Source organism: Meles meles, chromosome 3, assembly GCF_922984935.1.
Source record: "Meles meles chromosome 3, mMelMel3.1 paternal haplotype, whole genome shotgun sequence".
Lineage (NCBI taxonomy): Eukaryota > Metazoa > Chordata > Mammalia > Carnivora > Mustelidae > Meles > Meles meles.
This window is the reverse complement of record NC_060068.1, coordinates 71,720,039-71,792,127: the sequence shown is the minus strand read 5'-3', so window position 1 is coordinate 71,792,127 and position 72,089 is coordinate 71,720,039. Positions and strand designations below refer to the sequence as shown.

At 38.5% G+C, this 72,089-nt stretch overlaps 2 pseudogenes; one reads left to right on the top strand and one right to left on the bottom strand.

Moving 5' to 3' along the window:
• Positions 1-27,654: 27,654 nt before the first annotated feature.
• LOC123939239 lies at positions 27,655-29,961 on the bottom strand (annotated as a pseudogene).
• A 7,060-nt stretch (positions 29,962-37,021) lies between these two features.
• On the top strand, positions 37,022-66,927 carry LOC123939238 (annotated as a pseudogene).
• Positions 66,928-72,089: the final 5,162 nt, after the last annotated feature.

Below are 72,089 nucleotides of genomic sequence, written 5' to 3'. Positions count from 1 at the left end.
CAATTGTTATATGCACATTAGTGCATTCTTGAAATAGTCCTTCAGTATTTGTACCACTATTCCCATTTTGTAGATAAGGAAATGGAATCTCTAAAATGATAAATAACTTGTCCAAGTCATACAGCTGGTAGATGGCAGAGACAGAATGCATACCAGCTCTGTCTGATTCAACATCTATTTTCTTCCCTGCAGTAACACTCAGACTCCTGCTTTTTAACTCCTGCACATCTAGGCTCTTCGTTTCCTACCAGTTTGCTGACTCAGAGCCTTGGCAACACCTATAAACTGCCTTTTTCCAACTATAACTGATTTATGAAACTGGGGAAATAAAATCAGGTTGCATTATTTTACCCAGTGTGTTGGAAAAACACGGACTGTGGAGTCAGAGACATTAATTAGAATCCAAACTCTTTCATTTCATGTACACTGCATGACTTTTGGAAAGCTATTTACCCATCCTGAACACAGATGCCTCACTTATCAAATCAGAGGACTTCACTAGATGATATATAACAAAACTCTCAGCCTTTCTCTCTGGGGCATGCACTCAGCCCATCTGTGCCGGGACAGTGACAGGCTCTATCTGTCCACTTCTGACACCCTACCACATTTGAAATCATTTCTCACATTTCCCTTGTGCTTTCTTGAGCAGGCAGTGTCTCTCACTCTTTTTTTTTTTTTTTAAAGGATACACAGTGTCCCCTTTATGAGAATTCACTGGAAAATCCTTTTAGATTTTAGTACCTGGAAGGGCTTAGCTTCTTCTGAGTAACTTTTCATATGTTAGCTCTATAAATACAATGAACTTTTTTTTTTAAAGATTTTATTTATTTGACAGACAGAGATCACAAGGAGGCAGAGAGGCAGGCAGAGAGAGAGGGGGGAAGCAGGCTCCCCATAGAGGAGAGAGCTCGATGCGCTGCTCGATCCCAGGACTCTGAGATCATGACCTGAGCCAAAGGCAGTGGCTTAACCCACTGAGCTACCCAGGCACCCCGATACTATGAACTTTTAAATCACCAGACTCTTTCCTTGTTTTGATTGCTAGAAAACGCAAAACCAACTATTAACCTACCTCTAGGAACTATTAAAAATCTTATGGCATGTTTTCTGTATACTAAATTTCTCTCTAGTTTCCCTTGCTAATTATTATTTACTTTTGTTCAAATCATTACAGCTATTAATTTGTTCTCTTTATCCTGTATATAATCTGTATTGCTATAAGTATAACCTTTGAAACTGCTTTTTGAACTGGAGAATGGGGCAGAAATGCATACTACTGAATGAATAGTAGAGAGGTGCATAGGTAGATTCATAAATAAACTAATAAATAAATATAGTATGCCAAGACTTGCTTTTCTACAGCTCCTGACCAAATAGTAATTTAAGTTTTAATATCTTTGGGTCTTGATTATTCCATAAAAGCTGATACGAGTATCCAAAAGTAGCATTGTCTTTAGCAAACTGAAAAAGTCTTCAATAGTAGAGTCATTAGAATGATGCCACCAATAGAATAAAAAATTTGTCTGATATTCATTAGGATATTGTTTAGGACAAAAGCAGTGTGTCAGTTTTACCTGCAAAGTAAGTTCCCTGTGTTTTTTTTTTTTTAAGATTTTATTTATTTATTTGACAGACAGAGATCACAAGTAGGCAGAGAGGCAGGCAGAGAGAGAGGGGAGGAAACAGGCTCCCCGCTGAGCAGAGAGCCGGATGCGGGGCTCGATCCCAGGACCCTGAGATCATGACCCGAGCTCAAGGCAGAGGCTTTAACCCACTGAGCCACCCAGGCGCCCCAGTTCCCTGTGTTTTTGTTGATGCCAACCAAACTGAAAGGAATCACGGTATTGTCAAGTCAATCAAACAATTAGCCCTTATTAAGATTATGATTTAAAAGTACATACACACCCATATATAAAAGACCGTTTTGTTAAGAATGGGGGCACCACAGCCTTATAGGAATAATCCATTTGGATTTATAAAAATCTTGATCCAGCTTAGAACTCCGAATCTCATACAATCAAACGTCTTAGATGCTTTTTCTCACCCTCCTCTAAAGCAAATCAAAACACTCCTATTTTCATTTGGATTAGAAAATAAATAATCTTTTCATTAGGTTTGGTGTTTAAAGAACTAATTAGTGGGGTGCCTGAGTAGCTCAGTCAGTTAAGCGTCCAACTCTTGATTTTGGCTCAGGTCACGATCTGAAGGTGATGAGATCAAGCCCCTTGTGGGGCTGTGTGCTGGGTGTGGAGTCTGCTTAAGATTCTCTCTCTCCCAGAAGGGAGTTGAGGTAAATTGGAAGGGGAGATGAACCATGAGAGACTATGGACTCTGAAAAAAAAACCTGAGGGTTTTGAAGGGGTGAAGGGTGAGAGGTTGGGGAACCAGGTGGAGGGTATTAGAGAGGGCACGTATTGCATGGAGCACTGGGTATGGTGCAAAAACAATGAGTACTGTTACGCTGAAAATAAATAAATAAATTTTAACAAACAAACAAACAAACAAAAAAAAAATATTCTCTCTCTCCCCCTCCCTCTGCGCCTCCCACTGCTTTACACATGCGCTGGAGTGCTCTCTCACTCTAGCTCTTTGTAAAACAAAAAACAAAAACCCAAACTAATTAGTATGAAAACACCATGTGCTGCTACTGGTCCTGAATTTGAAACTTGCAGAAACTTATCTAGACTTTTATTTTACTCAAAAAATGTTTATTGAGCAACTACCACATGCCAGGCACTGTGCTAGATACTGAGAATACTGTGATAAATAAGACAGAGTATCTGTCCTCTTAGCTCTTACATCCTGCTAAGGTGAAACACGAACAGTAGTGCAGTGCAGGCAGTGCACATAGCAAAAAAACAAAAAACAAAAAACAAACAAACAAACAAACAAAAACGTAGTTACTAATAAAAATTTTAAAGAAAATTGGGCAGAGCAATAAGATTCTGTTAGTATATAATCAAGGAAATACTCTCTTTAAAACAAAGGTAATGAATTAGTGGAAGAGCTGAAGAATGAAATAGGATGATGAGACTTCCCAGAGATTAGCAACGACAGGACATCACAATCACTCCTCGACAGGATTGACCAAGAAAGGAGGTTGTGTTAACCAGAATCCAAAGACTACGGTCAGCCAGAGGAAGCCGGAACCACAGGGCACCTGAAGGAGTAAGCTGGAACGACAGAGAAAAAACTAGAGGTGGCTGGAGACACCGCTCCAGACAGAGGGGGAGGCAAATTCCTTCCATGTCTGCATCAGTGCCACCGTTGATCAAATGTTCCAGGAAGCCAGCTGACACGGCAGCCTGGCAGTTACAGCCTGCAGCAGTCAGCGCCAAAGTCCAACAGTCAGTGGGAGATGGGCAAGATGGGATCTGAATGGAGGGTGACCGGGGAGCAGAGGACCTATTTTAAATAATAGGCAGGATGGTCAGATCAGGTAGGATGTGACATTTGAACAGGGACCTGGAGATGAGAAGGAAGATGCCATGGGGAGATCAGAGGAAAGTATTCCAGGCAAAGTAACAGCAAACTAAAGGAGGAAAAGACCTTGTCAAGCCTGAGCAAAGACATGAAGACGACATGTAAGGGGGTAAATGATGGGAGATGTAATCAGACAATTGGAGATCAGGCACTGTGGAAAATGAGCATAATACTGCTTAAAACTTGCCGGCCACGCTTAGGGGAAAATGACTCTACTCTCATCTTGTAAGAACAGTGAAGAGAACTAGGGCAAAATTCTCCAGCTATGTTCCTTGCCTATATCTCCCCAACCTCAACAATGCACATATATTTAAACTAACTGGAGATTTGTAAGCATACACCCAAAGAGAACACATGCCACACCACCACCACACTCTGCCTTCCATGGGAATGTAGAGAAAGTTCCAGTAAACCTCAAACTGCTAACTTAACTGCTAATATAAGCCCTGGCATCCTCATTTTCTACTGATTCTAAGCACCATAATTAGGAAATCTCTGTGGCATGGTTCCATTACTCTATTGTTCTTTATTTTTATTTGATTAGCCAACATATAGTACATCATTAGTTTCACATGTGGAGTTCAGTAATTCATCAGTTGCATATAATACCAAGTACTCATCACATCATGTGCCCTCCTTAATGCCTGTCACCCAGTTACCCCATGCCCCCACCCGCTTCCCCTCCAGCAACCTTGTTTGTTTCCTAGAGCTCAGAGTCTTTCATGGTTTGTCTCTTTCTCTGATTTTTTCCCATTCAGTTTTCCTTCCCTTCCCCTATGATCCTTTTTGCTGTTTCTTGTATTCATTCCACATATGAGTGAAACCATATGATAATTGTCCTCTGATTCATTTTTCACTCAGTATAATACCCTCCAGTTCCATGCCCATCAATGTAAATGGTAAGATTTCATCTTTTGATGGCTGAGTAATATTCCCTTGGGTGTTTGTGTGTGAGTGTGTATGTGTGTGTACACTACATCTTCTTTATCCATCCATGTGTGGATGGACTTCTCGGCTCTCTCCACAGTTTGGCTATTGTGGACATTGTTGCTATAAACATTGGGGTGCACATGTCCCTTCAGATCACTACATTTGTATATTTGGGATAAATCTCTTGTAGTGCAATTGCTGAATCATAGGGTAGCTCTATTCTTAACTTATTGAGAAACCTCCGTGCTCTTTTCCAGTGTTTACCAGCTTGCATTATTTTTTTAAATGGTGAGCTTTTTAATTTTTTTTTTTAAGATTTTATTTATTTGACAGAGAGAGATCACAAGTAGGCAGAGAGGCAGGCAGAGAGAGAGGGAAGCAGGGTCCCTGCTGAGCAGAGAGCCTGATGCGGGGCTTGATCCCAGGACCCTGGTATCATGACCGGAGCTAAAGGCAGAGGATTTAACCCACTGAGCCACCCAGGCGCCCGGAGCTTTTTTTAAAAGTAAGTTATTCACTGGGTGTGGTGCATAAACAATGAATTTTGGAACACTGAAAAATTAAAAAAAAAAAAACCTCCAAAAAGAAAGTTCTTAATGAGAAATTTCTCATTAATTTGAACTGTATAGAAATGGTCTTTTGTCAAATATAGTATTGCTATGCAGTTATTAGTGACTTTAGACACTATCAATTTTATACTGTATAGACTCATTATCTTCATGATCTTCTACATATCAACTTATCAACCAAAATTTATTTAAATAAACTGATAATTATGGAAAACATTTTCTGTTTAAAAATTTATGGCGAAGACAGTACAAATGACAAGAAAAGAAAATTTTAAAAAAATTTTTATGGAGGACTAAGTGATAAATGAGATTAAGGTATATCAGATATTCATTTGTTCAGGTTATTAGTTCTTAAGTACCTACCATGTACCAACCATCATGGCAAGTACTGAGGACACAACTGGGATATGGTCCTAGACATAGTCTTTGACCTCCTAGAGATTTATAATTAATAACTACACTGCTGTACTTCCTGTGGCAGTTACAATGATGCCTTTGCACCGAGTAGGTATTCAATAACTGTATGTCAAATGAGTGAACAAGTGACTCTATTTCATGTATTAATTTCATAAAAACGAATCAACTTCCATAAGTTAACTTCCAATAGCCAGATACGTACATGTCAGAATACCAAAAAGTTTAAACCGAAAACTTGGCTTTATTTAGTTGGTGTATGATTGTTAAAGTTCAGAACTGAAATGGTATATGAAAAATGGTATATCACTGAAAACAATATGAAAACATCTAAAAATTAAAGAACTGAGTAAAGTTTTGGAAAGGCAAAACAAAAAAAGATGAGAGAGAAAAGCCTAGACTGACCTTCCCAATAATAGGGAAGGATTAGCAATGACTGGAAAAAATAGCACAGCTGATAATCCAACAACTCAGTACTTGCTACAACTTTGAATAAAATATTGCCCTTTTTAAAACTGTATGATAGACTGTAGAAGCAAATTAGCATAGCATATAGAACAGAAAGGGTAATGTCCATTATTTCCAATATTTCTCTGGAAAATTATACCCGAACTTCCCTTAATGGAAGTATATAAGATGTACAAATATGTCAGAGATCAAGTGTTCTCTATATACTAATACAACTTTTCCCCATTTTTACCCATTCTTACAAACTTTCATACCTGCAAAAATTATCTAGCATGGTATATTGACAGGGATATGACCACAGAGAAGATGAAAATCTCCTATTATTATCTACTATATGATCAGTATGCTAATTAACCTAAAAGTAATGCTTACTATATCAATCTCTGATTGTCTTGAAACCTGAAACTTTATGATATTTGGTAATATAAATATTAGAACATTACATTTTTAAAGAACCAAGTCAGGATCAATGAAAGAGTAACCACATGAATAGGACTGCATGTCAGCCTTGTGCTAGACACTAGCGAATATTATGTACAAATAATACCTAAAGAAAAAATAATGAAGAATCCAATCTCCACCATTTCACATAATCAAAATATAGGCTGAAAATAATTTTGTCAACTCACAAGAGAGAGATATTCTACTAAATGTGGCCAAAGATCTGCTTTTCTAAGGAAATAAAAGGAGTTCATTGTATCCAGATTTAGGATAAATCTGTTCGTGCAAGCAAAGGCATCTGTTGTTACTAGTATTTTTGTGTATATATGAATATGAATTGAACATGAGTTTTACTTTCATAAGCTTCTTTGTCCATGTAGTTTTTAAATGCAAAAGTTCTGGAGAGATTTAAAGGGCAGTAGTCTTCCCCAGATTCTAAAGAGCGTAGGATGTATTTTAACTAGAAAGAAGAATGCTGGGAAACAATATGCCTGTTTAGCCCAGTTACTCAGAGTTTTTTTTTTAAGTGTTATAATGGCCTTGTATTTGTGAAAAAACAAAAACCACTACAGCTCTCTGGTAACAGGAATATACCAAGGAAATCGGAAACGTCCCCAGGCGTAGCACAATGGAATGAGGTCAGGAATCAGAAAAGCAGGGAATATATTTCTTCCTTTAAAATTGGATGAGCAGATATCCAAAGAAAACGGCTGTTATGATGGTTGATTATCCCAGTTAAGCCTGGGCTTTTAACCTGGTTCTAGCTTTCCTCATTTATCAGTATGAAAATTTGACCATGCATGGCCAAGTTCCATCTCCGCAGAAAAAACCGACAGAGGCATTAGAAATGCTGATTCTGGAGGCAAACAGAACTGGGCCCCAGGCCTGGCTCTGCCCCTTCTGGCTATTTGACCTTGAGTAAGTGATTCACCTTCACAAACTTCATCAGTTTCATGGGATGGTAGGGACCGTAGGAGATAGAGCTTATCCATCACAGAGGGGTTTCCTTCCAGGTCTAGAGACCTGCCCTGACCTCTCTCCATGTCCTATTTGCTCTGACTCTGAGGAAAAGTCTGATTAGTACATCTGGAACGAATACATATTCAACACTCAGCTCTAAGGAGCAAGCACAACCACCAAAATCACAGAGAGCAAAGATATGTTCTGCTTTTCTGTGCCTTAAAATCTTACGTGGGAAGCCTGTCCTGGTTCAGCATTGTCACGGTTGGTGGGTGAAGATCTTCCAATGCGGCTTCTACCTATAACCGAGGTGATACTTACACTCTGCTTCTCTCATTTTTCTTATTTCTCAACAAGTTTAGAAGCCTGATGGGGAAGAGAAGTGCCCTTCTTCCCAGGTGTCCCTTTGGAAGTCCCCATATTCATTATTATTACTACTATCACTGGTCTTTCACTGATTTGGGAAAGGGGAAAGGGTTAAAAATATTCCATACTCTGGAGGATTCAGAATTTAGAATTCCAGCATTCCTCAGGAGTTCATTAACATCTACTGGATAAATTACAAGATAATGGAACTGAATGGAACTTAAAGCCCATTTAATTGAATGCCGCTTTTGTACAAATAGAAACCTTTGTTCTTAAGTTTATCCCAGTCCTATAGGTAGCTTCGGGCAGAATCCAGACACAGCAGCAGCTTTCAGACTTCTGACTCTCTAGGCTCCCAGTCTAGTGTTCTTCCCACTCCCTATTTGACACCTGCACTAAGTGAACAACTCATTCTGTTTTAATTTTGCTTTTTTTTTTTTGAACTACTAAGTATTTCTCTCAATTTAGATTTGGGGTTTTTGGAGAGAAACAAAGAACCTTAGAAAGAAGGGGGCAGGGGAGCAGGGGAAATTAAGAAGCTTAGTTCACTCAGTTTGACTCAGGACAGGAAGTACTATATTAATATTAGTTTATTTTCATTTCTGAAAGATTTGCAAGCCCTGTGGTTCACCAAATGTAGACCAGCAACATCAGCGGCATCTGGGGACTTGTTAGAAAGGAAAATTCTTGAGCCCATCCCAAACCTACTGGATTAGTGTTCCAGAACTGCCATAACAAAATAGCACAGGCAGGGTGACTTGAACAACAAAAATGTATTGTCTTGCAGCTCGAGGCTAGACATTTCAGAGTAGGGTATCCACAACTTTGATTTCTCCTAAGGTCTCTCTCTCTTTCTCTGACTTGTAGATGGCCACCTTCTTGCTGTGTCTTCACATAGCTTTTCCTATGTGTGAGCATCCCTAGAGTGTCTTCCTCTTCTTAGAAAAAAAAAAGTCAGGGGCACCTGGGTGGCTCAGTGGGTTAAACCTCTACCTTCGACTCAGGTCATGATCTCAGGGTCCTGGGATCGAGACCCACATCGGGCTCTTTACTCAGCAGGGAGTCTGCTTCCCCCCTCTCTCTCTCTGCCTGCCTCTCTGCCTGCTTGTGATCTCTCTCTCTGTGTGTCAAATAAATAAATAAAAATCTTAAAAAAAAAAAAAAAGAGGGCGCCTGGGTGGCTCAGTTGGTTAAGCGACTGCCTTCAGCTCAGGTCATGATCCTGGAGTCCCAGGATGGAGTCCTGCATCGGGCTCCCAGCTCCACGGGGAGTCTGCTTCTCCCTCTGACCTTCTCCTCGCTCATGCACTCTCTCAAATAAATAAATATTTTTAAAAAAAGGAAAGAAATGAGTTATGTTGAATTAGGACCCCACTTTATGACCCTCACTTAATCTTAATTACATCTTTAAATGCCCTAGGTCCAAACACAGTCACATTCTAAAGTACTGGGGTTAGGGTGTCAACATGTGCCTTTGGGGAGACACAATTCGGTCTCTAATACCTATTGAGTAAAAACCTCAGAGGTTGGGGCCCAGCAATCTGTGTCCTAATAAGTCCATCAGGTGATTTTAATGCAAGTTAAAGTTTGGGAGCTCCCGTGCAAGCCAGCAAGAACACCCGCTCATCCTGAGGAAAGGGTAGTTTGGGCTGAAGAGATAAACTTATTGTGAGGATCTACAGATTTTTGAGGAAGAGCTGATTCTGGCATTCTCTCTTTCTCTCTTTTTCTCCCTCTCTCTCTCTCTCTCTCTCTCACACACACACACACACACACACACATTAATCTAGGTCCAGAAGACCTCAGGACCACTGTTGTTTTGGCAAACATGAGCATGTGAAATAAAGGGAGCTATGGGGCTCAGGCTTGGCGAGGACCTAGCCACCAGAGGCATGACTGGGAGTGTCCATCCAATACTATGTGAGTGCTAGAAGTTCGTGCAGGAGCCAGCAGATTCAACTCCCCATTATTCTTGCCAACTGGACTTTGGAAGTGGACTGAAGTTCTTGGATTGACCAACCACCCTAACTGGATTGTTAGATAATCCTGGAAGTGGCAGGATCTCAAAAGAGAACTAATGCCCTATTTTAACACATTGAAGCCCACCTTAAAATGCAAATATAAAAAGGACGTCGGGATAGCTCAGTCCGTTAAGTGTCCAACTCTTGATTTCAGCTCAGGTCATGATTGCAGGGTCATGGGACAGAGCACCACGTCAGGCTTCCCGCTCAGTGGGGATTGGGCTTGAGAGTCTCTCTCCCTCCTCCTCTGCCCCTCCCCCGTTCATGTTCTCTCAAATAAATAAATAATTTTTTAAAATGCAAATATAAAGTAGAAGAGGTCATAAATTATTACATCATTATTGAAATTAATTAACCTAAAAGAAAAGAAAGATCACTGTGCTTCCTGCGTGAGGCAGGAAGGAGAGAGTAAAAGAGAAGGACACGTTCTGGGCTTTAAAATCCTGGCTGGCACTCGGAATCCCCTGAGAACATTATCAATAAATGGATTTCACAGTCATGGGACTCAAGCCTGGTCTTCTGAGTAAGCAGAAATTTGTAATAACATACAGAATTAATTGAATTAGCAGTTCATCATTATTAAGCATCAGAGATACAAAAATAGTACTCACGCTTTTTGTCACATATTTATAGGAACGGGAAAAAGAAAAGAAGAGAATAAAGGGGGGCGCCTGGGTGGCTCAGTGGGTTATGCCGCTGCCGTGGGCTCAGGTCATGACCTCGGGGTCCTGGGATCGAGTCCCGCATCGGGCTCTCTGCTCAGCAGGGAGCCTGCTTCCCTCTCTCTCTCTCTCTGCCTGCCTCTCTGCCTACTTGTGATCTCTCTCTGTCAAATAAATAAAATAAAATCTTTAAAAAAAAAAAAAAGAAGAAGAGAATAAAGGGAGAGAAGCTTATCACAGATAATTCCCGATTAGAATTTAGATATTATGAAATGGTAATACTGATAGGGGAAATGGATTCAAAACTACTTCCCCCCTCTGTCTTTCTTACCCCGTCACAGGCTTCCTGCAGGAAGATGTCGGCACCTGACCTGTTCAGCACACACAGGCAGGCCACTCTCTGGTGATACGTTAGGATGCCACCACTTTAGTGCTCGTACCAGGACCTCACACCCATTTTGAAATCTTAATATGATTGCTCAAGAATAAAACATCTTTTGTCAGAATTCAGATTGAACTTGAAAGAGCTATTTCTTCCTAGGCTAATGAGCTCAACAATCACCTGCGGTAGTTATAAAAGGGATTCTAAACATTAACTCAACTTCTCACCTCCCCATCCCCAAATGTGAAATAAATTTGGCAGATTTCAAAACAAATTAAGCAAAATAATTTCCTTTTGCAGTTTTGGGATGATTGGTTATACTGTCTTCTTGTCATGTATCTGTTTCTAAAAACTCCTTTTCCTTTTCTACCAAACTTAGTTTGCTTTAATATAAAGGTTTTGCTTCTGTTATTCATTTTCTAGAAGCCACTTCCTTATTTCTTGAAATTAGCCTCTGTATGTATGCCAGACAGGACTGTGTGTTTTATCTTCCTAACATCAACAGAGATGACTAGAAACTCTTACATGGGTATGAATTCTATCTCTATCACAGGCCCCCAAAATCAATTGCCCATAAATCAGGACAGGTTTGTGTAATACACAATAAGTTGTGACAAGATCCTTGCAGAGATTTTGATCAAAGCATAAAACTAACATATATGTTGCCTTGTTTATTCCAAACAGCTTCTTCTATACCATCAAAATTTTTTGTTAGTTTTTACTTTTGTCCTTCTTTTTGCAAACTTTTCTGTTATTTGCCACCACATTTGACCCTTTGAACTATAATTTCTAGAAGGTCATCGGTAATAACTCATTGCTATAAGTGTCACATTCATCTGTGAATTCAACTGTGTGGCAGTTGGCAGTCTCAACTCACTTGAGAGACTTCCCATAGATAATATCACAAAAAGTTTGCCTTTAAATAACTCTCTTCCATCTACTTTAGATACCAATGGTGAAGAGGCTTCAAATTAATTTTGATAGTTGTAGTTAAGAATGTTAATTAACTTGTTTATATCATACTTGCCTCCCAAACCTGAATGTGAAAACAATATACAGTATAATTATTCTTTAGAATCTATCCCTGTGTCTCCACATAAATTTCACACCTGTCCCAGATCTTTCTTCGGAGCTTTGTGATCTGTTAGCAACCTTAGACAGCTACCTGTTGGAATTTAAGAACCAGTGGGACCATTCTATGGGATTCCGGTGGTTTGACTGAGCGCAGCTCTTCTCCTGAAAGCACTAAGATAAACAGGTATATAAGATAAAATGTAGCATTTGCATACACTTCCCATTGCTGTTTGGCACAATCATTTATTGAGTTCTTTTGCAGACTAAGGAATGTAATAGGTCCATGGAGTTATGAATGAGCTAGTCTCCTCAAACCTCAAGGAGCTTATAGTACAAAATGAAAATGTGTAGGGTCATGACACAATGTTTTCCCTTGAGTGCCAACTTTAAGCAAGACGTTATACAGGGAAGGGGTGAAATAAACATGGAACTGTCTTCCAGGAGAGAGGGGAGAGGAGGTGAAAATAGCAGGGTCAAATAGGAGAGAGGAGGGGAAAAGAAAGCTGAAAATGACAAGTATCATCAGTGAGGCATAAAGTGCACTGGGGCTTAAAAGGAGGATAGCAAGATGAGCAGGAATGATCAGAGCTGAGCTTGTGCTATTTTAATAATAATTAGAAGAGATTCTCAGAGAAATTTCTTTTTATGAGAAGGAGTCATGTAGAAAAACTCTAAAAATGGATATTAAAATTATTTTTCTGTGTGTATCAAAATAACAGGATACGGTGTACTTGATGGTGTATGCTAAATAGAAACACATTTGCATAGCATCTGATCTGCAGTTTTTCAAATGCTTTTGTTGGAAGTTGACAGAAGCCTCCCAGGTGTCAGTGTTTTTGCCGAAAGACATTTTCCATTCCCACATCTCCACACACAGTGAGCATCATATTATATGCTAAGAGGACATTGTCAAATTTTAATCTAAAAAGAATCCTGTGATCTGCCAAATAATTTTTAACTCCAGATATAACTTCCATCAGCAAATGTAACATGAAAAATAAATATGCAACTGGCTCTTAGGGTCCATGTGTTGAGCATTTGGAAAAATTAAGCTTCTAGAGAGTGCCATCTTAGTGCTCTTCTGTGACTAAACCAGGCACATTGTACTCTAAAATATTCAATGTGGTATCTTTCTAAGGGACAGAAGGTAGTAAATAATTAAATCACAATATTAAAAAGGGAGAGGTGTTACATGGTAAAACCAAACTCTCTAACGCAATTCATATTTCATACCTTGCCTTTGTGGCCTTATATATGTATAGACTTTATTTTCTCCGTGTTTTTGCTTTATCCAACAAGGCTCCAAATCCCATAAATGTTAGTACTGCATTGTCTCTGACTTCTCTACTGAAAGAAGGTCTACTTCCCCCATCTTTTTACCTACTAAGTCCTGCCTAGGACTAAAGAGAAATGAAACCCAGAGGGACACAGGGTCAACATTAGGTATTTTATGAGCAAAAGGTGGATGCAGGCTATCATCTGAAGAGCAGACTTGTATATTAAAAGCTGCCCATAGTTCTTAATACTCGGAGAGCCTGTCAACAAGGAAGTTCAAAAGCTGTCATCCCGGGAGGTATTCAAAATTGGAAAGAGGAAAAACACACAGGTATCTGGAGATAAGAAGGAAGGTTCAGACTTCAGGCAGCTCAACTCATTCTGCCAAATACGTCCACCTCACCCAGGGCTATTTTCCATGAGTCACTGGAATGTTCATCTGCTTTCACTCCATGACGTCACAAAGGTGCCATTCCACCTTGGACCCGCCTCATCCTTTAAGGCTTTACTCAGAATCTGCCTCCACCCTATTTCCTTACTTTGAATCCCCAATGATCTTTTCCAACTTCCTGTACCGTTTTCAGATCTGTCCTCCACAATTGAAATGAGTGTCTGATCATTGGTACTGTCAGATGAACATGAAACAACAGTTTACAAAAAGAACAACAGTTTTTTAAAAAGAAGATGAAAACCAGGCACATTTGGGGCACCTGGGTGGCTCAGTGGGTTAAGCCTCTGCCTTTGGCTCAGGTCATGATCTCAGGGTCCTGGGATTGAGTCCTGCATCAGACTCTCTACTCAGCAGGGAGCCTGCTTCCCCCTCTCTCTGCCTGCCTCTCTGCCTACTTGTGATCTCTCTCTGTCAAATAAATATATAAAATCTTTAAAAAAAAAAAAAAAAAAGAAAGAAAGAAACAAAGAAAGAAAGAAAAGAAAACCAGGCACAGAAAACCTGGACAAGGCTGGGGCAGAAAATAAGTCAGTCCAGTGAGTGGGTCAGCCCTCAGAGAAATTCACATACAGGTGATCACAAGGTGGAGCCCAGAACTAATGAAGCATTCTACAAAGGAAACATTTTCTGAGTACCTGTGCCAAAATATAAGGTCAAAGTAGTAGTTCAGAACCACACATTGGAAACAAGGCCAGGAGGGCAGGAAAGTAGTGAATATGACGGCAGGCGGCAGACCTCAGAATCCAGAGAGATTCTAAGAAGCCAATTTTCAGGTGTGCGGGGAAGCATAAATGACAGTGTATATCTGAAGTAGCTCCCCATTCTTCTCCCTGGCGGCACCACTCTTTCCAATCTCTCCCAGGAATCTTGGCCACGTGACCTCATCTTAAAGAGATCTATTTAAAGCAACTCATGTCTGATTTGAGGCCCTAGAAGGGCACATAACCTTGCCTATGATGGGGGAAATCAGCCCCGAAAGGCAGGGATCATAGCAGAGTACTTTGATTTTTCTGCTCTTTATTCCTAAGTCTGATCTAGAAAAAAATAAATGTGGAAAAATAGAGGATTTTTGCACATATTTAAAGTTAGGTTATTTTTAATGTCCTATTAAGGTATTCTTTGGACATACTGCTTATAAAAGAATGAATATCTCCATTTTTTTAAAATTCTGTGTTCTTATGCCCTTCCCATACTTTGTGGTATTTGATTGCCTTTATTGTGCTTTATAGATGCTGCCCTACCACAGCCCCCTGAAGAGTTATCACATAACTATTTCTGAAGAATTAAATAAGTTATAAAAGTATGTTTCACAGATTCCACACCGGTTCCCACCTGCAGCCACTCGCTGGCATTTCTTTCTGCTTTGAAATAGCAATTTCTGATCCCCAGAGGCTTATCAGAGTGAAACACACTTTTCTTGCTAGTGTATCCAGAGGGCTAAATCAGCAATACCTGGGCTTTAAAAAAAAAAAAAAAAGAGAGAGAAAGAAAGAAAAAGAAAAAGAAAGTTGTTGAAATCCCTCCAAAACCCTGTAAAACTCTCAATGGTCACATAAAAGTAAAATAACATTGAATTTGAACTTTTTTTTTTTTTAATATTTGATTTATTTGACAGAGAGAAATCACAACTAGGCAGAGAGGCAGGCAGAGAGAGAGGAGGAAGCAGGCTCCCTGCGGAGCAGAGAGCCTGAAGCGGGGCTCGATCCCAGGACCCTGGGATCATGACCTGAGCTGAAGGCAGAGGCTTTAACCCACTGAGCCACCCAGGTGCCCCTGAATTTGAACTTTTGATTGCCTTTTAGTGAATCAGATATACAAAATGTTCAACAACAAAAACAAATAACACACGTAAAAAATAAAATGAGTGAATTAAAATTGTGAACACATAAATGAATAAAACCTCAAACATGGTCAATACTGGAGGCAGAGGAGAACACAAACCACGTTAAATCTTTTAGGAGGTGATGTTCCCACTAGAGGAAATTCTCCTAATGAGTCCCTGAAACCACAAGTTACTGTCCTTCTTTCTCTTAATGTTATAATACCAAAAGTTATGGAGCCAGATATGTGGTCACAAAGCTAGAGAGTACATTAGTCAGCCTCCCTTGCAGCTACATACGGTCACATGACTGAGTTTTGGCCAATGAGATGTGCCTCTAAGTAGTATGTGGCAAATCCGATTTTTGGTCTCAAACCTGTGGCGCCCTTTCCTCATTCCTTACAGGTTGGAACATAATCATGTTACTGGTCACCATGTAAATGAGGACAAGGACAACTGACACAACTGACCTTAAGTGAAACACTTCAGCTATGACTATGGGTATAAAAAAAGAGAGAAAGAGAGAAACGTTAATCTTCTTTAAGCCATTATTGTATTTGAAGGGTCTCTTTGTTTCAGCAGCTTAGCCTTTGCCCTAAGCATTAATTACATCCCTCATTCAAAACTGTCTCCTCCTGCCTTCCCTTAGCTCCAACCTGACTGTTTGAAGAGTGACCAAACACTCCTTTCTACAGAAGATGGAAAACTAACTCCAACTATCTTAACAGTAAAGAAACAGATACAGTTCTCCGTGTACCTATGACTAAGAGCTTAAGTTCCTAGGACCGCAAGAAACCATCAGCTCTCAATCACATATCAGATATTGTTCTAATTAGGACTCTTCTCGTTGTAAAACAAACTAACAAGCAAACAAAAAACACACAGTAAGTCACGTGTGGACTATAAAGCAGGGGAGCTTTAAACAATGGGGCAGATCCATGGAATACCAGCAGGGTCCATGGGAACTGAAGTCAAAGAACTAAAACAACTCATTTTATCTCTCAAGATTCACATAGCTTCTAGTTTCTGCTGCTCTTTGCTGGACAATTCAGCTAGCTTCTAGTTTCTGCTTCTTTCTGCACAATTCCTCTGTCCTCTTTCTTCCTTTTCTTTGCAGACCAGCTCTCTGCTGCAGTTGGGGGTGGGCAGTGTAGTGAGGTCACTAGACACTTGGGGTGTCCATTAACAGTGCTATGTAGAGACAGGTCTCAAAGAAAGGGGTTAGAGCAGAGATGTTCCAAAGTATGTCCATCAAAGATGCTAAATTCTCAAATCTCTTCTCTTTGTCTTTACCAGGACTCTCCTTTGCTACCCTGCCTCCACCACTATGAAAATCCTATTTCTTACACAGAGACCTTCTTTCTAGATCTCTTGGTTCTTTTCATCCCTGATTCTGAGAAGTCACAAAGCATTCAAGCTTATTTCCCAAGGCCCTGAGCTAATACACACACCATTCCCCCCCAAAACTGTCTCAGCCCTTCCCCAAAATTCTACCCCTGTTTCTTTTTATCCTCCTGTGATCTCCCTCTTCTTCATCCAACTAATGTTTCACTTACTGATTTTATCAACATGTGACACCATTGCTCACCCATGGTATGTATCATGGGGAAGCCGAAAAGTCACTACTCACCCTGGGTCTCACTCAATAAGGCCTCAAAATAAACTTCTAATCATCTCTCTGAATTATTGTATACATATTGTCTCTGGCATACTTAAGATATTTTTCATCAAAAACCTTAATAGCCCATTAATAGATACCTGTAGTATATCACAAATTACATTGATTGATTTTTAGAGAGAGAGAGCTTGCATGAGTGGGGAGGGGCAGAGGGAGAGGGAGAGAGAGAATCTTAAGAGGGCTCTACACTCATCATGGAGCCCAATATGGGTCTCGATCACACAACACTGAGATCACGACCTGAGCAAAATCTAGAGTCAGATGCTTAACCAACTGAACCACCCAGGCACCCCTCACAAATTACTTTTAAATAAAACCCCCAATACTTTTATAAATAGAATTATTACATTATAAGTTATGTATTAAAACTATTATTTCTTACACGATAATATTAAAATTTTGTTTTAGTTTTTAAAATACATCTTTTTTTTTTTTAAGATTTTATTTGACAGATAGAGATCACAAGTAGGCAGAGAGGCAGGCAGAGAGAGAGGAGGAAGCAGGCCCCCCACTGAGCAGAGAGCCCGATGCGGGGCTCGATCCCAGGACCCTGGCATCATGACCCGAGCCGAAGGCAGAGGCTTTAACCCACTGAGCCACCCAGGCGCCCCTAAAATACATCTTAAGCAAAGGAAAGAAGGTAGCTCAGAGAGATGGAGAGAGGGAAGGAAAGAGCTTTGCTCAACCTCTGAAAGGCCCTGGCCTGGCTTTAGCTCTCAGCTGCCCCCTTGGATTTTATCCCCCAAACATTCAAACATGTCCTAATGAAGTTTGTGGTTGCAGAGAAGTAAGGAAGAAATAACAAGTAAGCGGACCATACTGGGAAGACTGGCCAGAGAGATAGGAGGGAGATTTCTTTCAAATGGAAAGGTCAGAAGAAGACATGACATTGGACTTCAGAATCAACTTTGTCTAAAGTGAATAATGTGAACATAAGAGAAAGGGACAAAAGCAGAAAAACATAGGGAAAGTAAGAGAAGAGAAGAAGAAATTCATTTTACTAGTCAAGGTTCAATTAAAAAAACATGGTATTCTGTGAACAGACAAGGCCGCTTCTCCATAGCCTTCCACCATCTCGTACATGCCACGAATTACACCATTCTACTTCTCGAGATTCATTTTTTGGGCACTAAGCAGAACCCTCAATAGGGTCATATATTAGGTCTGTAGCAATTATCAGAAACTCTTTATCAATTGCCTCACGTGACTGAGAAGGGAACTAATAAGTTCCAGAAAAAGCAGGCGAGTGTTGATGGGTGGTATGGGAAGACCCACCGTGAAGGTCCCGTGTGCAAGGACAGCCTCACAGGTGCCTGGATGGAGCTTGAGGTGGGCCATACAGACTCTGGCCATACCCACAGGGGAGACTAGGATAAAATGCCCAATTTTGCCTATATTACTATTTTTCCCAGAGCCATTCTGGAAAGAAAGCAAATGATAAAAAAGGGAATCAAGGCTGCCCAGTGCATCAACGGAAGACCCACGAAGGCAAGATCTTTGTCTAATTTGTCTCTGCTTGATCCCAGAGCCTACAACACTGACTGGCACTCAAATATTTGGAGGATGTGTAAACAAACGTCTACCCCGTGTCGAGCCCTGTGCTCGCTACTTCACCTACATGAGCTCAAGTAAGTCTCACCCATAAACACGGATGAGGAAATTGAGGTCCACAGAGAATCAGAGCCTCGCCTGAGGTCATCCAGCCCGTGAATGGCAGTGCCAGAATTCAAATCGTCGTCTCATTGACTAAGGTCAGTGTTATTAAGTACCGTGAAACACTTCTTCACCAGACAGGAAACCAGACCATGACTACAGCACACAGTAATCTCAGTTTGGCACAACCGACTCTGATGATAGCATCCTTCAGATGGAAACTGGAGGAGCCAGTCTTGAGGGAAGGCTGAGGGGGTGTGGAATGTAAAGTGAACTGACTGCGTTTTATGGTCTCAAATTTGGTCCGCCTGAAGTTTAACTGGGACCAGAATTAGTTCAAAGCACCAGTGAGGGGCACCTGGGTCGCTCAGTGGGTTAAAGCCTCTGCCTTCAGCTCGGGTCATGATCCCAGGGTCCTGGGATTGAGCCTTGCCTCGGGCTGTCTGCTACGTGTGGAGCCTGCTTCCTCCTCTCTCTCTCTGCCTACCTCTCTGCCTACTTGTGATCTCTGTCTGTCTAATAAATAAATAAAATATAAAAAAAAAACCCACCAGTGAAAAGTTATTTTTATCTCTGCCTCTCTCTTTGCTTTGAAATCCTATAGAAGAAAAACAAAAACTGGTCCTTCATTAAGCCAGTGGCATCAGAAACTATCACATCAATGTTGAAAAGCACCAGGTAATTTCTTAGTTTCAGAAACCTCAGGTTGCCACCAGCGAAATCCCAAGAAGGCTGTGATCACCAGTTACTCAGAAATATTTTGATGATTCTTTGGGAGATTCAAACGAGATTCATTCTATATATAATAATTTCTATTAATCATCGCAAGCTCAAAGATGTTTATTTTACCCTAGGACTCTATAAAATAATAAATGGCAGAACAATGAAAAGACAGGAGGAATAAGGGGGAGGAAGTATCTATAGAACAGTGCCATTCATTTTGTATTCTTTACTCATGGACTTTGTCAGGTGACATTGTGCATTCAGGCTGAGTCTGCTTCTGAACGTCTCTACTGAGTGCCAGAGAAGTGTGATGCAACATTCACTAAGCTCACGGCCAGCCTTGTGCTAGCTAGTAAAGAACGGAAATGAGTCATCCGTTTTCACCCACACTCTTGAAACTAAACCTGAAAGGGAAAAAGTCTAATACAAAAATACAGCCCCATCTCGTTTATTGCCCTGTCCACATCTACAAGAACGGTGCCTGACCCGAAGGTTTATGGCATAGATGTTTAACAAATATTTGTGGAGGGAATAAATAAGTGAATTTTTTTTTCATTCTTCCTCCAATCCAGGACAAGAGAGCAATGCTGATGACCCACAGAACTCTTGAGTTTGCTGAGACTCAGACGGACTTGTATCATGGTCCACGTAGACCTCTAACAGGCATTGTTAACTCACCATGTGTAAAACAGAGCTCTCAGTTTCTTCCCGTATAAACCCATCCCCCCACCCGCAACCTTCTCTCAGAAATGTGCTTCCACCTAGCCAGTTGCTCAGGCAAAATCTTAGAAGGGGTTTTTGATTTGTCTCTGCCCCTCATTCCCCGTATCCAAACTCTTAGCAAGTGAGCTCTGCTCCCAAAATATATCCTGAATCTCTCTGACTTTATCTTCTACCACACCGCCCCTCCTGCCCTTGCCTTGCTGGTTTGCCTGCTTCTGTTTGAACATTTCCATGGCGAGGACTTAGCAATGGCTCTTTGTCTATACAGAACCCCCTTCCTCTGGATCTGCCTGTGGCTGATTCCTTCTCATTCTGGCTTTGGCACGAATGTTTCCTTATCTGGAGTGCCTTCCCGGAGTGATGTTGACGCTCTCCACAATACCCACACACCAGGCATATTCTAGCACAGCACTCTGTTTTGTTTCCTCTTTGGAATTTAAAACTCTCTGAAGTTACATTATGAATATATATGCTTACTTGATTATTGTATGTCACCCGACTAGGATATAATTTGGTAAAAATAGGGAACTTATTAGACTTGTTCTTCATCCTATCTCTTAAACTTCAAAAAGATGTTTCTGGAAGCGTTTGAGCCATTTTTGTGCCTATATTTGGTACTTTTGTTGAGTAAGTGGTCATTAGTTTACAGAGAGTCTGCAAGCAGGCGAAAAACCGTGATTGTGACTGAGTCCTTTAACACTGGTTTTAGAGCAGAATCTGATAGCCCTCTCTTCACTTTTAAACTGCCAGTGTATCACAGAGCTAATTCTGACACATCTATATAAAATTAATTTCCTCAATTCTATGTGTATAGCTTTCAATTTTTTCTAAATATTATGCACATCCGGCCTGGCCATTATAGCTAAATGATTCTTTTAATCACATATTTCCAACTGCCTCTCTGCCTCACCCCCTCATTTTTTACTTACACTGATAATTTCCTAAATGTAAGCAGTTTCGTTTTAAATGCTGGCAGAAAAAAAGAAATTCTTCTCTGCAGTGGCAGAGATAGCTGTTGTTACCTAGCCAAGTGCTGCTTTGGTAGCTAAGTTCTCATTAGAAAGCTAACTTTCCAGAGTAGTTCTGAGGTGCCATTTGGAATGATTTCACGTTACTGAGCTGGTGTGCCCTGTCGTGACAGCCCGAGGCTACTTGCCCTGGAGTGTCACAAAATGACACCTGTCCTAATCATCACTAAAAAATCTAAACCCGTAAGCCTGATCTTCAAAGTCTCAGAGTACTGTCTGCTTCTACATGAGGAGAGATTTGATTTTTTAAAATCATTTTTAATGATTTTTTTAGCTTATTGCAATAACTGACCCTTCACATTTAAATTAGTTGCATTAGTTGTCATTGCAAACAAAGCTGCATTTATATTTTTAGGTTTATTTCACAGTACTCACCATTTGCCCATCTGTCTATCTACTTGTACTCAAATTACAATGCAATTCTAATGGGATATGCACTTTTTTAAAATGTCTGCCTTAGAGAGAATGGCAACAACACAAACTGAAAAGGCAAATCCTAGAGAAGAAAAATTAATGCATATCTCTAAGAGGCATAGATCACCAAAGAAATAAATAACAAAAGTAAAAAGGAATCAAAGCTATTCAAGTAACAATCGTCAATATTTTTGTTTTTTTAAACAAGAATTTGTATTTTTTTTATTGAAAATTGCACTGAATGATGAGTTTCCACCTTTACATGAAACAAATGCAGTAATGATAATTCACACTGAAACAAAACACCAGAATAAGACATATTTCTGACACTTGTTTAAGTTTGTTTTTTTGGTCACAAAAAACAGGAATGTACCTCTACAATGGCTCAAAGTAGGCCATCTTGAAAAAAAAAAAGTCAATGATTTACAAAATACAGCATATAATTGGTTGATACAAATCTAATATTTGTTAAAATAGTCACATCTTAAAATGCATCTGCAGTGTTCTTGTATAAAATATTACATGAAGAAAGGAATATTTTATTAATATCTTAAAAAGTGAGTTTGTTCCTAGACTAAGTTACTATAAAAAGTGTTTCCTGAGACATTAAACAAATGTACCATGATTCTTTCTGAAACTCTTCAACTCAAAACTTTCCACTCAATGAAATAGCTGAGGATCTGCAACTGAGAAAATATATTTGAGTACAAGCAATCTGTGAAACACGATACTTTTTCTTTTCTTTCCTCATCATCCAAAGGTATTACTGCTCTTATCAACAACTTGCTTGCCCAGTTTATAGCTCAGACAGCTCTCCACAGGATCCTGTAGTGTCTTCCGTGCTATTTCAGGGCTATGCTTACAATTGTCCAGCACAGGCAAAGAGGGATTTTTTTTGTAGTAATTTGATCTTCCTATTTGCCAAGGAGGTAACCAGCTCCCATAGATCATAGGATGGGGATTTCTTCCTCATGTTTTTGTTTTGATGTTTGAAAGCCCTGTTGCAACATTCTAGAACAAAGTGCTCAGGACCGGCTGTGCCCAAGGGACTGATGCAGGGAAAAGATCTATCTATGCCTCGTGATTTGATGCACAATCTTTAAAAAAAAATAATAAATAATAATATAAAAGCAACAACGCATGTGACACCATGGAAAACATGACTATTTGTATTATTTCTTCATTTTTCCAATTCTGTTCAAATGTAGGATTTTGCAGTAACTTACCAATATTAAGAGCGAATGGATGTTAAAATTATACTGAATGCTGGATTTATTAGTTCCTAGTTAGAGGAGTTTTAAATGGGCCTATTGCTTAGCAGTAGGAACAACAAAATATGGAAGATATTATAACAGCCATTACGAACTTTTACATTTATTTTAGAAAAATAAATATAAAGTCACCTAGGCTAAGCGACAAATAAGTGGTACAGACACTTAATTTTCAGAGAGCCAGAATAATAAGCTTTAAATTACTTTTCCAATTTAAAATGTCACTTGATAAAAAATCATATGAAGGGAACTTGGTCATTACTATTAAAATTAATATCTATAAAAATTAAAAACAGCAGCTCTGCCTTTAGAAATTTATTCTATTGAAATACATACCTGTATGCAAAGACATATGTTAAAAAAAAGTTGATTGCTGTAAATGTTCATTGGTGAAAAGAATGGAAATGACTTTCATGTCTGACAAGAGGGTTCCCAACACACAAAATAAATCCTAGCCTCCTAATGTAATACTATATTGTAATTTAAAAACTGAGTTAGAATTGCAACTCACTGTTATGAAATAATATGTAAGATACTAAGTGAAAAGTAATTCACCAAAATGTGTCTATCACATGCTAACCCAAAGCTATATAAATAGTTGTTTATATATAACAGATCATGAACTTTTGGTTACATTATTGTGAAAGTATAGATATTCCTGGAAGACTATTAATTACATAGAAATATCAGTTGCCTCTGGTAGGAAGCTTTGGGACAAGGAGACAGGGAACAGAAAATTAATTTCATTATACTAACTTCTTTGAATAATTAAAATTTTTGATCAGGCACATACATTTGTTTATCCAAAAATACCTGTAAAATATAAAGGAAGGAAAATTTTAAAATAGTATCCATAATCAAGTAGGGCTCCAATTTCAAAATGATACAAACTAGGCAATGGGATAACGTTTCATTAAAAATGGAAATGTAGTGCTCGCTTCGGCAGCACATATACTAAAAAAAAAAAAAAAAAAATGGAAATGTATTTTAATGGCTCTCAAAAATGTACTGAGCTTTAAAAAAGGTAATTACATAAAACTTGTTGCTATACAATACCTCTGTATAAGCATACTCAGTTTTATTGAATATTGTATATACAGATGTTAAGATCTCATAGGATTTATTTCACTTTGAAAAAAAAACAAATATTGAGATAAGATAATGGTTTGTAATGTCTTAACATTAATTGATTTTTTTTCTTGCAGTTTCTAACCACATCCTCTACCAAAACACTCTACTATAGTTTCTGTATCTTTTCAGTTTCTTTGTAAGTAACAATGATCTTCAAACACTCAAATATTATTTTTAATGGTCAAAATAGTTATAAATTAAGGATATACAAAATAACACAAAGTAGTAGTAATTATTCTTATACATTGAACAATATTTCTTCATGTTATTATGGCTGAGTTCTGATTCTTAAGAATACAGCTGCAGCTGCTTTTTTCAGATGTTCTATAAACACAGACCATAAATTGTATCTCCTATTAGTGAGTGTACTGTCTTCTTCTGGCACTGATACCACAAAGGTTCATGTGCTAATAGTAGTCATTATGAGAAACTTATAAAAAGATTGAGAACAATAATTTTTCACCAATCTGAGACTCAAGGTGAGCAATTGTGATCACTTCATTTTTAATAGAAGAAATTTAAATATTTAAATGTAAAATATTTAATGGAATAAAATGGAAAAATATTGAAACTAATTATTTAAATGGAAAAGTATCTACAGAAAAATGTAGTCATTATGTATTAAATTCAGAGTTCAGTGGATGAAGTGGTTAAAAGGAAAAATCATTGGAAAATATTCTATTTTGTTATTTGGACAAAAAGTAAATACTGTATTTATTTCTAAGCATCTAAATAAAAGAAAAACTAAAGGGAAAACTATAAAATTTGAGCCACCCTAGGCAACTGACATCCAGAAGAATATGTAAGAATATTTTCACAACTTTTCCCAAGGCTATATACCTAATTAAAATATAATAAAAAAATTCAGGTATTTTTAAAATCCCACCTCTTTTTGAATAGAATGTTAGGTGTTTGAGCTTGGTAACAGGATATAGTCCACATTTTACATTACCAAACAGAGACAAAGAAAAAGCAGGCAGGCAACCATAAAATGCTCAGTTCCAAGCTATTAATTCTTCAAAGTTTGAAACGGCTAATAACACAAATTGGGACATCTCATGAGGATGTCGTCCTGTTTAAGTATAACTACTCTTGAACTTCTGTGGAAAAGAGTGGATGTGAACACTAAAAATTCTCAATCTAGTAAATGAAAGATATTTGACAATTAATCCCTCTGGGTGAGTATATCCGGCCAAACTCTGATTTCTGTGCTTGGCTTAAGCTCCTATTAAGGTCAGACAAGTATAGAATTGGGTTGAAGGATCAAAATCCTAGAAACTTTTCTAAGTACCCTAATTAGAAAGGGAGCAAACGTAAATTTTCTGTAAATTGGAGGGTTCCATTTTGTATCACTATCACCTGAATTCTTATACTACAAGAAGATGAGGAAAACTATTTAATATTTATATCTATTTTGGAAAGGAGGAAAGAAGGAAAAGAGGGAGGAAGGGAAGGGAAGGGAAAGTGGGGAGGGAGGGACGAAGTTTACATGCTTCACAGTTTCTCCAGGATGCAATTGCATTTATCCTATAGTTATCGTATAGGATAACTATTATCAGAATCTTCCTAAAAATGGCCTGATCTAGGCAGCACTGCTGTCGCAAATTTATTTTCAAGGACTCTTTGCCACCGATTCTATACGCACTTCATCAGTGACTTCTCCCCTACTGGTGTCTCTTTTCCTATAAAGTACGTTTTCTCCCAGAAGTTAACTACGATGATAAAGAAAATGTTGCTTAGAAACTGGCATTTCACTCTTGGTCATTTAAAGACTGAAATGACCTACAGATCCAAGGGAAGGAAGCTGTCAGTCATTCATTACTCATGCCCTCATTGGAGCAGACACTACCTATTCGCTGTTCCTTGTTGTTCAGCAATCACCATTATACAGCCTACAGTTTGTTTCTTCGAACACCTTCGAACCTCTGTCTGAGGGCTTTCTCTGCATGATCAGAAGGAATGTAATAGAGAGTGGATGCCCTCAGCAGCAGCCCTCAACCAATAAGAATGCGGGTTTTACATCATCTCTCAGAGAAAGCCAATAGAAATGAGCCCCAGTGGCTTACAGTGGTCACTTCTCACTAATATACACTTTTTGAGAATCCCCCCCCCCTTTTTTTGTCTTCTCCACTTTTCTACTGAGACTTCTTGAGACATTCCAAATAAACTACTTGCACTTGAATCCTTATTTAAGAGTCTGCTTCTGCTGGGGAACCCAACCTAAAATACTCATTCATTCTTTATATAAGAACATCTATTTAGTATATTCTAGGGACTAAGAAATGTGACCAGCAATAGGAATAAAATGTGAATCCTGAGGAAAAGTAAGTGAATATTTTCAAGCAGGGAGCTCTATTATGCACTTCTGCAAATTCCTATCATAAGAGTTCACCTTCTATAATTAGCTTTGCTTGTCATTGTTCATCCTTTTCTTCAGTCAAGACCAGGTAGTGATTACCTGGCATTCAGGCAATTTTTTTTCTTTATCAAGTCATGTTTGGTTTCCTCATCTCTCTCAGCACTTTCAACACTTCAACCTACTCATTCAATTTGAACATCTTCATTCTTATTTTCTCTCTACTTCTGCAACATTCTATTGGCTATTCTTCATGATAAAGCAAAATATCACATCACTGTAGCCAATAAGACTATGTCCCTGTTCTCATTTCCAAAACCTTAATTGTCATTCATTTGGGTATGTTCTCCAATGGGGTGAAAGCAATTTCCCAATATTCAGCCATCTTTAAATGTCTCATCCTAGTTCCAGTAAATCATTCCCGTGACAAACCACTTACAAATATATTTTTACATTTAATCCACAAGTAGTTCCAAGACAGGAATTATTATATGTATTTCATAGATTAGAAAACTGTGACTTTCTGTCTTGAAGGTTTTGATATTTCCAAATATTCTATTGCACTCACCCCACAATCATATACAAAGAATTTAAATACATTTTTCACACGTTCTTTGTAATCATTCATGAGAACCTGTAAAATGGTCGATGCTCAAATGAGCCTTCTGGCATTTCAAGAATCATAAGCTTATCTTTTATTCTCACTGACCAGTTATTAAGATGATCTTCAAATGATTTCATTAGTAATGAGCTATTGTGTGTCATTCACTAGTGATGTGTTGTCTCTGAATTCAGGAAATAGTTCTAAAACAAAATACCCAGGGGACACCTGGGTGGCTCAGATGGTTAAGCATCTGCCTTCAGCTCAGGTCATGATCCTGGGATCAAGTCGGGTATGGGGCTCCTTGCCCAGCAGGGAGCCTCCTTCTTCCTGTGCCTCTTTCTCTCTCTCTGTCTCTCATGAATAAATAAATAAAATCTTTAAAAAAAAATCTAGGAAATTTTCCAGTGGCACATATACCAGTTAACATCTCAGTTTTCCGCCACTAGACTTTCCTTTAAAATGTTTGAACTCTTGGTCCTGGCAAGGCCACCTCACTGGTATCTAGGGAAATGGTTAGGTAGCAATTTTTCTTTAAGAAAACACTCTGCTTTTATTTATTATTGTTATTTTATTTTCTCTCTTGGAAATTTTACTGGTCTGCAGGCAGCCCCCGCCTCCTGCCAAGGGAGCCACAAGCTCTCACTGCTTCTGCTTGCCGTTGATCGGAAGGTTCATGGCCTCAGAAAGGCCTTGAGCTTGGGCAGGAGCTGAGGTGTGCCAAGCAGGCAGAGAGCTGGGGAAAGGAATTGGGGGTGGGCTGGGGGACAGGGTGCGTGATTCAGGGTCTGGTGAATCAGCAGCAAGTCCAGCAGGTTGTAGTGTCTGCAAGGAGATCTGGTTGCCGGTGATAAGGCCTGCCCACCCTGGTTCTGGGACAGCACCATCTCAGAAGGCTTCAGGTGCCCTGGTAGTGCCTTCCCGTACTCCTCCTCGCCTGCCTCATATTTGGTGTAGATGAGAATGATGTATTTGCAGCAGAAGTTCTCCGCACCATCATTCACGGCACCCACCAGGGCTGCCTCCCCGCCAGTCCTTCCCATCCAGCCCCTGGGAGCGGCCCAGGTGCCTCAGGATGGCACTGGACTGATACAGGGCAACGTCTCCATCCCAGAGCTTGGGAAGCTGCCTTACACACAGGGGGTCTTGACCGAGCCCTGCAGCCAGGTTTCCATGGTCACCACCTTCTCTTTCCAGCTCCAGCCCTGGTGTGCGGCAGCCTGCGCAGAGCCTGGCTGCACTCTCCAGCAAAAAGCAGAAAAGCGGCATGAGGCGCAATGGTTGCAGCGCAGGGGGCGGGGCTGGGGGTGGGGCGACGCCGGTGGTGGGAGAGGTTACCCCAAACACTCTGCTCTTAGACTGTGTTGTTGCAGGTTGTTCACTTTTGGAGAACCCAAAAAATAGTACATACTTTAATCTTTCTGTTTGTATGGGTGTTCCTCACTGGAAAAGAAGACGTGGGCATGTGCTGAGCCTGTCAGGTGTGGGACATCCAACACATTCCAAGGAGGGCATGTTAAGTGACATCTTGTCTCAGTTCCAGATCTTCTCCCTTTTAAGTGGTGTACGCAGGTCAAAATGATCACTTGGAAATATTCCAGTTCCAACCACCTGTTTACACTGACCCGTGGGTTTTGTTTCAGCAGTATGAAGACTTTAAGGCAGGTTTGGAAAAGCAAATGGCTGAAGTTAAAACTTAGGAAGGGAATGGAAAGAACATAAAAGCATTAAAGTATTTCTCCTCATCATTTTGTTCCTACAAATCCAAAAGGTCCTCAGGTAATAAAGAGTTAGATTTATGTGCTCCTTCCCTTTGGTGTTCAAAATGACTGGAAAGGGGAGCATCTGTCTGTGTCAGTGCTTCCAGACTAAAAGAAGATGCCTCCTTTAGAAATGATCCTTCAGAACGATTCAGAAAGGAATGGGATATTTTTAGTAAGTCATTTACTCAAAAAACCTCCGTGGGACTGTTGGAGGAGCAAATCTGAATTTATTCTCAGAGGATATAGTTAAATATTCCTGACTGAAATAAGGACTATGCCATTTGAAACTACATATAAAAACAAGAACAAGGGATTAAATAAGAGCACATATTTGTGCTTTACAAATAAAAACCACCCAGAGGAAGATCAGGAATGAACAGTAAATATGAGACGTAGGGGAGAATGGACAGCTGGCCTATGCATACTGTCACCAACCTTCCCAAGGAAGAGTCTCTGTTATTGCTATCTGAATAGAAACATGACCTTTACATTTTTATTACCAAACTTAAAGGAAAGGCTAGTTAGGAAATACACATTATAGCCCATCTCCAATTTTTCCTTTCTTCACGTACCATTGTAGCAAGTTGCCAAGATATTTTGAAGGTGCATTTTAAAGGTTTTTCTTAGTGGCGTAGGGTTATTTAAGATAATGGCCACTGTTGTTTTCATGAAGTAGAATACCCTCCATAAAACCAAGAGGTATCCACACAAGTAAATGCTATTTTAATTTGAAATAAACTGAGGAAATGGGAAGATAGTGAGATCTTCTAAAAACCATTTTTTCAGTGGAGAGACATGTCTATAGGCAACAGTAACTACTTATGCCCCTAGAACTCTGAGAAAATGCTAAGACCAATGGGATAATTTTGGAAGTTAATAAATCTCCAATCATAAAAAATAGCATATATAACTTGGAAAAGGTAAACAAAAATCTTTTAAAGAATTCACAATTCAGTAATAGTCACCATTACTATTTTGAAGAATTTTTAGGTTTGTTTCCAGCATATTTTTTTAAATTGAGATATAGTTGACATGTAACATCATATTAGCTTCAGGTGTATAATAGAATGGTTTGATATTTGTATATATTGTGAAATGATTGTCACATTAAGTCTAGTTAACGAGTCACATGGTTGCAAAAATTTTTTTTCCTGGTGAGGAGAACTTTTAAGATCTATTCTCTCAGCAATTTTCAAGTATGCAATACAGCTTATTAACTTTACTCACCATTATGTATATTATGTCCCCAGAACTTATTTATTTTATACCTGGACTTGGTACATTTTGACCACCTTCACCCATTTTGCCTACCCTCCACCCCTGCCTCTAAGAACCACCAGTTTTTCTCTGTATCTTTTGTTTTGTTGTTTTGTTTTTTTGTTTTTAGATTCTACATTAATGTGAGGTCATATTTGCCTTTCTCTGTTTAACTTCTTTCACTCAGCAGAATTCCCTCAAGTTCTGTTCATGTCGCAAATGTCACAAATGGCAAGATTTCATTTTTCTTTATGGCTGAATGATATTCCATTGTGTATATATGCCACGTTTTCTTTATTAATTTATCCACTGATGGACACTTAGTTTGCTTCCAAGTGCTGGCTGTTATAAATAATGCTGCAATGAGCACAGGGAGGTATATACCTTTTTAAGTTAGTGTTCTCATTTTCTTTGAATAAATACCTAGAAGTGGAATTGCTGGATCATAGAGTAGTTCTATTTTTAGTTTTTTGAGAATCCTCCATATTATTTTCCATAGTCACTGTACCAAAGTGTACTCCTACCAACAGTGTACAAGGCTTCCCTCTTCCTCCACATCCTCAACGCTTGTTTTTACTTGTCTTTTGTATACCAGCCATTCTAACAGTATCTCAGTGTGGTTTTGATTCACATTTACCTGATCATGAGTAATGTTGAGCACTTTTTCATGTGCTTAAGGTCCAAGTGCAGGTCTTCCTTGGGAAAATATGTATTCACATCTTCTGTCCATTTTTTAATGGATTGTTCGGTCTTTTTTGCACTTAAGTTGTAGGAGTTCTTTATGTGTTTTGATTACTAACCCCTTATCAGGTAAATCTGCAAATGTTTTCTCCCATTTAGTAGGTTTCCTTTTCGCTTTGTTGATGGTTTCCTTTGCCATGCAGAATCTTTTTAGTTTGATATAGTCCCACTTGTTTATATTTGCTTTTGTTGTCTTTGTTTTTGGTATCAAAATCCCAAAAATCATCACCAAGACCAATGTAAAAAAAGCTAAAAAGCTGTGTTTTCTTCTTGGAATTTATAGGTTTAGGTCTTATGTTCAAGTCTTCAATCATTTTAAGTTAATTTTTGTGTATGGTATAAGATAATCGTCCAGCTTTATTCTTTTGCCTGTGGCTGTTAGCCCAACACCATTTATTACAGAGACTGCCCTTTCCTATTATGTATGTAACCTTGACTCTTTTTTCACATATTAATTGCCTATATAATGCATGGGTTTATTTCCGGACTCCTACTTCATTCTACTGATCCATGTGTCTGTTTTCATGCCAGTACCACGTTGTTTAAATTGCTTTTAGCTTTAAGATATAGTTTTAAGTCAGGAAACATGACACCCCATCATTGTTCTGCTTTCTCAAGAGTGCTTGGGCTATTTGGAGCCTTTTGTGGTTCCATACAAATTTTAGGATTGTTGGTTCTGTTTCTGTGAAAAGGGCCATTGAAATTTTAATAGCAGCTGTACTGAATCTTAGATTGCTTTGAGTAGTATGGATGTTTTTAATAATGTTAATTTCTCCAATCCATGAGAATGGAATGCCTTTCTATTTATTTGGGTCATTTTCAATTTATTTCATCAGTGTCTTACAGTTTTCAGTGTATAGGTCTTTCACCTCCTTGGTTAAACTTATTCCTAGATGTTTTATCCTTTTTGATACGATTGTAAATGAGTCTGTTTTCTTAATTTCTCTTTCTAATAGGTTGCTTTTAGTTTATAGAAGCAAATTTTTATATATTGATTTTGTATTCCACAACTTTACTGACTCTGTTTTATTAGTTTTAATAGTTTTTTGGTGGAATATTTATGAATTTGTATATGTAATATCATGTCATTTGCAAGTAGTGATAGTTTTATGTTTTCTTTTCCAATTGTCATGCCTTTTATTTTCTTGCTTAATTACTTAGAAAAGACTTCAGTACTTTTTCTAATAAAAGTGGTGAGAGTGGCCATCCTTGTCTTTTTCCCGATCTTAGAGGAAAAGCTTTTACCTTTTCACCATTGAGTATGATGTTAGTTATGGGCTTATCATGTATGACCTTTATTCTGTTGAGGAACATTTGTGGTATACCCACTTTGTTCAGAGTTTTTATCATAAAGGGATGTTGAATTTCGTCAAATGCTTTTTCTATATCCAGGGAGATGACTGTATGATTTTTATCCTTCATTTTGTTAATGTGGTGTATTGCATTGACTGATTTGAGCCATTCTTGCATTCCTGGAATAAATCCCACTCAATCATGGTGTATGATCTTTTTAATGTATTATTGAATTCAGTTTGCTAATATTTTGTGGAGGATTTTTACAACTGTATTCATCAGAAATATTGGTCTGTAATTTTCTTTTCCTTCTTGTGGCATTCTTGCCTGATTCTTGTATCAGGTCAATGCTTGCTTCAAGACAAAAGAAAAAAAAAAGGGATTTAGAAGTGATGGCTTCTCCTCTTCTATTTTCTGTGAAGAGTTTGAGAAGAATTGGTATCCATTTATCTTTAAATGTTTGGTAGAAATCACCAGTGAAGCCATCCGGTTCTAGACTTTTGTTTGGTAGGAGGCTTCTGATTATTGATTCAATCTCTTACTAGTAATCAGTGTATTCAGATTTTCTAGTCATAATTCAGTTTTGGTAGGTTATGTGTTTTTAGGAATTTACCTATTTACCTATTTGTCTAGGTAGTCCAAATTTTTGGTGTCTAATATCTCATAGTAGTCTCTTATGATTCTTTATTTTTCTGTGTTAATCAGTTACAATATCTCCTCTTTCAATTCTATTTTAATTTATTTGAGTCCTCTTTTGCTCTCAGTGAATCTGGCTAAAAGTTTGTCAATTTTGTTTATATTTTTTTAAAAAGCTCAATTTCATTGATCTTTTTTATTTTCCTTTTAGTCTCTATGTCACTTATTTCAGCTCTGATCTTTGTTATTTCCTTCCCTTTGCCAACTTTCAGCTTCATTATTCTTCAGTATTTTTTAGTATCATAATTGCAATCTTTTTGTAAGCATTGTTTGGTAACCCGCTTTTCACTATTGTGATACTAATGTTTTATCAGACTTCTGTAAATTTTAATGACAATACAATATTCCATTGAACAGAGGTGACATGTTTTTTAACCAATCTTGATTTTTTTAAGTTTTTGAAATTGAGATAGTGTTGTGATAAGCCTATTTTTCCAGGAAGCCTTTGTAAATGTCTGATTTGTTTTAGATTAGCTTCCAGAATTGCAAATACCAGTTAAAATACTATGAACAATTTGAAACATCTAAAAACGTTAAACTAATTTACTTTCAGATATGTTTTCTAATTTACATCCCCACCAGCTGTGCATGTAAATTCAGAAACTTTTCAAAGAGATCTAGGCCCACTCCACACTAATTCAAAATAAATTATTATAAGGAAAAAAGAATGACATCTGCCACTAAATGTTTTTTAATGCTTGATAATGCTTTCAAGTTTACTTCAAGTATATAATTATAGAATTTTATTTAAATGATACTGCTGTTATGTTTTCAATGAAGATGAAATTCATTTTAGAATGTTTGGCAAAATTGATAAATATCAAATTTAATATTCAATAGTTATGTTTACTTCACATTACATTAAATTACAAATATATCTAGAACATGTATATATGTCTTATAGAACTTAGAGCATACTATATTACTTATATCCATTTATAATTGTCATGTCTTTGCTTTCCCCATGTGGTCAAAACTACAATTTGCTTGGTATTGTTCTTTTTTTTTTTTTCTTAAAGATTTTATTTATTTGAGAGAGAGAGAGGGTGTGTGTGCACGCAGAAGCAGGGAGAGGGTCAGAGAGAAGCAGACTCCCCCCACTGAGCAGGGAGCCCCCCACTGAGCACCCGCCTCAATACCAGGATTCTGGGATCATGACCTGAGCCCAAGGCAGATGCTTAACTGACTGAACCACCCAGGGCGCCCCTACCGGATATTATTCTTTCTTATGTCATACAATCCCAAATTACATCATTCCTGTGGAGAAAATTCCCCCTGTTGGAATGATCTTCCATCATGGTCCTTTCCATAAAGACTTTGTGGTAATTGTAAGGTCTTCTTGAATGCTTTAGAGCAATTTCGTGATGCTATAACCCACCTCATTGTTGTATCACTTAATAGTTACCGGGTCCCTTCCCCGTGAAGGCGCAGTAGACAAATACGGAACCGAGAAGACAAACACGGAACTACATTGATCTAGTGTGGAGGTAGGCAAGGTGCTATAAACAGTATGTCTTGGGAGCACAGGAGGCCCATTTGAATTCACCAAAAGACAAGTTATTATTTGAGCTAAGACTCGGAGGATGAGAAGTTGGTTAGAGAATATAGGGGAAACATTAGGGGCAGTAAAAATAACATATGCAAAGACATACAGACAATTTTTTAAAAGCCCACCTAGAGTAGGAGCTCTAGGTAATAAGTCTTAGTGAGTAAAACAAGGGTTGAGCTTGGGAGGTTGAAAACAGACACAGAGGAGACCTAGTACGCAGGACCTACATCACGAACATTTGCTATTGTATTGTGAAGGGAGTTTGGATTTTATTCTGTAGATGATGGTAAACTATTGAAGCAATTTGCATGAAAAATTTTTGGTCATAATTATAACTCTGGAGTCTATGTAATAAATATTTTGGAGGTAGAGAAATTCTGTATGTGAGCACATTAAGGGAAAATAAGGTAAAAAAAAAAATCTGTATTTTATGAGAAAGGTAGCAAAAGCAGTAAGACTTAAGAATTGATTGAATTTGGAAGATGTTGTCCTAAAGCAAATTTTGTAAAAATTATCTCGGTGATGGATTATTCAGTAGGATCTCATTAGCTCATTACAACTAAGGGAAAAGGTTAATTTGATTTGTTTCAAGTCTGAATTACAGAATATTTGTAAGAGAAGTTTTTTAATATACTAAAGCACAGAAAGTTTTTCAGTCACATTTTGGTGGTATTAAAAAAAAAAAGAATTAAGGGGAATTTTGGCAGAAGAAAAGAGTCACATGAGAAATCCTTGCTCCATCAGACAATATTATTACCAAATTTAATATGTTGTGTTAGTTTGCTAGGACTGCCATAACTATGGACTCAGTACCACAGACTGAGTAGTTTAAACAACAGAAATCTATTTCTCGCAATTTTGGAGGCTAGAAGTTCAAGACCACGTTGTCAGCAGTGTTGATTTCCTCTGAAACCTCTTTCTTTGGCTTGTAGACAGCAGATTTTTGCTGGTATCTTCACATTGTCTTTCTTCTCTCTGTGTCTCTGACCTGATCTGTTCTTGTAAGGGCCCCAACTATATTCTATTAGGGCTGAGTTTAGTGGCCTAATTTCACCTTAATTATGTCTTGTAGATCCTGTCTCCAAATACAGTCACATTCTGACGAACTGAGCAGGATTTCAACATGGAGATTTCAAAGGAATTTCAGAAGCTATAACAGATATGGACTGGAGTAAAGATCTCAAAAGGTATTTTCATTTCCATAGCATTAAGTAAAAAATTAAGAATGACTATAAGAAGAACATTACATAAATTAAGAAATTTTTAGCAAAACGGTTTTCTAAAATTGAATCAAGTAAGTTCAATATACCATTCCCAGTTAATGAATGAGAGAATGTCTTCTTAATACTGAAAATGTGGTTTATTTACTAGAGAGGCCTAGTGACAACAGTAAAAAGTTGTGGAGATATGTCTTATATTCAACAATGTTTATCAAAATACTGGTCAAGTTCATCGTATACTTTATGTTTACTTGTGAGAAAATTGGAATATTATGTATGCAGCACTGGGAAGCTAACTGGTGGGGTTTTCGTAGTTGTTCAGCTGACTTTACATCCAAAATTATAAGGAAGCACACTTTTTAAAAATCAAGATTTGTAACGACTAAAACTGATCACTAGTCAGAGAATGTGTCTATATTGCGCTAAAGCAGCTATTACTGACATTAAATGAAACTTCACTTTGGAATTTAGGATTGAAGAGGGCTTGTGTCAGGTGTTAGGTTTTAGTAGATCTGGGGGCCTGTTTAATTGTTGTTTTCTAAAAAATTTCTGTGTTGGAGCATAGCATGTGATATACTAAGAAATTTTAGCAGCCTAAAATTTTGTGAGATTTTTTTAATTAAAAAAAAAACAAAATGTCAAACCATCTCTCTGGATACTTACATAAAATAGGTGATGAGACATTCTGAGCAGAGAACATGATCTAGTAATGTTTATCATAGCACCATGGGAAGCAAGAATTCCAGGTCTTACTACCACCTGTTCATTTCCTGTCTGCAGCCTCAAATTTAACTACTTTGTAGTCCTCCCTCTCCCTTTGTAAGAAAACTGTACAAAAAGGTAGCTGTTTGTTTCACATTTTGCTAGCATGGTGGGACGGGGTCAGAGGAGGGGATGTAGCATCTGATGAGAATTCTGAGATGCTTAGAACTGTATCTCTTCAAAAATTTCATTACAGTCATGAAAATCAGCAAGTATCCTGTTGCTAGACTATGACAACAACAGCAAACAATAACAACAAAAAGACCTAGGGGAGGGCGTGGGACTGGAAAGTAGTATTTATTATATTCCTACTCTGAGTCAAATAGTATATTAGATTATCTGTGACCTCTGCGTAATTTACTTTAGAAATATTAAGAAAGCTCTGAGAGGTTAAATGATTTTCCCAGTTTAATATGGACAGCCGACAACGGAATTGGTATTTTAAAATAAATCTGGACTCCCAAGTCATGCTTACGTCTCCCCAGTGTGCCCCAGAGGGCCAAGGCGGTCAATTCTCCTGCATAAAAGGGGTCAGAACAATCAAGAGAGCCAAAGAAGTCATATTTGTTTGTATTAAACGACTCAACTGCAAACTATTTCACTTTAACATAAGATGGAAAATGGGATTTCCAAAGGAAAGAAGAAGGACAAGAACAAGAACACAAAACTGAGTTTCAGCAAAGAGGGCAAGCGAGCGATTAAAAATAAATCTTTCATGATTTGCTCCTGCAGGCAAGAAAAATAGTATTTTTCAATCCTGCTTAACCCAAACTAATCTGAGTTATTTAAAGTATTATAACCAGTGGTGACAAAGCGGAGAGTTTATTATATCCTTCCACAGGCAATGACTTCTCCGAAGCAGGAAGCACTTGTGGAAGGGGACCACGGTATCCACGGTACAGCGAGCAGCTTTCTGTTACGTCTCAAGGGGGTGCCACATGTGAGCCTCATCAGTGCTGGGAAGGCTGGCCAGCCAGACCAGGCAGCTTATTTTCCATTCCGGCTGGGAAACAAGAATACTTTCAGTCCTGGTGGGCACTCAAGTTACAGGGCCAAAGAGAAATCTGCACCCCATCCAGGCCCGTGCTTCACCAGTGAGAGTCAGTGTCTTTTTTTTTTTTTTTAAAGATTTTATTTATTTATTTGACAGAGAGAGATCACAGGTAGATAGGGAGGCAGGCAGAGAGAGAGAGAGGTAAGCAGGCTCCCTGCTGAGCAGAGAGCCCTATGCGGGACTCGATCCCAGGGCCTGAGATCATGACCTGAGCCGAAGGCAGCGGCCTAACCCACTGAGCCACCCAGGCGCCCCGAGAGTCAGTGTCTTTAGGCACACCAGTAGTTAACAGCAGAATCCCCGTTTAGAAAGCTCAAGATTTCTGAAATCTATTCCTCCAAAATAAATGCATAGTTTCATTTGCAAAGTAGGACATCATTACCTAAAGATAACAGCATCTGCAGAAATACTTACTTAGCAACTAAATCACAAGGTCTTCCTTAGAGCTTCCTTTAGGCTAGAAATAGTCCCTGCTTAGCCAGCTGGCCTGAAAAACTAGTGACAAACATAAAAACCAAAAGAATTACGGAGCTCATCCTATGCCTTCATCTACGGCTCAGACAAACATCTGTAGCACACTGTTTTGAGATCGAGGGTTACGGAGCCAGTGGAAGGAGGAAATGCCTAGATTTTTTTCTGTTGTGCCATGTTTTCATGCCCGAAATGTCTACCTCTCCAGGTAATGAAATGTACAACTTTTTATGCAACTCTTGTGTAAATTTAAGGCTGGCAGTATTTGCAAAGACCGTGATAGCCATGACTTAGTCAGTGGCCTCAGCGCTGTTGCCAGTGGGCCCAGGAAGACCACAGACGTTGGGATGTGTCAGGGGAACAGGTAACTAGAGAATTTGGATCCCTGGGAGCACTGACTAACACTGATTTACAGACAGCCTAAGAAGTCTTCAAGGACACCTTCATGTCCTGCTTTTAAAAACGTGTTTCAGAAGCTCCTGTTACTGCTGTCCTCATTTTGTTATGTTGTTTTCCGAATCTATTTGTGGAGAAAGAAAATACTTCCATATTAAGGCTATACTGATGATAAAGAAAAAAATAGGCCTAAGTCAGATTTATCCCTCTAATTTATACACTGCATTTTAAATTCACACATGAGTCAGGGAAAGAGACAACAATTCCATGATAAAGTATCTGTGAATGCATTAGTTCTTCTTTACTTTGACCTAAACAAAGAAGCAGAAAGACTCTTCTAACAAAGCTTTCCTGAATCACTCATATCATCATATTTATTTTAGGATGGGCATGTAACTTTCTTTTTTTTTTTTTAAGATTTTATTTATTTATTTGACAGAGAGAGAGAGAGAGAGAGCAAACGAGCACAAGCATGGGGAGAAGCAGACGGACAGGGAGAAGTAGGATCCCCGCTGAGCAGGGAGCTGGATGTGGGTTCGATCCCCGGAGACCCTGGGATCATGACCTGAGCCAAAGGCAGACGCTTAACAGACTGAGCCACCCAGGTGCCCCAGGCCTGCAACTTTGTACATGTTCAAGAGAAAGTTGTAAAGACAAAATCTGTCTCTGTGTATAGCACGTTGCAGGATATCCTAAAGATAACTTTATTAACATGACAGTCATTGACCTCAGAGATTCCACCCCCAAGTCATTCCCGTCAACCAGAGAGAGAGAGAAGCATCAGTGTACCATTCTCTTATTTCCAAACAGTGCTTGCTTCCAGAAAATTATGATGCAGGCTAGATGAATGGTAGGCAATACCAGTTTCATTTTCCCTCACCCAGATATCTCTTAAATAGAGTCTAAGAAACTGATTTTAAACAGTGTGCTTATAAATGTTCTGTATTTATTTACAAAGTTGCCCTGGAACACTTCTCTGATCATGCCCATTTCTAGCAATTACCATTTTAAATTATGTTTTAACGACTAAATGACTCCAGGAGCAAAGAAAAGGTCATATGTAACAATTTCACAGTGTGACACTTTGGGTGAACGGCACTGAAGGCAAAGGGTTGCAATAAATAAAAAGGCGTTTGTGTCTAGCAAACTCACTCAAAGACACACATACTATCTACAAAAACTCAGAGGCAGTTCCACATCTCCTGACGAACCCTGGCCTTTCTTGAAACATACGCTTAGCCATGGAATCTAGAAAAAGATCTCTCTGTGTTTTATAAGCACCATTATCAGAACAATGGCATGCAAGGAATGACAAATATCCCCACTGGGGATTTATGTTCGTTAAGAACTCAGAAAACACAGAACCTACACCTGCTACAGGATAATATTGGGCTTGCAAAGCAAAACAAAGATTTCAGCACGAAGCTAAAGATACTGACACAGGTTGGGAGATTTGCTGAACTGAGTCATGAGAAAATGACAACCAAATAAGTGCTTATAAGGCACCCAAAGTCCCGAATATTAAGACACTCTTTGAAACAAAGAATTTAGATTTGTGCCAGAAAACAATAGGAAAGATACTGTAGATCAGATTTCAAAGGAAGGAGGGGTGGACAGGCCCTGCCAGTTCTTACTATTCATTCTGCCCACATACACATCGTGGGCTCTTTTCTATTTTTAACTGCTGCTGGAAGTGCCTCAGATTCTACACTCTAGTAGTTCTGCTATGAATAACATCGAGACCCTCAAGGATGGCAAAGACAACCTAAGGAGGCTTTTCTCGATCTTCAGCTACAGCATGTTACGTATGACATGGTCCATGCCGTCCCCAAATAATAACATAAGCCTTTCCACCTCCCCCATGCACCTGAGGCCCACTTGTTAGCTTTATGACTTGAGAAAGAGACATACAGGAATCCTCAGGGTTGCCAAGTGCAGCTCACAGAAGGTCAGTGTACATATCCCTGCTTCCGTGCTCTTGCCATTTCCAAGAATAACACCTTGAATTTAAACAGTAGCTTTCCTCCAAGGAACCCAGAAGGTTCTCACCTATCTGAGACATAGATAGGTAAATAGATCTACAAACAAAGGAAGCAAGGATTTGTTGATTCTATTTTAGATGAGAGAACCTAAACACAGTAAGTTAATAGGAAACCAAATGATGCCAGAGCACGCATGGTCTTCTAACCTAGATTTTTAATTCAAAATCCCATCTTCTGTGGCTGAATTATCATTATGCAAAACTTATCTCGTGCAGGTGGTATTTGATTATTTGTTTTTTTTCTTGGTTATTTGGAAAAACCTTCCTGATTTCAAGTTTGAAAGCAAATAATCTTCACTGAGATATAACTAGTCTAGTATTTCCAACATTGTCACTCTAATATCAAGTTTCTTAGTGTAAGACATAATATTTGGCGATTCAGATTATTTAAATGAGTTGCTATCCTGTACCTAGTAACTTTCAGTTTTTAGTTTTCTGGTTTTCATGACTAAAGAGTCAACTTAGAGAAGATCTCAGATTTTCTTAAACCCTGAGCAAGTTATTACGAGCAGACAAAAAAATACAGCCATATTAATGGTTAGTGTGTTATTCCACAGCTCAAAAAATACTGCTTGACATGATTACTGAAGAACCAAAGCTGTCTGCAGACAGGCATGAAGATGTCAAAATGGAAACAAAAAGGGGAACAGGAGATGCTGTGCAGAAAAGAGAGTAGGGAGTGGGCCCAGCTGGCTCTGTCAGTAGAGCATGCAAGTCTTGATCTTGAGGCTGTGAGTTCAAGCCCCAGGTTGGGTGTAGAGTTTTTTACTTCAGAAAAAGGGGGGGGGGTGGTGCAGAAATATGGCCTTGTGGCTCCTAACAGCAACCATTAGAAGAGAGAGGAGAGACAGAGGTTTATGACATAACATATGACATGGACAGGACGTATTACATTTGGGAATAGGCAAGAAAAGTTTATTTTTAAAAGAAAAGGCCGTGACCTCTGTGTTTCAGATCCAAAGAGATCCTTTATAGGAAAACCCTGACAAAGACCAATTTAGTTTGTGATTACTGCAACAGGCATTGTGCTAAGTCTTTCCAGATTACCTCATTTGATTCTTACTACTCTTGACGTAGGTCCTATTATGCCCAGTTTACAGCCGAGAAATTAGGTTAAGAGATGTCACGTGACTTGCCACAGGGCCCAAAGCTCTTAACTGATAGAGTCAGAATAAGAGCCGAGAGTGATCTACCTCCAAAGCTTGCTCTTAACCACTCTGCCACGCTGACTCATTGGGGGGGAGGGGGGGTTGATTAAACCTTTGAGAAAAAACCGACGAGGACTTTTTCTCAAGGATTTTCTCTCTCACACCAGTTCTTGTAATGCTTCTCTTTTTCTTTCGAACTAAAGTACTCCCCCATTTACTGAGGAAGGGTTGGGTCAGAGATGCGTTCACATATTATAGCTATTACTCATGTCTCACAGGAACCTGAAGGGCAACTCTGTGTGTGTAATTGTCAGAAGAGGCGTAATTAAGAATTTCTAGTACCTGAGTGAGCTCCAAGATTTATACTCCACCCCAGCCCACTTTTCTTTATACCAGTTATAGAACCGAATATCATTGTATGTGCGCATACCAATCCCCGGTTAAGTCGAGACCATTCGCACCAGACACTGGCTGGCTCCGCACCCTACTTGGTTTTGTCCCTGTTGGATTCAGCTGTTCCTGCCCTATCACGAGTGTCATTTGCCATCAGTGGAGAGAAATAGAACATTCCCATCAGTCCGCAACTGGCCAACAGAGTAACTAGTTGCTAAAAATTAAGTCTATTATTAACATCTCTAATAGCCTCTAAGTCATAAAGTACAGCACAGACAGCCAATCACAGCCTTGCTTTCTTCCCTACCTTGACTTCCCACTTCTCTTTTCTCACCCCATCCTGACAAGTGAAATTACACTGTCCACTTTCATGAGGCTGGGCCTCCAAAAGTGCTATTCTTTCTTCCTGGGTGCCTTCTCTCAGAGCCAGTTGGCAAACTGCTCACCATCTTTCAAGATTCAGCTCAAAGTCTAGAAATCCTCCTCTGTTTTCCATACTGCCTTCCCCCTCTGGACTCTCCTGGATCTGGAGAATGCCTGTGTTCTAGTGCCTGTGGTACCACACACAGAAGTTACATCGCCATCTCCCAGAGAATGTGTGAGTCCCAGCAAGCAGAGCCCAACACGTAGGAAACCACTGGCGGTGACTGGACAGTCTGTGAGTGAATGAAGGAACGACTATTAAAAACCAAGGTTTTTCCTCAAGTGCCTTACAGTTTCTGTTCCGACTTGAAAGTGTATGCACGTGCTCTGGTGTTGCTGACCTAATCCTTCTGCATGTATTTAAATAAAACCTGTAAACATTGATACTTACTCAAGAGAAAAAAAAACAATAAAACTCTCCTTGAGGTCAGTGGGACTGGAGAGCTGGTGAGCTCACGGCACCACAAAGAGGTGGAAGAATAGGAAGGAAGTGACTAAGAAGGGCAGCGACTAACTGGTTAGCTGGTATCACCACACGTACCAGCATTAGCTCTGATTTACATGAAGTTGCCTCAGTAGTAGGAGCAGCCTTGATTCCTTGGCAGGCTTCCTCTTAGGTGGCAGCACTCAACTCTCTGGCCCTTGACAGGAGTATGAGACCTTCTGCTGAGTCATCTGTCACACTTCTCTCTGGCATCATTCCTCCACGGAGAGTGCACTTCCTCTTCCTCTTCATCAACATTGTTTTCTTGATGAATTCCGCAGCTACCGTCATGACGGTGTATAAGTTCCCTTTGCCCTTAGAAAGTACATACTGTGGTGATAAACATTTTGTCTGAAGTATTTTCACCTTACCATTCTCTGATATAACCTCAAAAAATTATCTTAAGAATAAAGAAAGGGGTGGGGCCCCTGGGTGGCTCAGTCAGCTGAGGGTCAGCCGTCAGCTCAGGTCATGATCCCAGGGTCCTGGGATCATGCCCGGTGTGGGGCTCCCTGGTGAGCAGGGAGCTTGCTTCTCTCTTTCCCTCTGCCTGCCGCTCCCCTTACTTGTGTACAAGCACTCTCTTTCTCTGTCAAACAAATAAATAAAATCTCTAGAGGGGAAAAAAAAGGAAGAAAGGGGTAAAAAAAAAAGGAAATACACTTATAAGAGCACAATTGTTTGAGATCTAAGCCATTAAGCTATTTGTGTTAATGGACTTTATATTAAAAATCAAGACTTCAACTTTTTAAGTGAGCAGAACTTAGTGGGAGTAAAAATAGAGTAATAAAGAATTCTTTTTTCAAATTAACATATAATGTATTACTTGTTTCAGGGGTACAGGTCTGTGATTCATCAGACTTACACAATTCACAGCATAAAGTAATAGAGAATTCTTACTAACGATATTTCAGTGATTCCTTGACCAACGGTAGCCTGGCACTCTACTGAGTATCTGTAACAAAGTCAAAGAAATTTCCTAACTTCTAATCATTCATCATCTACAGGAAATGCTCAGCTCATACTGCAAAGTGATAAGAGAGAGAATAGAGATAATCGATGTAATGGGTATAAATCTCATCTTATAAAGTAATATGTACAAGAAATATATTTATTATTTTCTATAATTATGCTTAATTATTTTTTACACCAGGCTCCCATATTCCAAGATAGTAGAGAATTTGACCTTGGTAAATGTTAGTTCCTTCTATCCAGTCCTCTTACCTGTGTCATTGGAATAGGGGAGGGAGGAGGGTAGAGCGCCTGCCTCTGGTTATTGTTCATTATTTTCCCTGTCAGTAGGACTCCCTGGGCTCAGGGGTGCTTGCCAACCTCTGTGTCCTGCAAGAGAAACAAGACATTTTTACAGGGCTTCAGATGGCTTCCTCTGACTAAGTTCCTCAGGCAACTGGTTTGGTGGTGTCACAGCAGGGAGGCAGAATCACGAATTGTTTAAGAAGGCCAACTTTGGCATCACTTAGCTTCATATCCTGGGCTTGCCGTATCTCATGACCTCAGACAATTTTTTTCAATTTCTTAACCTTCACCTGTAAAGTAAGTGTGTGCATATTACGTACCTCACAGAGCTTTGAGGGCAAACTGAGGTAATCAGAGTGAGGTGACAATGCCTGGCCCATAGTGAGTGTTCAGCAACAGTTAGCTGCTATTATGACCAGTGCTATGATTGTTGTTATTCTTAGTACTGACACCATCATGCTCCGGGCACTGTCAGAAGGAGGACAGACATTGTCCTCTCTGCTCCAGACCCACAGATCTCTTTCTCTCCCCCCATTCCCCAGGCTGGTGAAATCCTTCTCATCTGGGAGACAAGGCCTGTGTTCTCTCTGCTTTCTGCTGGATTCTCCACCCCCGGTGGCATACCATTTTATCTTGTTATTTTTCCTATGGTCACCTACTCAAATGTCCTCAGTAGCTTTATGTGTGTGTGTTTTTTTGGTTGGGTTTTTTGTTGTTGTTGTTGTTGTTGTTGTTTTGGTGGGCAGAGGGGGGTTTCTTGTCCAAAAACTGTCCTGGGCAAAGAATAGGGAGGAGGAAAAGAGGAGGGACTACAGAAAGAAGAAAAGCATTAATTGGATCTCAAAATAGTACTTAACTTCACTAATGCAAAGTAGTATGAGAGCATTAAAAAGGAAGAATTCAACTCCCCCTGGGAAAAGCAGAGGAAAGCATAAGGGATCAAAACTCCCCCCTAAAAATACTGCATGTTCACTGTGGCAAAGAAGGGTGGAGAAGGTACATTCCCTCCCCCTCCTGTAAGCTCTCTGAGGGAGGGACAAATTTTATTTTGTTCTCCAGTGTGTCTCTTATCTTTCTGGGCACCTGACACAGCACAGGCATTTCATACATTTTTGTAGAACAAATAGAATAAATTTCTGTAAGAAAAAACATCGTGCACAAAACCACAAGCCTTGAAGAAGTTGAGATGTTCAGAGGAGTAATGGGTATAGAGAACACCAGCTTTGAAGGTCAGCAGTGGGCAGAGAGAGAGAAAGGGAGGGAGGCAGCACAAATAACGGAAACGAAACGTGTTATACATCTAACCAGGACGTAGTCGTTGTTTTTACTAAAACTTTTAATTTTTTCCTGAAATGGAACTATTGACTTGATTGAGCAGAGGGATGACCAAATATCAGGTCTAAATACTGAGGCTGTGGAGCAAGGCTAGACACAAAAGAAAGAGTAGCTATGTAGTCTGTGGTGGTCCAGGAAAGAAGATTGAGTTATCGGACAAAATCACTGTTCCTCACTTGTAGAATTATACATCCACACCCTTACCCTTCCGTCCCCATCCCTTAACACTGAGTTTGTCAGTCTATCTTCCTTTGACCGATGACTCAAGCATCAGCTTGAAGGTGTTCATGCACTTAAGTGGCCCTCTGAACTCTGGGGATCCTCCATCAGAAGAACACACCTCAGTAACCTCTCTGGCCTAGGCTCCCGAACGAGAGCCTGTAGCCTGTAGCTCAGGGCCAAACTTGAGTCCAGCCTTCCCCAACGGAGACTCCTGAAAATAAAAAATTCTTGTTCTGAGACAGCTGTTGAATTTTAGAGTAGTTATTTTACAGGGTACTCTGGATTCTAAAACTTGAGATTTTTTAAAAATTTGGTGGCCTGTCTCTGCTGTTGACAATCCCTATAAGACCCCTAAGGTGCTACTTTCAAAGTTACAAACAAGTCCTACATTCTTGGGTGGAGTACTTGAGGAAGCCTGTTGCTTTGTTCCTAGGGAAACACAGAGGAGTACCCACTCCTTGTTTGGAAGAAAACCCTGAACTCAATGAAAAAAAAACTCCAAAGTTAGTATTTTATTTGTAGAACAAAACTTATGTTTTCATTCCCATTCAGAATGGGAATTTAATGTTTAATGGTGTAAACTGGGGAATTTTTTTTTAAAGAGCTTTGATGGGTGTTTTCTAGAAAATGTTTCTTTTGACAAAGTAGATTTGAGCCACACCAGAAGTATGCATATATGCAGAGTCGTCTGTCCCATCTGAGGATTTGAAATGTGAAGCAAGGATAGAGAGAAGGTGAAGGGGTCTTATTGGCCCAATTCCTATTCTACTTCATGCTACTAAAAAGCTGGACTGGTTAAGGCCAACCCATGCCCACTTGGATGATTGCGTTCAAATAAGGCGTCACTAAAGGCAAAAAACTGCCACTGAGCTATGATGTTACAAGTTTCTGAGGCGAGATCCCAGCTTTGTGGCTGGGTGTGTAAGGTTTCCTTGAAGAGAGTATATCTTCCCAGTGTCAGTCATCCTTGGTGAGTTCCAATATGATGCCAGAAATGAGGATTGGGGCCTTAGATTGGGGTGAATGACACCTTCACTTAAGGCCTTGGAATGTGAACAGGGCTGAGCCATGCATATGCTGGGACATTCCTGGTGAGCTGTCAGCCTGCCTGAAGATGGACCAGTAAGAGATCTGAGGTCCCGTCTGCTCTCAGAGTAGCAATGTATGGAGCAAAAGTGAGTTACCATTTTTTTTTTAAGATTTTATTTATTTATTTGAGAGAGAGAGACAGTGAGAGATAGCATGAGAGGGAGAAGTTCAGAGGGAGAGGCAGACTCACGGTGGAGCTGGGAGCGCAATGTGGGACTTGATCCTGGGACTTCAGGATCATGACCTGAGCTGAAGGCAGCCGCTCAACCAACTGAGCCACCCAGGTGCCCATGAGTTACCATTTTTGTTGCACTTTCCTTCCATGATGCTGCAACCTTTCGTAAAGTCTAGTTTTCATTTTAACCCGGTCTCGACTGTACCATGGGGAATTAGGGAGACATCTATCTCCTATTTCAGAGGGAGGAGAACAGGCATCAGGCTTGTGTGGGACCAGAAACGTAGGGGTGGTAGCTGTCATTCTTGGAGGACAGGAGAGCTGAGCCATATGTTTAGTGGTCTCTCGAGCAGGGCAAACAGCAAAGGCAGCAGTGTAATAGGAGGCCACCTGCTTCTAGCAGATGTGAGGCAGGACCTGGGAAAATCTCGCAAGTAAAGTCTTAATTCCAGTGATCAGGTTGGTAGGTGCTCAAGCTGTAAGCACTGGGGAATTAAAAGAAAGCATGATCTTATCTTATAGTCACTAGCTAGCAAAATCTGGAACATTAGATTACAGCAATCATTCATTTTATCACAAAATAATATTTTTCCAATTTCTAAAAGGCTTTTTCCTTAAAATGGGAAAGTAAGGCAATCCTGGAAGAAAAATGAAGAGTGCAATCCAAATTCTAAATTCTCAAAGATAAACATATTTCTTGCATTAAAAAAATTTCTGGCTTTGTAAATAAAAACCGACTCATATAGTAAATAACCATTGAATTGACAGAGACATATGGAAAGAATGTAGATAGATGGGAGTTCTGTGGAGGCCATTAGTAAGAAGTTATTTAAATAAGATGTGTTTTTCAATGCCAAGAAGATATTAATGAGAGAGAGGAAATCATATCTTTAGCTTTTTAAAGATGCATTTGGCTTCTCTCTTTAAAGATTACTCTCCTGAGGGGCGCCTGGGTGGTTCAGTGGTTTAAGCCTCTGCCTTCGGCTCGGGTCATGATCTCAGGGTCCTGGGATCGAGCCCCTCATCGTGCTCTCTGCTCAGTGGGGAGCCTGTTTCTCCCTCTCTCTCTGCCTGCCTCTCTGCCTATTTGTGACCTCTCTCTCTGTCAAATAAATAAATAAAATATTTAAAAAAAAAAAGATTACTCTCCTGAAATTAAAGCTAGTGCTTTGGGGAGAAAAAAAAATGTGTACCTTCAAAAATGTAGAACATTGTTTTTGGTTAATTATTTATAATGGTTTAAAACAGTTTGATTTCTGGAGCCAAGTTCATTTAAGAACCAGATTTTTTAAAAAAAGAAAGAAAGAAAAGCTTTGTCTCCCTCTCCTTAAAAACAAGATTTGCCTGCTGCTTTTGAGTGACATTTAAGCTTTAATTGATAATATTTAATATTATTGAAAATACTTAAATTTAAGGATAGTTTTTTAACAAATGCTTGACATTTTACTTACTCCTAACATTTATAAAATAGAAAACCTAACAAGGCTGATTTTTTTTATATGTGCATAATCTTATTACATTGCTTGAATCCTTATGTGAGTTAAGTAGCAGTTCAGCTTAACACATGGCAAGGAGAGGGTATCCCCTTTATGAAGTCTTTAGGATGAAAGGCATTGATCTGATACTCAGGCCAGTGTACTTTAATGTAACTCCCCTGGGTGGATATTCTATATTCAGGACTATCTTCAATATTTTCAATAAGAGAATGATTCTGTAGTATATAAAATAAAATAAGAAAATTTGGGTGTCTCAGTGGATTAAATCTCTGCCTTCGGCTCAGGTCATGATCCTGGGGTCCTAGGATGGAGCCCCACATCAGGCTCTCTGCTCAGAGGTAGCCTGATCTGCACCCCCACCCCGCCACCACCCCTGCCTGCCTCTCTGCCTACTTGTGATCTCTGTCTGTCAAATAAATAAATAAATAATATTTTTAAAAAATTCTGTAATTAATATAATTTTCTATTACACATACCTGAGCTTCACAGGAAAGATAATATAGACTTTTAAAAAAGTCAATTAATTTTTAAATGTGCTTTAGATCATTCTGTAAGTACTCTGAGCTCTCAACATGTCAGAAATAGGACTGTCTTGGGTAAGAGGGTAAAGGGAGATACTTTTGCTTCTCATAAAATGGACAAACAACTATTCATTTGAATTTTAAATCTTAAAGCTCTTATTATATTTTCTCCTGAGAGTCAGTATTACTTTCTTGCTTTCATTCACAATTAGAGCCCGAGGCTCCTTTTATTCATATTTACTCACTTTTTATTTGTAGAGCATAGGAATCCGTGCCGGGTTAGCACTGCACAGTTGTAGGGCCTGGTCCGAGCTCTAAGTGACAGGACACAGAGGACATAACTCCCTGAGAGGGCTAATGCTCTTCTATCGAGAGCAACCTACATGTACTACGAAATGAAATTTACTGAAAATCTATTATTTGGTTTTCAGAAGCTGCATAAAGACTAAATATTCCTCCTAATACAGAATTTATTAAAATGTTCCTTTATCGTTTCTTAAAAAAATATATTGTTTCAAAGCACAATGGTATCCTTATAAATAGAAGCAGCTCGGGAAGAATATCAGCAAATGCCAGCAGAAAGGACTTTAGTGCATAAAAATGAAGTGTGTTAAAACTAGAGACTTTTCTATTATTAATGAAACGGAGTGCCATGAGGAAATGCAAGGAGAGAAGAGTAATAGCAAAGTCATGAATTAAATAGTAACTTAAAAGTGAGAGTTACTAGTTTCCCAGCACATGATATCTTCCTACTAAAGTTTATTCAGTGGCGAATGATGAAATAGTACTAAGGCTTCAAATAAATACATCTACTGTATGGAAAAATCACTTCAATATCAAGATGTTGGGGTGAATGACAACAAGGACCTATTGCAGTTTGTTGAACAGCTTCTACACCAAAAAAGTCTCATGCCTTCCTCGGCTCTGCCCGTTTATGGGCTTTCTATGATATAGATCTTCCTTCGACCAAAACAAAAATCAAACCTGCAGTTTATCTTGTCTGAACTTGCAACACTAGAGATGAGTTTTGCAACTGTTATACATTATAAAAATATTACTACAGAATGGAAAGTCTCAGAATGTAGAGGAGGTTAATTCATACAAATCCATCACTACCAAAAACACCAGGAACCACACACAGATTTGGATAAAATCTCCACCAGGTCCTTGGAACTACTCCCATGACAGTCACTCAGAAAAGCTCACAAGGAAGGTAAAGTAGTTCTTCCTATATCTTTGTAACAGAAAGGGAAAGTGCCTTTACCTTTAATGAAATTCATTTTCAGAGCCCATCAATCTTTGCTTAAGGATCTTGAGAAAAATGAGATGTGTCTTATTCATTTAGAATTCCTCAGTGCCTAACTATCATGACATCTATTATTTAATTAGTTCTCATAAAAGCTTGTTGAGTAGAAGAATAAATGAAATATATTTCATTTATTTGAAATGAATATAAATATTCATTATTATGAAGTATAAATGTCTAGGATATTTTTATCTCCATATCCCCTTATCTATAATGTATGATAAACATAGTAGCAAGCCTTCAGTGAATGATCCACCAGAATTGTGAGTCAAGTGACCAAAAGCAACAGGGTATAATTTATCCCCTTGAAGTCTATGCTTTTGAAGAAAATGAACACTACTTGATGCACCATAAGAATCACAGAAAATAAAAGATCAGTGAATTATATCCTCTTGGAGACCTTTAATAATTATTCCTGAAAGTTTTGGACTGTGATCCTATGAAGCTTGACAGGGCTTTTGTAACTCAACTAATATATATAGAATAGAATTCTTTGTTTGGGATAGGCAGTATCACCTTTAGATAAGTAATGGCATGTAGGTTTTCTTGGTAACTTATCAAGAAACAAAAAACCACTTGTGTCCTGGGATAGGCATAGTTAATGTTGGGATAAGATAAATAAAAAAATAAATAATTAAGACAACTCAGTGTCACTCACCAACTGATCCCTGCACATTCTGAGCCCGTTTATTTTTAGAGATATTCAAGTTTTACCTCTCTTCTTTTCGCTGATCCTTCAGTCCAATGTACTTCAATCTCTGGAACTACTTTTCAAGCTATCAGCTATCTTCAAACAGAAAACTGCTTTCTTGTGTGTGCACAACCTACCTATCTTTCCCCACCTACCCCAACATGCACACACTCTCCAGGAAAATCAGTAGTAATGATAATAAAAATAATAAAATATTGAAAAGAAACAGATGATACACTTAAAAGAGTTTAATGTGAAGAAGTTTTATTTACAAAAAGATTATTCCAAAAGGAGTGGATGGGGCATATGTTGAAATCACAAAAGATTATCAGGAACCCAGGGCTATTAGCTGCCAGTCAGCCACCACCATAGACTTAAAAGGATGAAGGAAGGAAGTCACTGGAAGACAAAAGAAGAGAATGGTGTACCACAGAGCCAGCCACTATGAGAAGATGCAGCCTGAGAAAGCCTCAGAGGAAAAAGGCGGGGGAGTTGGAAACCATTGATGTAGGAAACAGGGCAGCCCCAGTGTGGGAGAGAGAGGGGATGGGTGAAGAAGGACAGAGAGTGGATTTGTAGGAGACAAAGTTGTGTGGGATGGCCTGAGCATGGAAGAAAAAGTCACTCATTTGCAACAGTAAATGCTTATCTTCCCTTGGCAGATGAGTATGGGTGTAAATGACCCTGGAGATAATGGGATTCTGCGCCCAGGGAATTTAACAAATATTCATTGATCAGCAGCTACTGTGTGTCAGGAATTATTCTAATCACCGGGGATTAGAATATGAATAAACCATGAATGCTGTTCTGCAGAAGGTCATAGTCTGGGAAGAGATTTAGGCCCATTAACAGGTAATTTCAAAAAAATATAAAAAGTGCAGCCAATGAAAGTATGATTTCCTTAAGGGCAGGGACTAAATCATATTCTTTTTTGTATAACCAGCTCCTAGCAAAATGCCTGGCGCATAGTGGGACTAAAAAAATGTTAAATAAGTAAAAGGTAGAGTATAGGGCTTATACACGGAGGTAACCTTGGGAAAAGCTAGTTTTAGTCTCTCGTAAGTCCTCAGCAAACCTAAAATGGGAAAACTTTGCAATTCACAGGTATCATTTTATTTCATTTACACAATTTTTCATTGTTTATTCTCTAAAAAGTATTTAGAGTTTCCTCTTATTTCCTGGATGCCAGTGAAGAACTACACCCTTTGTAGACTGCCTTTTTTCTACTCTCATTTAAAACTTACCTGATTTTTTAGGTCCCTGCTTTTATCTCTCTCTCTCTCTCTCTCTCTCTCTCTCACACACACACACACACACACACACACACATCTCACACACATATATTTTTAAACGTATAATGTATATTTTAAAATTACTCAATGTGTAACTTAGATGACAAAGAAGGCATATAGAATCATTGGGCAAAAAATGGTCTACTCAAATGCAGTGGACCAATTAGCAATTTGGGATGAAGGTAAATTTGTAATAAATTCATGCCTCTTATTACAATAATTTGAGGTTAAGATTTTAAAACAGAAAATGAAATAATAAAAATATAGGAAGAAAATTAGTACTATTTATGTTTATCTTGAGGTAAGGAAATTTTACTACAGAAAAGAATTACTGTAAACAAAGGTGAAAAATAAATGACAATGAGAAGATATTTGCGACATTTGCAATATATGACAAAATGTGAAACAGGGAAGGGGGCATTGTAACTAGGCTTGGAAGGTTCCTGGAAAAATAAATGTTTTCCCGTAATACAAATAATCCACATGTCTGTATTGTTTCTTTCTGGTGTTCCAGTTTAGTAAATAAATAAAAAACATAAGGTAAAATTATGGCAGTACTAGCCAGTGTGAGCAATCTGAGGACATACACAGGCTTGTGAAGAATTCCTTTTTTTTTTTTAATTTTATTTATTTATTTGATAGAGATTACGAGTAGTCAGAGAGGCAGGCAGAGAGAGAGGAAGGGAAGCAGGCTGCCTGCTGAGCAGAGAGCCCGATGTGGGGCTTGATCCCAGGACCCTGAGACCGTGACCCTGAGACCGTGACCTGAGCTGAAGGCAGAGGCCTTAACCCACTGAGCCACCCAGGTGCCCCCTTGTGAAGAATTCTTACAAACCAATAAGAAAAAACAAAACTTCAATAGGAACCAAGCAAAAGCCTGAATAAGCAATTCATAAAAGCATAAGTGGATAATAAACATATGAACAAAACACTTACATTTTTAATCTAACAAATTAACAATGATTAAAAGAATGGTAAGATCTGGGGCACCTGAGTGGCATAGTCAGTTAAGCATCTGACTCTTGGTTTCTGCTCAGGTCATGATTTCAGGGTGGTGAGATCCAAGCCTACCTTAGGCTCTGCACCCAGGGTGGAGTCTGCTTGAGATTCTTTCTCCCTTTCCCTCCCCCTTTGCTCCCCCCCCCCCCGTTTCTCCCCCTATGCCCCTCTCCCAGCTGGCACACACACACACTCTTTCTCTCTTCCTAAAATTAATTAATTAATTTAAAAATCTTAAAAAAGAAAAAAAATTATAAGCTCCAATTTCAGGTGAAATATTGGAAAATGCGTACTCATATACTTAATTTTGTCAATACAAATTAGTTCACCATTTATATGCTATAGACTCTTATGTTGTGAATAAAGGATAACCATGATATTGTCAATGAGGAGCCAGATTAAAAAACAATTATAATGTGGCTCTTTGAAGATCATGAAGAAATTGTGATTACTTTGCTAGTGATTGATATTGTTTTGTTTTGTGCAAGAGTTCTTATCTTCGAAAGATAAATATTGAAGTATTTATGGATGAAATGATAGATCATCTGGATTTGCTTTAAAATAATTCAAGACTGCAGGAAAGCAGAAGGTAGAGATAAAGCAAGATGGCCATATCTTGATAATTGTCAATGGCACATGGCTATTCATTATACAGTCTTTCTCCTTTTTGCATATATCAAAAAACCATACCAGAAGTGTTTTAAGCTGTTTGCATACTAACATCCATATTTTGTAAGAAATAAGATTATATATGGATTATACATTAAAAAAAGAACAGATGAAAAGATATCAGAAGTTAACAGTGGTTATCTCGGGTGAAAACTTTAGTTTTCTCCCCTTTGTTTCTCCACATATCCTGAAATTTTTACAATGAACATAAATTACTACAACTGCTAATAAAATAATTTTTTAAGAAATGAATTCAGAAACAATTTTTAAAAATGCATTCGGTGCAGTCACTTTAATCTTATAAAATGGGAGCCGAGAAAGACAAATTAATATATTTTTTCCTAGGGAACCACATCTTTCACAATTTTTATAGTCCTTTCCGTCACTCCACCTACTTTCAATTCAGGAATATCAAGCATACTCTGCTCTTTGGCTTAGATTAAATTTTCTTTCGGATTTTACTTTCTCTCCAATTTCTTTTCTGCTTTCTATTTGGTGTATCTTGATATTAGACTGTCATTTTAACTAACCATAATTACATGTTATTAACTAAAGCCAACATTTTGTCCCATCATGCTTTCATCTGAAACCAATGAGAACTCATTGATCATATAAGGTGTAAGCAACATAGAGATAAGAAATATGCTTTAAGATATTTAGCTAGTCAGGCAGATGCCATTGTAACTGAGACTGTAGGCACTAATGTTGGAGTCAACCAAAGTAAAACTGTGCTTGAAGTGAATTTTTAAAATAGCAATGAACTATTTTTGTCCCTTGCATTTGAGCAGAGCTGAGTATTACGAGAGCAAAGAGAAAAGTGAGTTTTACAATAAAATGTTTGAAGGGACATAGCTGGGTGCTTGGCCTCCTCCTCCTTCTCCCACCCTTTAAATCTCAGAATACTTGCTTATAAAAATAAGAAGAATCTGGTTATTATCAGTTTCAGATCACAACACTGCGCTAACCATATTCCACTTACAATCACTGATCCTCCTAACCACATCCACAGACTTATGTTTGTGTAATCTAATTATATTATACATTCAGTGGAAGACACTGGGACTCAGAAAATGATTAAGTGTGTAGTTCAAAGTCACATAGCCTGGATTCAAATATTATTTCTATCATATGCCAAAGCTCATTCTCTTTTGATTCCACCACAGTGCATTTATGGACAGAGCACAGTATGTGGATTGATGGGGAATGAAATGGGAAAATAGTGAGGGCAGGAGAATATGAGATATAGCAACATTAAAGGGAGAATAAATGCTCATTTCAACTGCGATGGTTATTCTATTCTATGTTTTCAGCCGTAAATGTGCACTATCACAACATTTTGAATTTACAAAGGCATGCCTCTTGCCTTTTGCTGCATACCTATGCGTTCTAGGATGATTCATGAATTCAAAGGCTATTAAAACTAGAAGGAACAATAGAGATCATCTAATAAAATCTTCCCCTTCTTAAAAAAAATAGTTGTAAGAAAATACTGTGAAGTGTTCCTTTATCTATAAGCTCAATTGCTATTGCTGTTCATGACACGAAAAACAATTGGGCGTGAATTTGATTTTGTTTGAAAACTCCTCCAGTAGCATCCATATCTATACTCTAAGTGCAGCGAATGTCACATATATTTGAACAAACAGGTTACAGTGGACAAGGGGAACGGCCCCAAACTGGAACTAGAAGCCTGGCGCTTTGGTTTACTGGTGTTGCTAACAAGTTGTATGATTTTGATCACTTAAACTGGTCAGATTACTCAAATAAATAGACCTGGACTGCATTCTCATCTCTTGGAGTCTTTTAAGGCAAAGAACTGTAGAGTTCTAGTATTGTGGATGCGGTTCCTTTGCTGACACACAAAGGGATGTTGTGGTTAGACTTGGAAATCACCTGACCAAATAACGTTTTCTCAAAATACAAGTAAATCTACAGATACCTCTTCTACCTTTCTGGTGTTCTGAATTGGTAAATGAATAGAAAACACAAAGGAAAACTACAGCAACGGTACAGCAGAAAATGAACAGTGGGAGGTTATATAGATAGATAGATAGATAGATAGATATCTTTTTATATAAATAGACATTTGTAACCCAGTTGAGGCTGTGTAAACTTGACCAAGGAGAAGACATAACAGGGTGAGCAAGAAACTGACACCTTGGCATGTGAGGCAATCAATACTCAGAGCTGCGGGCAGAGTCATAAACATCGATTTGTTTAATTGGTTAAAGTAAAAGAAAATATGTCTATGTAATATTTTCTGTATGTCTTCACTAAGAGATTAAAAAAATTAACCTCATTTGTTGTTTTACCTCTATTTGGTTCTATCTATAAATGGGTGATATAACTTTCATTATTAATATTCTTCACCTACTTTTTAAACAACCTAATTCAAATCAGTCCACAAGTTCCTAAGTAAATAACTCTCCAAACACCTGATTCATGTGCTACCTGAGGGATGACGGCATTAGCTATGCTTCCAAAGTCTTTTAGGTAAATGGCCTCAATATAAACATGAAAGGCTGTTTTTACGGGGGCGTCACAAGTGGCTGGCACATTTGGATCTGGAAACCTACATCTGCAAAATCTGTGACAGTTGTGTTATTTGACCGTTCTCACCCATCGGTGGTGTTCGTACATGCCCTAGGCTTGGCCTCCAATCACCAGAGACTGTAACACAGCAGACAGGGAAAAAATCAGCCATGACTACACCTGCTAGACTGTGACAGAGCTGGTTTTGTGGACAGGAAAAGGCACTATTTTAAGGCCTGTTTCCTCTAGAACGTTTCCTTTTTCTTTTATTTTGAGTCCTTTCTACTTTAAACACTATTCCCCATGCTTTTCTTTGTGTATTTACCAAATCAAACTCTCAGGTATGTCGTAGATCGATGCTGACTTGATCATGAGAACCGCTTTACCCACCTTATCTACTGATTAGTAATTATTCATCCGTCTAGCTAAGAAATATTGGAAGGGCTTATTTTTCAGAGTTTGAAATCAGTGTTCAGAGTGATCCTCTGAAAATAAAGTCAAACTCTGAGAAATTTTCTTTAGAGCAAATAAAGACAAGTCAGTTAAAATGTGGCTATAGCTGTTTGTGTCATAGGTAAATCAGCTTTTGATGTGCCCAGTGAATTGGATAGCCTAGCAGTTCCGTAGTCCATATTGCTATAATCTAATATACTTATATATACTGATTTACAAATATCTAAATACAATAATGTATGCTAACAGAGAACCAAGCAGTGTTGGAAATGTCACTGTGTGACATTTATAGGTAGAATATCTGCAGTTTCCAAACCGGAAGAAAACACGTCATTCTACTTTCCTCCTTCCAAAGACATACATTGCAGACACTGGGCACCACTGTAGACAGCAAGGAATGAGAGTAGAGGAAACACGGGGGAGCGTAGACAGGTATAGTGGAGACAGGACAGAGTAGGCATAAGGGTAGCAAAAAGTACAGAAAAGGAATTTAAAATAATAAAGAATGTTAGTGAGAAGTTTCATGCCCGTTTTATAATACTTAGCCATACTTATTTTCTTATACTTAAAATTGACCTGTAGTCTTTCGTCATAAAATCAACTCATATTAATGATTTATGTGACATATTTGGAAAAATGGTATTTTTGACAGTTGATGTTGTTGTTTTGGCATCATCACTCCCGCTGAAAGAAATAGACACATGAGGATTAAACTAAGTATCACTCGAGAATTTTTTATAAATTGTCTTCTGGTTCAACACAAGAATGTCTCACGGTCAGCAGCTACTAGCATCCCTTCAATGTAGTAATGTATCACATAAGTGTCAAATAAGTTATACATTAATACTTGCAGAAATAATTCCTGTAAAGATACTTTCTTAAAATAAAAGCCTCTTTTTTGTAAAGTGACTAATAATCCCTGGATTATATATTTTTTATATCTCTATGCTCATTTACTACATTTGCCAAAATTATGGTAAAAAGGGAGACCACAGTTCGCTTTTGTTTTCTTTATGCAGACATTCCAAAGCTCGTTGGTTTCTAAATTAGTTCATGCCATAAATAGGCTCAACTGATATGTTCAATTTTCCTACATATCAATTAGTAATCTATTGATTAGATATTAATTATATTAATGTGTTTAGTCCCTTTCTTCTGTCTGTACCCCCAATGAATAGTGCTCAGGGTAATATGAAAACAAACCTTTAATTAAACATAAAAGCATTCTAAAGGACTATTCAACATAGTCCTGGCAGATGTTCATTGGAATATTTTGTTTTCTAATAGTTAAAATGCAATTGACTGAAAAGAGAAAAGCAGATTTCTTATCCCTTCTGTGCTGCAACTGGTAACATTTTAATTGCCCAAACCTTTGTTCATATCCTTTCATGGTTGATCTTTGCATAGATGTTCAATCTGTAATTGAAAACTAGGGATAGATATTCTTTCCTCCTAGAGGATCCCTTCATGTCACTAGTCTCTTCAGATTATTTTTTGTTAAAACCTTGGATGAATAAAATACAAAAGCTTTGAAATGTGTTATTTATCAAAACATATTTGATACAGCAATATCTCTGCTGAGATTTCTGTATGTTCCTAATATTCTAAAGAAAATATTCTGTTGATTTTGATTTTTGCTCTTTTTTTTTTAAAGATTTTATTTATTTGACAGAGAGAGATCACAAGTAGGCAGAGAGGCAGGCAGAGAGAGAGAGGAGGAGGAAGCAAGCTCCCTACCAAGCAGAGAGCCCGATGCGGGGCTCGATCCCAGGACCCTGAGATCACGACCTGAGCCGAAGGCAGTGGCTTAACACACTGAGCCACCCAGGCGCCCCTATTCTGTTGATTTTTATGGCATGTACCTCTTAGGTCAAATGCAGAAACTGCTTAGACATATGAGAAATTTTATGAATTGAAATTTGGATAAAATCATCTGTCCTCAAATCCCAGAATTAGTTATTTAAAGGAATCAAAATAGAATATCTGCAGTTTCCAAACTGGAAGAAAACGCATCTATCTACTTTCCTCCTTCCAAAGACGTACAGCTTCTTTATGCTTCTTTATGCTGTCCCCAGAGCTGTCACTGCTCCTGGATTGGCCCTATTGATCAGTTCTGCACCGCCAAGAATTTAATTATGTTACATGGATCTTAAGAGTTTGTTTGGAGTTTTCAGCCAGGAAACCCAGGTCCTCCCATTGTGAGAGAACCCTCTGTTATCTAGGAAGTTGGTCTTTTCTGCCTGGGTATGCAGCTGACAAGAAAACAGACAGCAGGGAGGTAGCAAGAGCATAGAGGCCAAGTTATTATCAGTTTGGAAACAGATCACTTTTTGTCTTATTCCATATTCTATCAGGGCCTTTCTTAGTATTAAAAATACAGGATTTGCAAGCATAAGAAAAAGAAAAGAGGGAACATAATTTGGGGCAGAGAATCTTTAAGATTATCTTGTATACCACCCATGTGAACAGCTAGCTGCTTCTCACCTCCCACCTCCACCCAGTCAATAACTCAGATTAGCAAAAGAAACAGAATAGGGTTATCATTGTTATTGCTGAGAGACTGTTTCAGGAGATTGATTTTTTCTGTAACTATGTAATTCCACAAACGCTATTCACATTGGGACTTCGAGGCCGTCTTCATATCTGTAAGCTTGAGAAGTAGCATTAATTCCACTTTTATAATAAATAGGCAGGTGACCTGGCTTCTTTTAGGCCTGGAATGTGTGAGTCCAAGTGACTTTTTCTTGTCTTTGCTCTGAAAAATTCTTTGCTTCAGGAAATAGTGAAGCCTGAATAAGACATGGTCCCTCACCTTGTATGCTTGAAAAATTTCATGGGGAGGGGCACCTGGGTGGCTCAGTGGGTTAAGCCTTTGCCTTCGGCTCAGGTCATGATCTCAGGGTCCTGGGATTGAGCCCCACATCGGGCTCTCCGCTCAGTGGGGAGCCTGCCTTCCCCCACCCCCGCCTGCCTCTCTGCCTACTTCCAATCTCTCTCTCTCTCTCTCTCTCTCTGTTAAATAAATAAATAAAATCTTTAAAAAAAAAAAACATTTCATGGGGAAAACAAAGGTGTAAACCAAATCAGGCAAATAATCTATCTTGAACCTGGATCAAATAAATGGAGGAAAAACAAATGCACTGTGCTAGGACCCATGTGGTACTTGGGCTCTCTCAGATCATTTCAGGGAAAACAGAGTTAAGTTTTTGATGATCATGTCTACACCAAGGCTGAATCCAGTGGCCTTACCACATTTTCTGAACTAGCTCATGACCAAGAAGGCAAGAATATCATTAATCTTCCTTCCGTCTGTGTAATACCTCAGACCGTATCTCTAGGTGCCGGTTAATTTTTACTCATAATTGCCAAGTGTGCTATTATGTTGACCCAAATCACAGACCTCTTAACATTTTTTTAATTTATTAAGACTTTATTTCTTTAGGGCACTTTTAGGTTCACAGCACAGTGTATAGATACATATGTATACCTCTGCCCCCACACATACATAGCCTATCTCCCATTATCAGTAACCCCCACAGAGTGATACATTTGTTACCATTGGTAAACCTACATTTTGAAACATGATAATCACCCAGAGTCCATAGTTTACGTTAGGATTCACTCCTGCTGTTTTACATTCTATGGGTTTGAACAAATATATAATAATGTGTATCAAAAACAACAAAAAATCCCACACATGTATCCATCGTTATAGTATCACGCAGAGTAGTTTCACTGTCCTAAAAATCCTCTTTATTCTACCTGTTCATCCCTAATACCACCCCCACCCCTGGACACCAGTGAAATTTTTACTGGATTCATAGTTTTGACTTTTCCAGAAGGTCGTATAGTTGGAGTCATACAGAATCCAGCTTTTTCAGATTGGCTTTTTTCACTTTGTAATAAATATTTACCTTTCCTCCACATCTTTTCATGGCTTGAGAGTTTATTTCTTTTTAGAGCTGAATAGTATTCCACTGTCTGGATGCTCAGAGTTTTTTTTTTCCAAACTTTGGAAATTATGACTAAAGCTGCTATAACCATCTATGTACGGATTTTTGAATGGACATAAGGTTTCAGTTCATTTGGGAAAATACCAAGAAGCACGATTGCTGGGTCATATGACAAAAGTATGTTTAGTTTTGTAAGAAGCCACCAAGCTGTCTTTCAAGTAGCCATATCATTTTATATTCTACCAACAGTGAATGAGATTTCTTGTTGCTCCACATCCTCACCAGCGTTTGGTGGTAACAGTGTTCCGGATTTTGGCCATTCTCATAGATGGTTAGTGGTATCTAGTTGTTTTAATTTGCATTTCCCTGATGACATAATGTGGAGCCTCTTCTCATATGCTTATTTGCCATCTGATCCTCTTCTTTGGTGAGGTGTCTCTTAGGGTCTTTGGCCCATTGCTCAGTTGGGTGATTTTTTTCTCTCATTCATTTATAAAATATTTATAAAATATCAAATCACTGTGATTTACACCTGAAACTAAAAGGATATTTATGTCAGTTGGAATTCCATGAAAAAAAAAGATCATTCTATGGTCAACTATTATTCAGGCAGAATAAATACCTGATTTTTTATTAGTTGTCAGAGTAATGAGTTGGTGTCTTAGAAAACTCCATTGGGAATCAGTATGTTGGGGCTAGTGTGTTTTGTTTGGTATTGTTGTTCTATTTTTATTTTTTGTCTCACCGTAGACTCATAATTTTTTATATACCCTGTTTAAATCTTTTTTAAAGAGGTTATTTATTTTTTTATTATGTTCAGTTAGCCAACATATAGTACCTCATTAGTTTTTTTCCTTTCTTGTTTCCTTTTTTTCTTTTTTCCTTTCTTTTGCATATTATTATTATTATTGTATGTTCAGTTAGCCAATATATTAAGTCTTTTTGATGTTCAAGTTGCCTTGTCTGAGGTCAGTGGGACCTCCTGCAAGCTGTATCATATATCCTTTTAAAATGACCACATTAGAATTTGATAGCTTTCCTGCTTTCTGGGGCAAGACGTCCCAGGCTAATCTTAAAATTTTTCTGTTTCAGATTTAGAATCAGCCATATCTCCAAGGAACCCTTGTTCCTTTTAGTGAAAAATAGTATTTTGGGGTACTCATTTCTGCTAGATTGTCATTGTTTCTTTTATAAGATTAGGGAAGTTATTAGAATCTTTTATTTGGATAGATGAATGGGTAGACTCACGAGTACTCACTGATATTTCTAGCTCAATTAAAATCACAAAGTGTTTAATATCTTATTAAAGATATCTTGTTTTCCTCTCTATGGAAACTTTTATTTCCTAAACCATTAACTTATTTACTTAATATTTTATCCTATAACATACCCTAAATAACTTCAAAATAACAATATATCTAACAGTAAAAACTGGATCACAATTTTAAATGCCCATTCTCTTGAACTTTCCTCTTTGAGGAATAAAATTTTGAAGTAACGGCTAAGATTCACATACACACAGTAATTATGCATGCCTTTAACTTCTCTTTACTAAATTATGGCAGCTGAAATATCCTTCTTCTATAGATCCTCCTAGAAAAACCTAAAACCCCTATCTCTGATAATATAAAATTGGTCAGTCAATTATTAAAAATTATTAGTAGCCTACTATTTGTCAGATATTATTGAGGGTTCCGTGAATACACTGCTGTCATGAACCATCAGTACAGACTCGATTTAATAGAATTTAAATGTGGATATGTACCTGGCAGCCAGCTTCTACAGTGGCACCTAATGATTCCCACCTCACAGTATTAACACCCTTGTGTGATCCCCTCCCATATTATACTAGAGTTGTTCTATTGGTGTGACCAGTAGAATATGTTAGAAGAATTGGTATTTAACCTCTGAGATTCAGTTATAAAAAACACTGCAGCTAGGGGCATCTGGGTGGCTGAGTGGGTTAAAGCCTCTGCCTTCAGCTCAGGTCATGATCCCAAGGTCCTGGGATTGAGCCCCGCATCGGGCTCTCTGCTCAGGAGGGATCCTGCTTCCCCCTGTCTCTCTGCCTGCCTCTCTGCCTACTTGTGATGTCTGTCTGTCAAATAAATAAATAAATAAAATCTTTAAAAAAATAAAAATAAAAAACACTGCAGCTACCATCTTGGTTGGTGCCTCTCAGATCACTTGGTCTGGGGGATGCCAGATCCATGTTGTTTATAACAAACATGTTTACACACTGAACTTAGTTAAGTAACCATGAGCCTTGGATCTTAAAAAATATATGAGGATACAATACAAGGTCTTGGCCTGCAGAATGTAGGAGATTAAATGATACCAGTACATAAAACTGATACTTGAAGGTCCTTGTAAAAGAAGGGACACAACCAATTTATTCACCAAATGTGCCTTTATCCTGGTTTAGAGTTTGCATTCAAATTAACTACAAAGTCCAGGAAAACCCAAAGAAAAAAATAAGTAGAGGAAGAAAAAAAGAAAGAGAGAGAGAGAGAAAGAAAGAAAAGAAGGAAGGAAGAGGGAGGGAGTGAGAGAGGGAGAGAGGAAGGAAGGAAGGAAGGAAGGAAGGAAATTAGTTGTCCTGGATTATTGTGTCTGATCAATATTACTTCTAAATATCTGTGCATAGGAGCACCTGGGTGACTTGGTTGTTAAGCGTCTGCCTTCAGCTCTTGTCATGATTCCAGTGTCCTGGGATCGAGACCCACATCATGCTCCCTGCTCAATGGGAAGCCTGATTCTCCCACTTCCACTCCCCCTGCTTGTGTTCTCTCTCTCTCTCTCTCTGTCAAATAAATAAATAAAATATAAATAAATAAATATTGGTGCATAAATCTTAAATAAAGTTTAGATTTAACAGAAAAAATAGAAGAGGAGGAAACTCTACCAGATTCATTTACAAATCTAGCATTATCCTGTTACCAAAACCAACAAAGTTGTCATGAGAAAAGAAAAATTAAAAGCCAATAATCCTGGTAAAATGATTCAAAAGCCCCCAACAAAATGTTAGCAAATCAAATTCAATAATACATTAAAAGGATTATACGCCATGATCAAGTGGGATTTATTCCAGGGACACAAGAATGGTTCAACATTTGCAAATGAGTCAATGTGATATACCACATTAACAAAATGGACAATAAAAATTATATGACCATCTCAATAAATGCAGAAAAAGCATTCAACAAAATTCAACATCTGTTTATGATAAAAACTCTCAACAAAGCTGGTATAGAGGAAACATATCTCAACATATTAAAGGCCATATATGACAGGCCTACAGTTTACATCATATTCAACACTGGATCAGGCATAAGACAAGGATGCCCACTCTTGCCATTTTATTCAACATCATGGTGAGAGTCCTAGCCACAGCAATTAGGCAAAAAAAAAAAAAAAAAAAAAAAAAGACATCAAAATTGGAAAAGAAAAAGTAAAATTGTCACTATTTTCAGATGATACTATATATAGAAAACCTAAACATTCCATCAAAAACTTGTTAAAACTGGGCGCCTGGGTGGCTCAGGGGGTTAAGCCGCTGCCTTCGGCTCAGGTCATGATCTCAAGGGTCCTGGGATCGAGTCCCACATCAGGCTCTCTGCTTGGCAGGGAGCCTGCTTCCTCCTCTCTCTCTGCCTGCTTGTGATCTCTCTCTGTCAAATAAATAAATAAAATCTTTAAAAAAAAAAAAAACTTGTTAAAACTAAAAAATTTAGTAAAATTGCAGGATACAAAACCAACACATGGAAAGTTGTTTTTTTCCTATAAACTAACAACAACTTATCAAAAAAAGACATTAAGAAAACCCATTTACAATCTCATCAGAAAGAATAAAATACCTAGGAATAAATTTAACCAAGGAGATGAAAGACCTATACACTGAAAACTATAAGACATTGATGAAAGAAATTGCAAATAACAAAAATGAATAGAAAGGTATTCCATTCTCATGGATTGGAAGAATTAATATTGTTAAAAACATTCATACTACCCAAAGAGGTCTAGAATTCAGTGCAATTGCTACCAAAATTCCAAAGGCCTTTTTCACAGAAAAAGTAAAAACAATCCTAAAAATTTGTATGGAACCACAAAAGACTCCAAATAGCCAAAGCCATCTTGAGAAAGAAGGGCACAGCTGAAGGCATCATGCTTCCTGATTTCAAACTATATTAAAAAGCCATAGTAATCAAAACAGTATGGTATTGGCATAAAAATAGACACATAGATCAATAGAACAGAATACAGAGCCCAGAAATAAATCAACGCATATATAGTTAATTTACGATAGAGGAGCCAAGAATATGCAATGGGGAAGGACAGTCTCTTCAATAAATGGTGTTGGGAATATTGGACATCCTCATGCAAAAGGATGAAATTGGGCCACTATCAACAACATATACAAAAGTGAACTCAAAATGGATTGAAAACATGAATGTAAGACCTAAAACCATAAAACTCCTTGAAGAAAACACAGGTGGTAAGAAACTGACATAGATCTTGGGGATGATTTTTTTAATCTGACACCAAAAACAAAGCAACAGAAGCAAAAATAAACAAGGGAGACTACATCAAACTATAAAGATTCTGCACAACAAAGGAAACCATCAACAAAATGAAGAGGCAACTTACTGAATGGGAGAAAATATTTGCAAATCATATATCTGCGAAGAGGCTTATATCCAAAATATATAGAGAACACATACAACTCAATAGCAAAAAAAAAAAAAAAAAAAAAAAAAAAAAACCAATTAAAAATGAGCAGAAGAACTGAACAGACATTTTTCTAAAGAAGCCATACCGATGGACAACAGGTACATGAAAAGATGCTCTATGTCCTTAAACAGAGAAATGCAGATCGAAACCACAGTGAAGTATCACCAGACACGTGCTTGAATGGCCTTTATCCAAAAGACTAGATGTAATAAATGTTGGTGAGGATATGGAGAAAAGGGAAGCCTTAATGCACTGTTGGTAGGAATGCAAACTGGTTCAGCCACTGTGGAAAACAATGTGGAGGTTCCTCAAAACATCACTGATAGAACTACCATGTGACCAGCAATTCCACTTCTGGATATTCATCTAAAGAAAACAAGAACATTAGTCTGAAAAAAAAAATGAAGAGATCAAAATAGTTTTTCCTGGGGGAGGTAGTGAGCTGGAGAGGAGCATGGCTTTCTCTCCCTGCCATAGCATGTGCCTGCCCCCTGGTATCAGTGTACTTCAAAAAGAGGGAATCTTCTGGCAAAAATGTCGCTTTGCCTTCTGTGTTCAAGACTCCCAATTGACCAGGTACTGTGAACTTTGTTCACACCAACTTGTGCAAAAACAATAGACAGTCCTGTGCTATCAGTGAATTAGCATGTCAGCAAACCAATCCTGAGTCTTGGGGCTCCGATTTCTAGAGTTCGAGGCAGTGAGACTCACAGTTCTTGCCAGGGTGGTTTTGAAAATATGTGTCAAGGGGCTGCGTGTTTGCACTGACCAAAACCCAACACCATAGGCACGGCATAGTGAACACAACACAGAAGCGTTAGGCTGTGTGCTCCGCCCGGGCCACCTTTGGTCTTACCAGCGCAGGGCATGTCTAAAGGTCAGCAAACTGAGAAAATGCCTGAACTTGTTTTGGTGGTCAGAGATAAAACTCAAAGCTACAAGAAGGCCAAGGAGCCTGATTTGCTTCTTCAGAAACTTAACGCCTGGAATGATATCAAGAAGGTCTATGCCTCTCAGCAAATTAGAGCTGGCAAAGGCCAAATGTGTCCTATACAGCACAGGAGACCCTGCGTCCTTTATAACGAGGACAACAGTACCGTGAAGGCCTTCAGAAACATCCTTGGAATGACTCTCCTTAATGTAAGCAAACCCAACATTTGGAAACTTGCCCCCTGGAGAGCATGTGGGACGTTTCTGCCTTTGGATCAAAAGTGCTTCCCGCAGATGAGATGATCTGAGGAAAAGCTCAGAGATCCAAAGAGCCCTCTGAGCGCCACACAAGAGGGTTCATGGTAGAGTCCTAAAGTGGAATCCACACACAAAAACCCGAGAATCGTGTTAAAGCTAAACCCGTATGCCAAGACCACGAGCCGGAATAACCATTCTTTCCTGGAGCAAGAATTACAAACTCCAGATGGATAAGGCAGCAGCACTGGAAGCCAACTCAGATGAGAAGGGTTCCAGGCAAGAAGCCTGTGATAGGGAAGACAGGAAAGGAGGCTGTTGGCGTTAAGGAGCAGAAGAAGCCTCTGGTGGGGAAAAAAAAAAAAATGCAGCTCCAAGAAGAGAAGCCTACAGACAAGAAACCTACCACAGAAGAAAAGAAGACTGCTGCCTAAACTTAAATATTTGCTCCATAAATGTCTAATCATCTTGGACATCTAATTCTGAATAACAATCTGACCAAAGGCAGTGAGGGGGAAGAAAAGATCAAAATTGTATGGTTTTTGCGTATTACACCTCTGTGTCCATTGCAGCATTACTTATCATGGCCCAAATGCGGAAACAACCTAAGTGTTCATCCATGGATGGATAAAGACGTTGTAGTAAATATATATATATATATATTTGTGTGTGTGTGTGTGTGTGTGTGTGTGTATATATACATATACAATATTATTCAGCCATCAAAAAGAACGAAATCTTACCATTTGTGACAACATGGGTGGACCCGAAAGTCATTATGCTAAGTGAAATAAATCAGAGAAAGACAAATACCATATGGTCTCTCTTATACATGGAAGTTTAAATAAACAAACAAACAAACAAAAACCAAGCTTATAGAACTAGAGAACAGATTGATGGTTGCCAGAGATGGAGGGTGGGAAATGGGAGAAATGGGTGAATGTTTTCTTAGTTTAAATAAATTGAATTAAAAATAAATCACTCAGGCGCCTGGGTGGCTCAGTGGGTTAAGCCTCTGCCTTCGGCTCAGATCATGATCTCAGGGTCCTGGGATCAAGTCCCACATGGGGCTCTCTGCTCGGCAGTGAGCCTGTTTCCTCCTCTCTCTCTCTCTGCCTGCCTCTCTGCCTACTTGTGATCTCTGTCTGTCAAATAAATAAATTCTTAAAAAAAAATCACTCAAATTTAGCAATTAAAATCCAAAAGCAGATTTAAAAATAATATATCAGCACCATAATAGAGAGATTTCACAAAATCAAAGATAGTTGAATATTAGAAAAGCAGTGAATAAAACCCATAACATTATAAAATTTAAGAAGTATCATATGATCATCTTCACTGATATCAAAAAGGCTTTTGATAAAATCACACCAATCCTTGCTCAGATCATTCAGAGGAATTTTTCTGAACATCATCAAGCATAAATAGAGTATATACATATACATATATGTCATCATATATATACAAATATACATATATTTACTCACATATATCAATATATAAATATACACATACGTATTTAAATATATACTTATGTGTATGTGTATATATGTATACATACACCTATACATATGTGTCTATAAAGATGAGTAAAAAATTAGCATTAGTGTCAAATAACACTAAATATTGCTTAGAGACATATATGTAGTAATCATGTAAAGATATAAATGGGAATGAAAAATACAAATTCAGGAGGAAAAGAGGCAAAATGAGACTGGTAAATATAATCAGGGGTCCAACTTATTTATAATATTCTCTTCCTTAAATTGGCAGAAGGGTACCTAGATTTTCATTTTCCTCTGTACAGTTTTTGTATATCTGAAATAGATCAGGAGAAAAGGCGATACAAAGAGAAGAGAACACAAGCTTTTTGAAATCAAGACAAAACTCAGTTCCAACCTCATCTGTGCCATTTCCTGGCTGTAGGCTCTTGATTAGGTCATTTAACTTCCCTGAGCTTCAGTTTCCTCAACTGTGAAATGAGGGTAGTAAGTAACAACTTATCTACTTCCTGAAAGTATGTTTTAGCATTTAGCAAAGTAATAAACACCTAGTGTGCACTTAACATATTTGATACTTTTCCTGACTTGTTTCCATAAGGCGGACATTATTAAGTGTGTGTTTTTGCATTCCAAATGTGTGCGTGTGAGGGTGTTTACAGGGCATATGCATTTCAATTTCTTGGTGCTCAACCCTTGGGTTCTTAGGATTTTACCATCCTTTTTCACATATAACATTTTTATTTTGCACTTCCTGTTTTAATTTTAAACATAGAAGGGACAATTTTCTAGACAATCAACAGAGCAGCTGCTAGGGGAAAAAAATAGAAATGAAAGAGCTGAATGATTGAAGGTTGACACTTAAAAGAATAGTTTTGCAGTTAACAGCTGTGTATTCCAGAAATATCTGACAAATACATGATAACAAAAAGCAAAAATTGCTACTAATATTGAGAACTCATAGCTGGAGAGCTGAGAACTATGGAAAAACAATGACAAAATTTCAGTATTAACCTTAAGTTTCTAAATGAGTTATAGTTACATGACAAGAAGCAAGGAAAATAATGATAAATCCCCTCACAAAATCTAAATTTTATGGCAGTTAAGGCATAAACAAGCACTGTGAAATACACTTTAGATATCATTTTAGCCTTTTAAAACATGTTTTGAATACTGAACAGCAAATGTAGGTCGTTGTTAATGACGATGTTCTCCTGTAATTCTAACGATTTGTCTCTGTTCTTCTCCTCCTCATCTACCGACAGACATCTGAGTCCCACCACCACACACACACCCCAGTTGCTTGTCTTTCTGCTTCTCAGCGGGATAATCTTTTCTTTTCTCTCTGTGAAGATAGTTAATGAAATTAGAAAGCCTAGATACCCCAATGTGAAGTCACGTTTGCGGAATGTAACACATTGGACAAGATTTTGCCTCTCTGAGTTTTAGTTTTATTACAAAATAGGGACTAAAGCAAACTAACATACAACACAGGCCTTTAAGAAAAAATCTAGAAGCATCATTCAAATGCAAGATATGATTAATCTCAGGAAATACTGTAAACTGGGTAGTAAAAGGGACCAGTTTCTAGGTGGTTCTCCCAGGAAACAAAACAAACCCTTAATCTATTTGGCTTCCTGTTTCGGTATCTCCCAACAACAGCAAAAGCAGATATATATGAAAATTTCTCTGTTGTCTTCCTTAGCCCAAGTGCTTTGCAGTTCATGTGGATTACATAACTTTTGTTTATTTAACAAATCCCACTTGAGTACCTTTTTACTGTTTACCTGTGGGTGCTGTACTAGGTGGTTTGGACACGTCCCATGAAGAAAAAAAAAAAAAAACAAAACACCAAAGATACGGGTGCCTAGGTGGCTCAGTCGATAAAGTGTCTGCCTTTGGGTCACGTCATGATCCTGGAGCTCGGAAATCAAGTCCCACATCGGGCTCCCTGCTTGGCAGCAGGGAGTCTGCTTCTCCCTCTGCCCCTCCCCCTGTTCATGTTCTTTCTCTCTCTCTCTCTCCCCCTGCCTCAAATAAATAAAATCTTTAAAAAATTATATGTATATGTATATCTATATCTATAGATATCTATCTCCCCCCAAAATCCTTACCCTCTTGGAGTTTAGCATTCTCTCTGGGAAGGAGTGAGTGTGGGTGGAAGAAGGAACAGACAATAAATAATAAATATTGGAAAAAACCTAGTATTCACAGCATGTTAGAAGATGATAAATTCTATGGGGAAAAAAGGGGTGGAGCAGGGAAAAGGAATGGGAAGAGTTTTCAGGAAGGGGTTGTCAGCTGGGTGGAAGGAGGAGCTAGGTACAGTGTCTAATTGGGTAGGTCTCCTTGAGGAAGCTGCTTTTGAGAAAAGACTTGAAGGATGAGGAAATTACTCAAGAGAACATCTAGAAAAGAACATTCCATTAAAGGGACTATCCACTGCCAAAGACGTATGGTGGCGCTTTCTTGTCATGTGTGAGAGAGCAACCAGGCCCTTGTGTCCGGAGAGGAGTGAGTCTGGGAAGAGTACCAGGAAAGGAAGCTAAACGTTAACATCTTATCTAAAAATGCCTTACTTAAAACTTGGGAGTCTTACCAAAACTTCAAAAAAAAAAAAAAAAAAAAAAAACTTTGTTCTATAAATTTTAAAAGCAAGAAGACCTCAGTTTTTGTTCTGATGCCTATGATTGTTTCAATAAATATTTGATTATTTCTTATATGTTACACTTTATTGGTAGAAAGATATACTTAGTATTCACCTTTTACTATTCTCTTTCAAACTTTCCCATCATGTATGACAATAATCAGCTTTGAAAAGCATGAGGCCCCCTCACACTTACCCTACATTTGCTTTAAGAGCTGCTGTGAGTAGGTTGGAGCTTGCTGTCCAGGTTTTAACCCTGCTCCCCAACAAAGTTCCTCTAAATTGTTATCCCACAGGGAAAACTGTCTCATTGTCTTTATGCCATCCACCCAGAAGCCCAAAGAAAACAACTGCTAACAAGAGTGAAAAGCTAGGGTGCCCAGGTGGCTCAGTGGGTTAAGCCACTGCCTTCAGCTCAGGTCATGATCTCGGGGTCCTGAGATCGAGTCCCGCATCGGGCTCTCTGCTCAGCAGGGAGCCTGCTTCCCCTTCTCTCTCTGCCTGCCTCTCTGCCTACTTGTGATCTCTCTCTATCTTTGAAATAAATAAAATCTTAAAAAAAAAAAAAAAAGAGTGAAAAGCTAATGGGTCCCCATTTCTATTTCATTACAAGGAAGGGGAAAACATGGTAAACCCAAGTCATGGATCACATAATTTAGAAATTAAGTTCATGTTTCCCATTTTGAAGTAAAAAAAAAATGGAGGTGCACTCTGGAAAACAGCATGGGGTTTCCTCAAAAAGTTGAAAATAGAGCTGCCCTATGACCCAGCAATCGTACTACTGGGTATTGACCCCAAAGTTACAGTGTAGTGATCTGAAGGGGCACGTGCACCTCGATGTTCATAGCAGCAATGTCCACAATAGCCAAACTATGGAAAGAACCCAGATGTCCATCAACAGATGAATGGATAAAGAAGAAGTGGTATATATACACAATGGAATACTATGCAGCCATTAAAAGAAATGAAATCTTGCCATTTGTGATTATGTGGATGGAACTAGAGAGTTTTATGCTTAGCGAAATAAGTCAATCAGAGAAAGACAACTATCATATGATCTCCCTGATATGAGGAAGTGGAGATGCAACGTGGGGGATTTGGGGGGCAGGAAAAGAATAAATGAAACAAGATGGGATCAGGAAGGAGACAAACCATAAGTGACTCTTAATCTCACAAAACAAACTGAGGGTTGCTGGGGGTAGGGGGTTAGGGAGAGGGTGGTGGGGTTATGGACATTGGGGAAGGTATGTGCTATGGTGAGTGCTGTGAAGGGTGTAAACCTGGTGATTCACAGACCTGTATCCCTGGGGCTAATAATACATTATATGTTAATAAAAAATAAAAAATATATTTTTAAAAATTGAGGTGCAAGGATATTCACTGCTTTTCCTTCCTCACAAATTATGATGAGGTGTTGTATTACATTACTGTTTATCCCAGGCAAGAAGGG